A 72,089-nucleotide genomic window follows, 5' to 3' on the forward strand; every position below is an offset into this window, starting at 1 on the left:
TACATATCGTCTGGGATCTAAATTACCTTCTCCGAGCTTACGTATGAGATCGGCGGTCTCGGAGTCGGCTGATTGAGCCATCTGCGCACAGTTCAAGGGCCGGGCCGCTCTAGTGGATTCCTACTCAAGTAATCCGCATGACCCATCATGGTACATTTACGATATTGAATTTCAAAATTAATATCCTGCAGGTAAATCCACCAGCGTGCAACTCGTGGAAGAAAATGCTTCTTACATTCAATGGCCTTCAAGGCATTGCAATCGGTGATTATCTTAAAACTTATACCAACCAATGCCGGAAATTTTGCTGATCCTTGACGACCGCCAACGTTTCTAATTCATAATATGAATGGTACTTGCTGGGCTCCGCGCCCTGGGTGACCCTACTAAAATATGTTAGTACTCGTTTATTACCATCCGTGTGGGCCTTTACGAGCACGGCACCATATCCTGCACTGCTAGCGTCAGTATGTGAACTACACAGTGGAAAGGCTCGGGTCAAAAATCGCAAGTATTGGCTCGCTAATCAATTGCTTCAAGAACTCTCGTCGGACTCGATCTTGTTCGGGTCCCCATTCAAATTTGACGTCTTTCTTAGTGAGACGCGATATACGGTCTTTGTCTCGTAACCTTCAATATAACGCTGGAAGTATCCAGCTAAACCTAAAAATATGTAGATATATATTGCTTTGAACAATTTCCAGGCGTCAAGTGCATGTAGCACTTGACGCCTGGAAATTGTTGTCTCGGCTAGTTTTATTTACATTGCGTGTTCAATTAAATAGATTCATTACTCGATCAATCGAAGTACATTTTGAAACAAAATATCAACAACACACATTATTCATACAAATGTTAAACAAACAATGCGTGTTTAATTAACTTAGTATCGTTGATGATTTTCCGCCGAGCTCTAGTTTCGCGTGTTCCTCGCAGGCCACATCGATGTTATAAAGACTTTTGAACCGCGCCTTCTTCACAGGGATTCTTTACTACGTACTTCGCTCACCCCAGTGAGCTGCTGTCCTGCACTTCAGGCGAATGACGACCCCGCGGCGGCCCAAACCCGAGGTCCCGGGAAAAGCCCGTGTCGGCTGAAAACAGCCCGAGCTTAGCTGTCAGGGCCCTTTGGCAACAGCGAGATTAATTTCCCAAATAAAAAATGTATAAACATGCATCATCGCATCGACGCGTGATTATGGCTTCATAGCGGCGTGTCCTCTACACATTCTGTATTAACGACTTAACGTAATCTTGTAGTAGCGTTGAAAGAAAATAATTGAATTATTTGCAAACTTTCGGATGGCAACACAGTCATTGAATTTCTTAGGTTAGTATGGTTTATTGTCTTGATACTTCATGCAATTACTCATTTTTATTTCTATTATTTATTTTTTCCGAATAGTTAACAGGTATAATAGCCTAAGCATTTAGAAAGCTTCATAATCAATGTGAGAGACAGTGATAACAGCAATGACTCTGATGAATCTATGCATATTGATTTTTTCGATTCTGATTTTGATTATTCCGAATTTGCCGCGCTTTTTCGTTATCTTCTTTCATTTGCCTGACTCTATCTGTCAAGTATTAATTCAAAACTCAATTGTCAGTTGTCACTCATGTGTAGTCTTTCTAGTCTGTACTTAGCTGTTAGTCTGTGGGTTAGATCAAAATGTTAAAAAGCAAGCTGTTTGTAAATTTTTTAAAGTAATAATATTTATTTTATTTTTTCAAAATCAAAATGTACAAAGGTATTTCTCGGATATGGACTATCTCTTGTACAGATAGGTTACCATGTCTATCTCCATTCGTAAACAGTGTTTTATCCTCACGAAATGGAAATAATTGTGGCATAGGTTATGTTTTCAAAAGAACTAAGAAACATGATAAAAGTAATCCATCAGCATTATTCGTACCAGTACCGGTTAAGCCAAATCCTGATGATATAAATGTAGGGGAGGAATTCACAGGAAGATTGAAAAAGCAAGATCTTCTAAAAACATTAAACAAGTTTTATCAAAAACCTGAAGTTAGAGTATTAGCATGTAATAATGGTTTGGACGATCAACTATTGCATCAGGCATTCCTGTCATTCAGAAGACATTGCTTAGAACATGATTTACCACCAGATTTGCATATTACAATTAGTGATATTCTTGTTGGTAAGACCAAGTCTGCACAGTTATTGTATTGTGCATAACTGTGTATGAATATTTATTAAGAACTTTATTCTTTAAGGTGCTGGACATGTAGATGATCTCTTTCCATATTTCCTAAGACATGCTAGACTTGCATTTCCTCATTTAGATTGTTTAGAAGATTTAAAGAAAATATCAGATTTACGGACACCAGCTAGTTGGTAAATATAATGTTTTATTTTATTAATAGTAAAGATATAGTCATTGGTTATTTTGTAAACTTTAAGGTATCCTCAAGCACGCTCAATGAATAGAAAGATAATATTCCATGCAGGACCAACAAATTCAGGGAAAACTTATCATGCTATGGAGAGGTATTTAACAGCAAAATCAGGAGTATACTGTGGACCTCTAAAGCTATTAGCTACAGAAATATACCATAAGTCAAATAAAAGAGTAAGTTAAAAATAAATAACTCAGAAAAAAATACATACCATCTTTTGTTATTTATATTAGGACTAAGATTCACAAAAAAATATTTATATTTTCTGGCCTTATTTCAAAAATGAATATGTCATGTATTATTATAAAAATAAGTATACCAGTATTTATATATAGTGTATTCCAAGCATAGGTAAAAATTACTTTCTTTACATATTCATTTACACCATGTATATGAATTATATGAATATCTACCTACTCCCAAAGATACAGTTTAGAAAATTATCTTATTATATGTTGTTGCTATATTTAGCTAATGTTGACAGGGCACGCCTTGTGATTTAATAACTGGTGAAGAAAGACGGCATGCTTCTCAATATAACACAATAATGGATAATGAAGAAGAACAATCATCAAGTGATGAAGAAAAATTTGTACTTAATGAACCAGAACTGACTCCTTCAAAACATGTTGCCTGTACAGTTGAAATGACCTCATTAAATGATTCTTGTAAGTCTTTTTAAATTTTTATACGATTATTAAATTTATAATACGCACAGAGGCAAAATATGCGTTACGGTTCTAATTTGCTGTGAAAGGATTTTAAAACACTAACTGTGCTAGATGTAGGATGTTAATGGTTTACAAATTAAGCTTTATTAATTATAATTTTTTAATAAAACACCTGAATTTGATCTCAAATATTATGTTTACTTACATTTCAGATGAAGTGGCTATAATTGATGAAATTCAAATGATTGGAGATAGAGGAAGAGGTTGGGCATGGACTCGAGCTGTATTAGGTAATTATATTGAAGTTCATAAAAAAAATCTTAAACATAATTTTAAAATATGCAGTATAATAATGAAAAATTATGACTGGAACATATAACTGCGATGTATATGTTCTAGGAATTTCCCATTGGAAAATTTAAACACCAATTTAAAAAATTTGTCAAGCAAATTAAATTATTTGATAAGAAAAATACTAGATATATTCAAGTAATATTATTAATTATAAACTACAGGCCTGCAGGCAGATGAGATACATTTGTGTGGGGAAGCTGGTTCTATAAGTTTAGTTGAAGAGATATGTAACATAACTGGTGAGGAAATAGAGGTTAGTATTTGCTACTTACTCTAACAAATAAAATCACAATTATTTGACTTTAGGTAATTTTTGAAGTTATACTTCTTTAGGCGCGTTATGAAAAATTTATGAGAGTGAAATTTTACGATGCGCGCGCACCGTAACGCAAAATTAACAGAATGAAGTTGCCCACGGAAGATGCTACGGCATTGGACATAATTTAAAAATCACATTCGAATAATAATAGAATTTATGTTGCTCTTAATGTAAGAGAATAATAATAAATATTTATTTATTTAATTTTTCAAATGTAAACTGAACTTTATTGACTATAATGACTCCTTTTCCAGTCTTTGATTATTTAATTGTGATTAATTATTTGCATGCAATTAAAAACTATTTTTAATAATGCCAAAGAAGTATAACTTCTTACGCGCGTACATAAGTACACGCACCCTTTTTGTATGATTTGGGCAATCTTTTATAACTATTAAAATTATATTATTTATAAATACAATAAACACAGACTCCACTGAATGCAACAGCCACCCAGATAATAATAGAATGACCTCTTCAAACCAATGGCAAAAAAATAAGGGTAAAATATATCAATTATTAACAACATTATTAAATTTTAATTTTAGGTCCGCACATATAAAAGGCTTACGGAGTTAAAAGTAGAGCATTCAGCATTGGGTTCACTGGATAATGTACAACCAGGGGATTGTATAGTTTGTTTTAACAAAAATGACATATACAGTGTAAGTCGAGCCATAGAACAGAGGTCAGTTCCATGAGGCAGGTATCTCATTTCGTATAGTATTAGAATTTGTTACTACCCTCAAAAGTGTCTTCACTTCTTCATTTAATGTAATTTTAATAATTCAGATATCACTTGGAATGATACCTTTTTTGTGCTTGGCATGGATACTTCCAGCCAGTTTGCTTTGAATCAGCTTTGGTTTTTCTAAAGCTTAGGTTCCCTAACGGCCGTCATTTTACGGTTGTTAATAACGGCCGTCTTTACTTTTTTAAATAATGCAAAAAACCAATCATTTTCGCTCGTCCAAGTCACGTTTCTACTGATTGTATTAATGAAATATGGGCACACATGCAAAACGTTGAACTACTGTTTATCAACGCTATGACGGCCGTCATGCAAAAAGAAAATCTACTCTGATGTTATTTATAGACAACCTATGGGTGACGTCACCCAACCCTACATTACGGCCGTTAGATAACGGCACCGCTCTTCTAAGAAACCTAAGCTTTTGGGCCATCTTGGTCAGGACATATTAGGACATATTTAACATTTACTGCTTTTATTGATATCAAAATAACACTATTACCTGAACATAACAATAATAAATATACCTTGTTACTCACTGAATAATTTCTTCTACTTAACGGACATTTCTAATAAAAAACATTGTTTTGTGGTTGGTTCTTGTGTCACAATGTTCGTTCCCATACTCCTCCGAAACGGCTCGACCGATTCTTATGAATTTTTCTATGCAAATTCAGTAAGTCTGAGAATCGCCTACTATCTATGTTTCAAACACCTAAGTGATAAAGGGTGTTCACCCCAAAACATGTTTATTATCTTTTAGATTTTTTTTTTGTTTTTATTTTTTTATGATACAACGTACAAAAATACATACAACCCTCAATTTTCACCCCTCTACAAACAACCCCTATTTTTTAATATAGTAGATAGTTATTTTTATTGAACTAAAAAAAAATGTTTCCTAGAAATAATATGCATGGCAAAACAATGTTTGGTGGGTCAGCTAGTATACTATACATTTATTATCCAACTTTAGTTAAAATGGTGCAATTGTTTAATAAAATATGTCAATTTGAATAAATTTATTTCAGGGGTCATGAAGTAGCTGTGATATATGGGAGCTTACCGCCTGGTACAAAATTGGCTCAAGCTAACAAATTTAATGACCCGGAAAGCTCGTGCAAAGTCATGGTGGCTACTGATGCTATTGGCTTAGGAATTAATTTGTGAGTATATGTACATACATAGACGCAACTAGAGTCTGGCTAATGAAATAAGCTAATTGAGTTATTTGGAAACTTTCGGATGGCAACACAGAATGTCATTGAATTTCTTAAGTTAGTATGATTTATTGTCTTGATACTTCATGCAATTACTCATTTTTATTTGTATTAAATATTTTTCCGAATAGTTAACAGGGATAATAGCCTAAAACTTTGTTTTATTTTATAGAATATTTTGTTAATATCGCAGGATTTGATTATTCCGAATAAAGTTGTGTTTTATGATAAATATAGTTTTAGTTTTCCATGCAATGCTAGTCTTTTTAAGTATCAATAGTAAAAGACTAAACTTAACTTACTATCCATGTAAAAATAATAAATAAAATCAAGTATCAAGTAAGTTTAATCCACAAAATATATCAAACTTTTAGGGATACCATACTAATTTTTTTTTTAATTTGCCGCGCTTTTTCGTTATCTTCTTTCATTAGCCAGACTATAGCGGCTTGCTGGTAACGAGCATTGCGTGTAACATTATTTGCTGGGTTCCATTCCAAGTAAAACAATATGTGCGGGTTGGCCAAACACGTACTTACAATCCCATCTTTACTGTTCTGATGTAAGAAATGATTACATGTTGATTGAAATCGTATTTAAGGGGTTGTAAGTTACAAATGTATTTTGATGTGAAACATCTATAGCCGCACGTAAAACCGACTTCTGGCGTGGCAAGGCATCGCCACGCTATATGATGGTATATATATATACAGTCTATATGCAGTAGTGTGTACGGTGTGTGTATGTCGAAGTCAATGATTAAACGAATTAAGTAGTCACGATTTGAAATAAATTCGTAAATTTTTGTATTTAATGAAAATAAATGTGTATGCAATAAATAGTCATCGTTATGTGGAAAAAAATCGTAGCATATTTAGTAGTTTACTTTATCATTATGACATATTTAGTTCCTATGACAATCTGTTATTTTCTGCATATTATTTTTACAAAATAATTTCGATGTTTCACATCTGCCAGGCGTCCCGTGACGGCTCACGTTTTTTTTTAGTTATGATACTCGTGTAAGTGACAGTATAACATATTAACATACATTATTTATAACCGACATTAAAGGAAGTCGGTTGTTCAAATTCAAAAAGTAAATTCAGTAAATTTATGTATTTATCCACAATTCTCTATGCAATTCATTTCTCTAATATTTTTTCTGTTAAGATGGTTATTGAAGTATTTTTTAAATAACATTTCAGGAGTATAAGGCGAATAATATTTTATTCTCTTATAAAGCCTATTGTGAAAGAAGATGGAGATAAAGAAATGGACGTCATCAGTATTTCCCAGGCGTTACAAATTGCTGGTGAGTATTATCCTGTTATTGTCTTACACATATAAGAAAAAAAAAAGGATTTTTTTTTTTTAAATATGTTAGGTGGCAACTAAAAAGAGACTTTTCACAGCTGTTATTTAAAGATGGCATAATTATCTGTTAACATTAATAAGGATTTTCTGACTGTTAGGCTAGTTCTTACTGCCGAACTTAAATAATTTGTTTTAAATTTGCAATTTTTTAATCAATGCCCTATTTGGGCTATATTTGTAGAAACCTCAAAATCAATTACAATTGACATAAAGAATAATAAAATCAGTAACCCATATAAAATATTGATTTTTTTAAGACAATAAATAAAATTGTATAGTGACAAGACAATGTTTAAAGAATTTTCTGTTTGGGATCACAAAACTTTAAATTTATTTGTTTATACTGACGGTTTTGAAGTAAATAAGTGAATATATTTTGTATTTAAATTATATATATTACTTTATCTATCCGTTTGTACGTTCCTGTCCATGGTATTATCAATAGCCTCACTGAATATTAGTGCTGTAGGTGTAAAGGCTTGCCCGAGTGACCAAGAGCGTTCAGAGTGAGAACAGAAGAATGAACACTGCACAACAATATATTTTTATTTTGTGTGCGTGTCAATTAAGGCTTCTTTTAATAATGAAACATTGATTCATTTTAAGAAACTATAAATTTCCGTAATACGGGCTAAACTCCATTTAACATCCCTTGATTTAACGACGAAATATAAAAGCGTAGAAATCAATTGGCTTTGGTTGGTTTGGCTTGTCTTCCATACAATGATAAACTCTACTATTACACCCCCTCTCAATAACGACAACAATTGAGTCATATAGTACTTTTTAAAAATAGTAAAAACTGCGCAGCTTTGTACGTTCTTTTGACGCTTTATTATTCTAGCCCGCAATAAACACGACTGTCAGCATCATGCATACGAATTTTCCAAGAAATTCGTTCTTTTGTTTACAAATTGGAATTGCTTGCGTTTAGACTGTTGTTGGCCATAACTAATAAGTAGTAGTCTCCATTTAACGACAGCTCTCTAAAACGTCATAAAATGCACAGTCTCTTCAGTGTCGTTATATAGAGTTTACACTGTATTTTGCCCAAAGAAGTTACCATACAAACACGTTTTCTTACAGGCCGGGCAGGCAGATATGGTAGTGTGTGGGAAACGGGCTTTGTTACCACATACCGACCTGAAGATCTCCCCACATTGAAGATTTTGCTATCGAAACCACCAGAACCAGTAACTCAGGCCGGTCTCCATCCGACCGCTGAACAAATGGAGTTATACGCTTATCATCTACCTCATGCCACTTTGAGCAGTCTTATGGTGAGATTTTTACATTTCTTGTATAGGCCTTTTTTTTCACATAAAGTCAGTTAACCCAATGTTGAAGGGGAAAGTTATTTCAGCTTTCCATTAATTTCGTCATAGTCGTAGAATAGTGATGGATCTGACAAATTACCATTTGTTTACAGGGCAGCCATTTCAAAATAATATAATCATGTTTATTTTGTCATAACTATTTTAATTCATATTCTCTTATGAAAATTGGCATACAAGCAAACAAAATAAAAATAATAACATTAAATTACACAGTTCTCTAGAAAAATCACCTGTTTCTATCAAATCCGTCACTTTACCGACTGATTAATTTGAAATTTAAAACACATGATTTTTTTAAATGTAGTAAGGTAATATTTAGTCAATGTAGTGTCAAAATATGATAAAAAGTGGATTTTAAATTTTGTTCAAATCCGACATTGTTGCTACTACGATCTATCTATCATCATCATCACTATCATGACGATTTATTTGATAAGATTTTAAAAACTTTTTAGATTATTTACTATAGAACTTACACCATTTGTTATTTTTAATTCTGTTTAGTATTGGCTGAAAATTTTGAATTTCAATAACCCGCCAAAACGCTTTTCTAGACAAGATGGCATCGTACCAGCCCCTATGGCGTACCATGCTTGTAAACAAACGTCAACTTACGTATTAATTAATAGTAAATTAAACTCCTAGACAGTATTACGTTACGACAGACGCAATACGTATTATTTACAATCATGCTGCGTCATTGTTGATGTGACTAATCTGTGACAGTTTTGTGTCACGTGACGTGTATAAAATCTATATTTTTAATTATAGATATTTTTCTAAATGAAAGATTATTTACAAGTTAATACAGATTACCTACCTCTGTCGTCGACTAATGATCTTTCAGGAATCAAATCTAAGAAGATTTTAATTATATTTTTAAAGAACGTCTTAATCTATTTAACGTCTTTTAAAATAAATAAAACAATACAGCAACTCTTAAGTATTAAAAAATATATATCATCGATTTATTATTTTCTCATTCTGTCCCTGTACATTCAATAATTGAACACAAATTATTTGTATCTTTAAATATCAACTACAAATTTGTAAAACATTTTTAACAATGGCCACATTGAGCCAGCCTCGATTTCTCGAATTTTCTGTTAAAAACTAAAATTCGTTTTTTTGAAGTTATACTTCGTTAGGCGCAAAATTGATGAGAGTGAAATTTTACGATGCGCGCGCACCGTGACACAAACTTATCAGAATGAAGTTGCCCACTAACGAATTTTTTTTAAACCTAAAGAAATTTAGCAATGCTTTTTTAAATTTCAGGACATATTCGTACACTTATGCACGGTGGACGATTCTCTATACTTCATGTGCAACACGGAAGCTTTCAAGTTCCTAGCTGAGATGATACAACATGTGCCGCTACCTCTCCGCGCTCGATACGTCTTCTGTTGTGCTCCTATTAATAATAAGCTTCCTTTTGTCTGCGCTACATTTTTAAAGGTAGGTTTTCTATATCTATCTATATGTCTTAACTATTAATCAATCTAATGGAACGGAAATTAAAAAAAATTAAAAAATTTAGTGTCGCTTTGGAATTTTATTCAAGGCAAAAATTTAAATGATATTTATACGTAACAAAATATAATATTAACGCCAATAAAGAAAAAAATACTGTTTCTGAGTTAACTGCCAGATCTCAAATGGACCTGCAATAATTATTATATTTATATATAATATATTTTTTATGAAATGAAATCTTTATTTCTTCAAAAAAGAAACTTAGGCTAAGTACATATTTTTATTGCGAAGCAAACATAATAAATATTTAATAATATTTTGTACAAAATAATACTTGCCCGTTAAACAATTTTGTATCATACTAAATGTGCACAAGATGTTTTATATGGGCTAGTTGTTGGACCCCGCCATTGTTATATATCGCCAGTTTTTGTTTTACAAAATGGTAAGCATCACACAATGCTCCTTGACATCTTGAAGCATTAATTATACTAAAAATTTAAATGTGGCACTCGGGGACTGCCGCGGTGCTTATTATATTATATATAAGCTATTGCATAGCATTTTTATCAACTTACGCAATTATAATTATTCTTTGATATTAATTCAATCCTCCAGACTCAGACTAACACGCCTGTATAGTCTGTCTCACTCTACCCGCTGCACCGGCCGCGCTTACGCTACGTCACCGATCTCGTCAGAGAGATTTGAATACGTAGTATGCGTTCTGTCCCACTCTAACGCACCTGCGCTACGTCACCGATCCGCCAGACCGATGTGAGACGCAGTATGCATTCTGCCCCGCTTTAACGCGTATTGGCCGCACATATATTACGACATCGTGTGTTAGGTTTATTTTTGTTACGGAATTTCTTGATTCGGTAGCCGCGCTCAAAGCCCGCGATAAAATCTATGCAATAGCTTAAAAAACGGTAAGCCTAGGAGACTTAGGAGCCGTAGTGGCATAGAAACGACACAGTATCAAAGACCAAAATGAACCAAAATTTTTTTTCATCATGAAATAATTAATACTGTATTTGCATGTGGTGAAGCGTATATAAGTAGAAATTATACATGTTTTTTAAGTTCCAAGTAACGATATGATACCTAGGCTAATTTTTTTTTTTACATATTCTGCCAACTGCGTGCAGTTTTGTCTTAGGGAGCGTTCTAGTATTACGTCACGCAATTTTTGGAGATTATTGAGACACTTCCCCCCCATGTTACGCGCCGTAACGTTTTTCTGTAGACCCAATAGTTTGTAATCCCCACCCCGCATCGTAACGTTTTACAAAAGGACCCCCCCCCCCCCCAAATTCGTTACGTAATACTTAACCGCTCCCTTAGGTAAAGTTTTGATTTAACTACTAAATTACACAATATACATACACGAATTTGGACGAGTCACACGTAACCTCCCTTTAAACTAGCCCTTTTGTTACAGATGGTACGTCAGTACAGTAGAAACGAGCCCTTAACAAAAACCTGGCTCAGTAACGTCGTCGATTGGCCAATGCCAGCACCTAAGACTATTATGGACCTTGTTCACTTGGAGGCTGTGTTTGATGTACTGGAATTGTATCTTTGGCTTAGGTGAGCTATCTTTTGTTCTTTGACGTATGCTGTATTTAAAAAAAAAGACGTTTACTTCTGTTAGTGCTCAAAGAGGAATTTTTGTCTTTAATAATATGGTTTATACTTTATAGATTGTTTGTCTGTTTGATGATTAGCTGTTTTAAAAGAGTACCGAGAGTTTTTTACGCCGGCTTTTTCTCTCGGCCTACACCCTCTGTCTTCTTTGCCGATGAGTAGGGATGCCTACAAATTCAAATTTAATGACGTGGAATAAGGGATACATGTATCTTATGTTCCATAATAAACATATTTTATTTTTATTTTTTTTTACATTTAGTTTACTCTTAGAGAGTTATATCATGAATGAATATCGAAATAACGTCCCACACGTCGCATATGTACGTACGGGTTACGTATACGTACCATAGCTGGTAGACCAATGTGCATAATTTATATTATATTAGGACATTATAGCACGAATACATAGTACAAATATATAGATTTACAGTTTATAAAATGCAATCCCCGTCAGTGTCTGTATGATCATGACAAGCTAATAGGAAACGGATTTTGTATTGGTATAATGATAAGGTTTATGTGTGTGATTAACACCGTAATTTGGCTAAAATGTGCTGATACTTTACGAGCCAAGGCTGTATATTTTGTTCAATCAGTTATTAGTTTTATAAGCGTGGCGATTACCTAAATTGTCGGGAGTGAAAGTATAGCCAGACGCAGGCATTCTTCACCATTTTAATAAGCATAGCATTATACAATTCAATCGTCTAGTATCAATCTGTTATACGAGTCAAAATTATATTCTATAATATTTAAACCATTCCCGTGACTTAACTCAACAAATGGTACAATTATTGTTTAAGGGATTGCATTGCTCAATACTTGGCGATTAAAAATAATGGCGGAAAGTTTCTTGCCAGTTCTTCTTACCCGCTCTACGCCCTTGACTTGCGAACTGGTAGTACTTAAATGTAAATTTACAATTAATTTAACTTCTTTTTGTCGTTCATAAGTGTACTTGTTTACGTACATGAATAAAGATATTTTGAGTTTGAGTTTGCCAAAATACAATAAATCCACTGAGGGCTGCTAGTAAAAGCAAAATTAAAAATAATGATACATTTATTACATTATCTATGTTTAGGTCGTATATTATAATATATATCTATGTTCTGTATAAATATACATATTTATTTTTACATAGCTATCGGTTCCCGGATATGTTTCCAGACGTCAAATTGGTCCGAGAAATGGAGGCTGAACTTGACGCTATCATACAGCAAGGAATCTTTCAAATTACCAGGTAATTAAAACAATTTAAACTAACGGATTTGAACACGTATCGTTTTGACGTTTCGAATATCCTTTAGAAGTCACCGTAAAAAAATAGTTGTATAGTCCTTTTCATGAAAGAAGTCCCCCAGCAAGGCGCTGCAATCGCATGACGTAATGTTGCCATTTATGAGTAAAAAAATTACCTATTTTATTTACATTTAGCAGATGTAATTTATCAAATACTATTTTCTGCATACTTCGATGAAACAATATTTATGTTATGTAAAAATTATATTTTTATTTACTTATATTAGCGGTGTTCTACCTACTTACAGGGAAAAGATGAGAAAATAGGGTAAAGATAAAGCAATACAATTTTTATTCAGAGTAATAATTGTTGGGTTACAATTTTTTCAAAATACACGCCGCTGTTATACCTTCGTTTGTAATTCTTGTTACAGTTTTCTTTGACACACCTGCAATTAAATTATGAACAGTTAAAAATAATAGTAACTTTAAGTTTATGATGAAATTATATAGTTTCATCACGTTATAATAAGAATTTATATCATAAAAGTCCCATCAATATAGCAAAAAATTATCAAATGGCAACTCTAAAAAGTACCTGTTATGGCGGCAACTCTCTTCCAAACATTGTTTAGTGGTATTAAAACACCTTGATTCTTATGTTCCGCTTCACAGAACTCTTTCACCTTTAATATAATTTCTCGAGCACAACTTTTGGCATTGTAATCAATCTTCAAAATGCATTAAGCTAGTTAAAAATTAACAAAAATCTACCACAGCAAACGAACTTGATAACATCGACGAATGACAACATTGCCGACCTGTCAAATTTAGTTCCAAAAATCACCGCGGGACTTCTTTTATGAAAAGCACTATAGTATATAGTTTTTTAAATTGTTTTTTTATCGTACGAGAAAATGGCAGGAGGCTCAGCTGATTGTAAGTGATACTGACGCCTATAGATAATCACATTGCCAGAGGGCTCGCAAGTGCGTTGCCAATCTTTTAAGAATTGGTTTTTTTTATGGACACTAAGTCGAATTGGTTCGGAAATACAAGTAGATAGTTGACTCCACGTAGCGGTGGCGCTCATAAAAACTGCCTTAGAAACGCTCAGTTGTGTAACGACAGGCGTCGAGGTGAAAATATTATTCGTCGTTATTACAATATTATATTATTTTTCAGCAGCAGCGATCCTATCTATTCTATCTCTCTCTATTTTATTCTCAGATGACTCTACATCAGAGTTCCCCAAACTTTTTTGTGTCGTAGACCCCTTGCCATGATTTTCCGTGTTGGGTAGACCCCCTACTTACCTGATAATGTAGCTAACTGTAGTGAAGTTTAGTGTTAAAAACTTAAAGTAAAAGCACATGTTAATTTATACATTTTTTAATTGAATTTAAATTAAAACTACTCAAAATAAAATTACGTAAACGTATGTAAAATATACGTAGCATTAAATAAACATAAAATAAACTATACTATAAATAAAATAACATAACATAAGCAATATATAAAATAACATAAGCAATAAGTCAATATAATGTGTATGTTTTGATATTGTATGATGTAAGTAAATAGGTACTATCAGTGTATGTGTTGAGATCCACTATCGTGGACCCCCATTATCATTTCATGGACCCCCAAATTTTTTTTCGCTGACGTAGACCCCGTGCAGGTTGTCATAGACCCCTAGGGGTCGATATAGACCACTTTGGGAATCACTGCTCTACATTGTTTGAGAATATATTTTTTCGCCTGATCATTTATCAATTGAAAAATAACAACTGTTTTAGTATCAATAATTGAACCAAAAAATCACAGTTTTAATGTTTTTTTGTGCGGTTAAAATTAGTGTTCTTTTTTTTATATATTTGTATATTATTTTTGAAGTTATACTTATTTACTTCTTTTGGCGCGTTATAGAAAAAGGATAAGAGTGCGCGCACACCGTCACAAAAAAACCGACACCCTGAAGTTAGCTATAGTCAACATTTCAGCTTTTTTCTAATATTACTGTAGTTCTTTCTATAAACATAGAATAATTTTTTTGAAAAAACATCTTATTACGCCAAAGAAGTATAACTTCTAACGCGTGTAAATAAATACACACACTATTTTTTATTTGTAGGTTATTAAGAAATTCGGAGCAAGTTTTTAAAGACGGATCTGAGCTGGAAGAAGTCGGTCGTGGTAAGAGAAGTGGAAAGGTTCATGGATATTCAAGGCCCGGTGACGAAAAGAAGAAACTGTCGGAAATGCTTGTTGCCAAGGTATTTTTTCAAACATTTAAACCACAACGCCAGAAGTATGTTCACACAAATAAAAGTATAATTGGAGTTTACCTGTCTCCTGAATGAGAGGAGATGCATGTGATGATGATAAGGCACCAGTTTACAACGCGGGGAGTCACAACGTTAAAGAAACAGTACATAAATATTGAAAATAATAAAAAAACAGAAAAAGTAAAAATGTTACCTTAGGGAGCGTTCAAGTATTACGTAACGAGTTTTGGGAGGGGGGAAGTTTTTTTTTAAAACGTTACGATGCGGGGCGGGGATTGAATTACGCGTTATTGTTAATATTATTTTCGACTTACACCAAAATATAATAGTAACTAAAGAGTCACTAGGTGGTCACGAAACGTTTTACTATACTCGAGTACAGTACTGTACTTGGGTAATGAAAAACGTTACGGCGAGTTACATGGGGGGGGGGGGGTCAATAATAATCTCCAAAAATTGCGTTACGTAATAATTGAACGCTCCCTTATACTAATAATGTCTTTTGATAAATAAAAAATAAATCAGTGGCTCCACCTCTTTAAGTCTGGGCCTCAGATTTCTGAATCTGTTTCATGATCATGCACAGACGAGGATCGAACCTACGAACTCGGGGATGAGAGTCGCACGCTGACGCCACTAGGCCAACAACTTCTTTAGTCCTGTTAATATTTAACTCTATTTTTCTACTTTTCTTAATTCAGTAATGTTATAGTAGAAAGCTTAGGTCATCAACTAGTCTTTGATCGAAACAGTACCATAGTAATAATATACGGCAATTAATATTTCTATTGTAAACAAAAGCATTACTATAGCTAATGAGAAATGTCGTTATGGGTCCCAAAATCGTAACCGCAACAAATCGCGACGTGGTCCTATCTTTAGTTCACATAGTTTCTGGTGAAAAGTAAACTCCTTAATAGTGTTTCTCGCATTTCTTCAACTCCGATAATTTTGTAACTAATTGAGTAGACAAATATAGATTTAGATATCAAATAGAAACCAGCGCGGAATGGTGCTTGTAATTATGGCCCGTTTTATCTAAGGTTATCTTCACAATTATAACTCGTTTATCGACCCAGTAAATTTTTCTCTAAAGATGCGTCTATACCAAGTTCTACAAAGCTATTGAATAGCTATATATGCCAAACTTTTTTTGTCAAATGCGATTTTTGGTACAAAACTACTTACTTATACTTATTAAAAAAGCTTTTTTTTTTAAATTTCTTGCGACAACGAGTCGGAGTAGGTAGGTGAAATATAACGTTTTATAATGCAATCGCGTGAAAGAAAGGAAAAAGAATTCAGTAAAATTGCAGGAAATTTCACACCACATTACACAAGACTTCATTCCTTACACTGCTAAATTTTACAAGGATTTTTTTTTTTTCTACTAAGTATTAATACATTTTTTTTTTGCGACTGAGGCGCAAACTAGTTCATGTGGTCTCTGGCAGCCACCACCGCTATGGAACATTCTGCTCCTCAGCATAATGATGAGCCAGGGCCAATTACAGCCACAGCACACACGCATTACTTAATTGAAACGAACCGAATGGGAAAAGGAATAAAAAAAATTTTTTTTCTTTCATTATTGTTATTTTGTGTGTTTTTGTTTGTAATAAATGATAAGTCTATGTCTAAATCTGCTTACGTAATACTTGAACGGCCCCGAGTTAACTATTCCGAAATTATTTTTTTTACAATCCAAGAAATTGAATATAAGATTTTTTTTCCGTATCCAGTGTTTTTTTTTAAATATAAATTTCCCAATATCCCCGACTTGTGGTGCAGTACCTTATTTTATACATATATTTTGTACAACCATATAGTTATAATATAAATCAGTTCCAGTTGGAACATTAGAATTTTTATCGTTATTAATGTTGTCTAATAATTTGTTTCAGGGTTTAATAACACCACAAATGTTAAAAGAATTGCAACAAGAGCTGTCATCCGACAAACAAGACAGAAGTCGAAACAAAACAATGAATAGAAATAGAAGGAAATGAAATATTAATGAATGTGGAATAAATTATATGTGATAGTTTAAGTTTGTTTTATTAAATACAAAACGATTAACCTTGATTTTTTTCTTTGTTGTTTAACCCTGAGTTACATAGGCCATAATTATCTACATTAGGTAACGATCAAGTACGTCACGCAATTTTTGGAGATTATTGACCCCCCCATGAAACGCACCGTAACGTTTTTCTGTACCCAAATATAGTAAAACATTTCTTGACCACCTAGTGACTCTTTATAGTTAAAAGTTACCATTATGTGGAGTAAAGTACTGGAATGTCCCCCACGCCCCGCATCGTAACGTTTTATAAAAGATATCCCCCCCCCCCATTCGTTACGTAATACTTGAACGCTCCCTTATATAATTTGACTAAAATCGTAAATCTACTGCTACATTGTATGTTTTACAAAGAAAATGTATTGAATACATAAAATTACAAAACTGTCGCTAATGACTTTTATACTGTACCTACCATATTCAACATTAATGGAAATTAGTTTTTGGAAATTGCCATGAATATTAAACAGTTATTAGGTACATATATCATTGTCTTATAGTTGAGAAGTTTTGTATCTGCTAGGTACTGACTTGCGCATAAATTCATCTTCTATATATATATATAAAAGAAAAATGGTCTTCGTTTGAGGCTCCTTCACGCCTAAACCACTGATCGTATCGACATGAAACTACCACCATTCGATGCGAAATTTTTAAATAAACCTAGATGGTTTATGGCTATTTATTTATTAAATTCCAACGTTCCTTCATCTTCCTTCACTTTTTTATTGCTGTTTTACTTTTATGAAAATTTATCCATCCGGACTTCACCGCGGAAACATTCGGGGAGGCTTCCTAGAACCTCTAAACGTCAACATCTGTTAAAAACTCGATTTTCGAAATATTTCAATTTTCTTAGCGGGAAGTTAAAAAGAAGAATAATAAAAATATGAAAAAAAATAAAATAATGAAACATAAAATTTATTTTAATTCGTCCAGCAAAGCGGGCGCGAAACGGCTAGTTTATCTATATAAAGATTTTCAATGTTTACGACAAACATATTAATTGCATATAATATACATAACAATATAAAAACGAACCACACGGATTTTCGTCTTCGCAATAAACGCGTACATAATTCTTATCACGTAGTTGGTATTATGTAAAAATGTACCGTCAAAAATTAGTTTCAAAGTAAAAATAATACAATAGTTATTTCTATTAGTTTGTAAAAAACATATGACGTGTTCACACCTTGGTACAAATAAGTTCATAAAAATGATAACAAAATACGAACTCGTTAATAGTGTAATTAATTTAACATAATTGTGTTTTTATAATTAAAGTCTTCAAAGTTTTTGATAATTTGTGGGTAGTTCAGTTGTAGCAACCCTGTTGACGTTACGAGACACTTTAACTTATCTTATGCTTTAGTTTACTTATTTAACAAGAATATTAATGAGTGATAGTGATATCGGATTGAACCCAAACGAAGAAAATGTTGCGTTTCGTTTTTACAACTTTATTCGTTATAACAAATGGTATATTTTAAAATCATTTACTTTATTTTTTTTTAATTTAAATTCGTGCGATATATATTAGTGATTTAACATTTAGTGTTTAGCTTATAGGACTTTTGATCTGGACGGCGAGGAAACTATATTGACTTTTGAAAATGAGAAAATTCATATTGGATGCAAATCGGATTATCCCATGTCTTACTGCGGGTTTGTGGATCCGTATGGAAAGCGATACTCGTAAGTACGAGTACATATAATTAATAAAAAAGTAGTTGTACATTATCAACGTAGAGACTAATTTTTTTAATGCATTTTGAACGATGGAAAAAACAAGGAACCCGTAATTTTCAGTAAATGTTAGTAACTTAGACCTATCTACTCTTTATTCGCTTTTAACATTAAATATTTACTAGACAACTAAATCGGGATCCTTAAAAGGACGTAATATTCTAATACGTTGTTAAAATATTTAATAAAGCAAAAGCGAAACTCCTAAATTCATTTCAATAAGTCCGAAGATATATATTACATACCCTTGTGTTATTTTCAAATTTCATATTTGTTTAATATCTAAAATTACAAGAAACCACAGATATTGCGGCTTTAAAACCCGACACGTTTATATGAGCCTCCGGATTACTATCACTACTATCGCGTTAACTAAAGATAAAACTTCTTGTGATGACTAAAAGACATCTTATTACTTGACGTTTGTATAGACTTTTTAGCGATTTAAAATATTGTATATCAGAAATTATACCCTGATATACGTAACATCAAAATATTATAGTATGTTGTAAAATATATTTTTTAAAGATTTACAGATTTGGCTGTACACGACGGTCAATGTGTGCATGTTATTAAAGCGAAAAAGGCCGATAGCGGGGAGTGGAAATGCCATATCGGTAGCAAATCAATTCGGTTGGAGACTATCAAGAAAATCCGTGTAAGAGTGGTTAGTCAGTTAGCCGCAGTTCAACCAAATATTACGGCACATCTTGGGAAGCCGATGACCTTAACTTGCGCCACAACTGGAGGCTTTATCCCACTGAGTTACTGTCGATTTGAACCGCCAAATGGGAGATCTTTTAGTATCGACGAAAGTGTAACAGATTCCAAGTTAGTAAGACTTTGTATTCTATTATTCAATTTGAGCGTATCCAACCAAATTAGAAGTATGAAATGTCAACAATTATATGTCCTTTTCTTCTTGCGAAATAAAACAATAACAGTGCTTTGATAACTCGGTGAAACAAAAATTCTTTAAGTTCGCAGATACCGAAAGGATAAATAAAACAGATTCAAATTCAAATGCCTTTTATTGCCAACCTTAAATAACATTACTTTAGCTGTGTTAGTATTTAGTTTTCTTAATTTTTATTGTTAGTATTATATTTAATAGTATATTAAATAACTAATTGTTTATTTAGTTGGGTTATGGGTAAAGGACTCCTCCATATTTTGCCATCTGTGTCGGTTCTGAGCGTCCAGGTGTTGCCGGCCATGTCATGTATAATATATATAATATAAATAAAACAGATACATATAGAAATACATATACGGATACCCATGTAGTAGTTATAATAGTCAACGGAAATGGGATACATTATTGCGTTATTGGCCTTTAATATATTGGTTACATTACGCGTTTGGTTACGTATGAATACAAATGCGAAACTACGATTATAACATTCTTATGAGAAATGTTTGTTGTTTGTTTGATTCCTCTTAGAATTTAAAAGATTTTTAAATCATTTTTTTAATAATAAAGTTGTTTTGTTTTTCTCTGTAGGCATTTTATAATTGATTTTTAATTCATCATTTTCCTAATCTTCCCTGTCTATGTATATGTTACAATGCGAGATAATTTATCTTCTTTTACAGCCCTATTCTGAATAGATATTTCTATCCTAATAACCGAAGTCTGGACCGAGGAGATTGTTGTGTTACTATACGTAAGGTGAAACCTGAGGACCAAGGATTATGGATGTGTGGGGCTGGACTGGAAGATGGCAAAGAGCATTTCGACACTATTACCTTTGATATTGAAGGTTTTTTTAATACCTTTATATTTCCAATACATATACGAGATAAGTGTAGAATAATTCGTGTGTCGCGCGTGGTACGTAATTAAAAATGATATCAATTTACTTGATGTGACTATTCACCTTGATGGAATTTTAATTCACATAAAATTTAAATATTTTTTGCTTTCATTCTTTATTTTAATTAATTGCTTTAAGCATTGACGAAGAATTTTTGAAAACAAACGGAGACCAATTTTCGTTTGTTATAGAAATATAATGTATATATATGGAAACATGTTTTGAGATCTGGCAGTACCTAAATATTAAAAGCATTTTTAATAAGATCAGGGCCTACTCTGTAACTTCTAATAGCGATCCCGATTTTTATAAATTGTTGTTCAGCGCGATTCCAAGGTTACGACATTACTGCGGATAACTACATAGAACTTGCATACAAAAACATTGGGTACGGTATAGCTGAATATTTTTGGAAATTACATACGACAAGCGCTGATTTAAAGTAATACACTTTAAATCACTTAAATACAGACAGAAAAACGTTGAATGAGTCCTTTAAACCTGATTGGTAGGTACGTCGGAACATTTATTCACCAAAATATTTTGTTAATAGCTACAGCCTATTATGTAGCGATAACTAATACTGATGATATCAGTCCAGAATTTTTGAGTTTGTCCATTACAAACACTATAAAGTTAGTATAGTTTAATAATTTATCTCAAATACGAAAATAATCAAAGACTGGAAAAGGAGTCATTACAGTCAATAAAGTTCAGTTTACGTTTTAAAAATTAAATAAATAAATATTCATTATTATTCTCTTACATTAAGTGTAATTATTAATATTGTATTAATAAATTCTATTATTAATCAAATGTTGTTTTTAAATTATGTCCAATGCCGTAGCATCTTCTGTGGGCAACTTCATTCTGTTAATTTGGTGTCACGGTGCGCGCGCATCGTAAAATTTCACTGTCATAAATTTTTCATAACGCGCCTAAAGAAGTATAACTTCAAAAATTCTGAACAAATTTCAGGGATCAACACAATGTCCACGGCATCGACAACAGCGGTAACTATTGGTGGGATTTTAGTAGCCATTGCTTTGGGTTTCATTATTTACGGGCTGTGGAAGAGAAAGGGACTATTAGGAGTCCAAAATCAGCCTGAAGACATAGAAATGAGAACACCACAAGCAAGAAGACAGGTGCCAGAGTTGGTTGTTATATCTCCTTCTACAGCTACTCCCGCCGAGTCTCCACTCATGTCGAGTACGAGGTCCGAATAATGCTTTAAATGTTCTGTTGTATGTAGATCATGCTATTTGTAGTATCAGGCTGGGCATCCCGAAGCTGCTTGTGGGTAATTTTGAACAACTAGGCTAAGATTTTAATGTGTTCTTGACGCAAATAAAACTCAGTTATATTAACCCTAGAAAGATAATCATACGTCATTTTGACGTAAGTATAAACGTTTGAGTGGGCACATGCTGGAATTTGTATATCATATGCTTATGAATGTGATTGTCAGCTTTAATATATGCAAATAACTTAATAATAAATTAAAAAAAACATAAGTGTATACACTATACATATATTTATATTAGCTAAATCTTAAATAAACTAAACACAGCTCTTTTAACACTAAAAAACTTCTCTTCATCAGCCTTATAATTTAAGAAATAAACTTTTTATAAAATGATCAACCTTAACTAATATTTTTTTTATTGTTGTTAGCCTTCAATGCACTTAGGACAGGCGCTCGACTTATGCTCTCCAGTAGGTATATAATGACGAAAGTATTGCACTTATCTAAAAAACACGACTGTCACCTGCAAGCTACTTGGGTCAACTGAGTTGACACTTGACACTTGACAGGAACGGCCAGTGCCATGGCGCGTATATAGAAACAAATAATATAGATTTTTTTAAATCGACTAGGTACGTCGATTCGACGTAGGTTATCTTTCTAGAGTTAAAACACTTTTGTCATGGCTATTGTTAAAATTGTATTAGGATTATTGCATCTGTTAATGTAAATAAATAGATTTAATTTTAATTAAAATATTTTCACTCTATTACGATAAAATTGTGGAAAAGAAATATATATTATAAAGACTACACTTTATAAATTACACCTTATTCTATTGTTGCATGATTTTACAGACGCTGCAGCTGGTCCCCGTTTCCCGCGTTGTGGATGACCACACTTTGCCGAGGAGAAATAAAAAAAACACTAACTTGGTACTAAAATTATGCAGTTAATTGCCAAATAAACATTGAATCAAAAAATTTTATAAATTTGAGTGATATGTATGTATGCACGTGAGTGCGTGAATGATCATAGGAAAATGGGTACAGCCATAGACTGTCTCAACCTCAAACCACTAGCAAGTTCTGCAGCAAGCATTTTGACATTTTCAATCGTTTGTATCTCGATAACTTAAAACCTTGGAATTAGTCTAAATTTTGTTGTAGGAAAGTATGAATGTGTGGTCCTAGAGGGCTCGGTTGTGTTTTTTCCAGATAGTTTATGGAATCGAGCAGTTTAGCTTTAATCGTTTAGCTTTCGGCAGTTAGCAAGAAAGTATAGTTTTCGTCGAGCAAGTATTGGTTTTTTCGTATAGTCTGATGGTGGGATATCTAATGGCTTCCGATGAGCAACCTTGAGCTCTGCTTGTAAGCTTCTTGTTTGAGCACGTTCTAATTTATTGAGATTTGATTCGGATGTTCCTCCCCGAGCAGTTTTGCAATAAGTAAGCAGGGACTAACAAGAGCATGGTACATTGTTTATAACCTATTTAAGCTCCTATAATTTTGACATCTACAAAATTTTAAAGGTTTTTATACTAAAAACATTGGCATGCCTTAGAGCCAAATAGTCGATGGCTTGTGGTCACGTAATCGTCTATTAAAAAAAATGATCTCGAAACGGATACAGAAATCTAAGTTACACTGTTTTTTTTAAACGGCGCATATGGTGTCTAGATTTAAATTCGCCGCGCTAAGACGAGAGCCTTCAGGTAGGTAGAAATTTGAAACAAACCTTGTTAAAATAATAAATAAATCTTCTTAATTAATTTCACTTATAAGCTTTAATCTAATTTCCATTTTGGGAAGTTTTTGAAAGGTTAAAAGTTATTCCTTTTTGTCAATTTACATTTTTTAAACTTTTATTTAACATTAATCTTAGTTTTACATAAATAAAAATAGACAAAAGTACATTAAAATATTGTTGGTTATTAAATTTTTGTATATTTAAAACATTATTTTAACTTAATAACTAGGATGGTTAAGCATTATGGCCAATCGCTCCATATTTACAGCATAGACAGAATGACATGCTATCACATTCTTTTGTACCAGTAAGGTGTTGTAAAACTCATCAATAGAAAGTTTCTCGTCTTTTGTTTCAGCATCGGATACACTGTAAAAGAGGGGATGAATTACAGAACCTACAAAAATTAAAAAAAATCTTATTGATAATTTTTCTTTTAATGCAGGTCGGTTAGAGTTAGGCCTTCTATGACTGTCAACCTAAAACAATTACCATTTTGGGATATCAAGCCCCTAAAACATTAGCTATACAGCCTTGGACAAGGTAAAATGTGGCCCGTTTCTAAAAATTATTTTTTTGGTGTAGAACACTTAATTAACATGGGACATACCTGCATGCAATCTCATATGCAGCTGAATGTTCTACTTCATCAATTGTTGGTGGACATCTAGGCCCCAGGGCATCAGGACCATCATCTACATTAACTCGTCCATCACTTTGCGGGTCATATAACTTATTTACACTTCTTAACCACATATTAGGCATATCTCCACCTATATCATACATAAAGTGCCTATTACGAAGCTTGTACCCTTTGCGCTGTGATACAACAGCACTGATTATATTTTTAAGAAAATTTTGAACAGCAACAACAATTAAATCTGATGCCTCGTCATCAGCACCTTCGAGACCTAGTTCCCATGCTGCAAGCATGAATCTCCCAACAACCAATGCATGGTCTGGCAGAAATATTTCCTGGAAATAAGATTTTTGATTTTATACTTATTCAGTTTAGATTATGGTCTTCATTACATATTTTTAAGAAATAATGTTTTCGGATTACAAAATATCTCTCAACTACCTTAATTAAAACAAACTAATTGTTCTACGCATTGCTTGTATAGTGAAGATTTTATAATTTCATAAAAATATAGTTTTATATTACCTGTGCTGCATACTTCACACCGTCGCTTCCTGCGCCAGGAGGTGTACTTGGAGGAAGATAATCTAACAAGTCTGCAGATTCAAAGTTGGATTTTTCAGAAGTCCTAGAAGAACGCTTATGCCTTCTTGTGTTTCTATTATGAGAGCTAGCTTTCTCCTGAGCGATAGTGATCGAAGTTTCGGCTAGACCTTCCACTTTGTTGAGTAATGCGAGCAAAAAATCATTGTGGTAGTGAATTTGTTCTTGACTCAATAATAAACGAGCTTCTGCATCAAATTCTTCTTTGGTAAGTTTCATTCGAAACCATTGTTTCATGTGACTGTAGTATTTTGTGGATTTATCACCTAAAATATCATTTAATTTTCGTCTAGAATTAGACAAAATGTCTAAAGCCATTCTAGTGGAATTTAAGCTACCATTTATTTCTTCACTTGAAAATAGTACATAAAAGCAGTCTTTAAAATTTCAATTACAAATTGAACGACAAATTACAAAAATACCAAAATATATTCTTGTGAAACATTCACATGTCACAAGTCACAACAAATAACAATTCCGTCCTCCGCGGCTCACGCTCTGAACATAGAGTACAGAAGGCCCACAGTTATCGAATCTGAAGTCACAGATTACGTAATGGTCTATTCGATATTTTTTAAACGCTTTCTAATTATTTATGACTATAGAATCTCCACAAATTCTTACTTTTAATTCTGATAGGTTCATCATCATCCAATCCCGCCAAAATACTTCTCTAGACAAAATGACGTCAAACTAGTCCCTATCACGCACCATGCTTGTAAACGCGTATAAACGTGTTCTTTATCATTCCTAAATTACGCATATATTATATTTCGATCAAACAAATTTGAATTTGAACTCCAAGATAGTTTAAGTTTAGACAGGCAAAGGCATATTAATTACAAGCATGCTACGTCTACGTTTTGTCTAATTGGTTAGTAGTATTTATTTCGTGACTACTTATGCTTAGTAACAGATGCTTGGTTAATGGTCAGAGATGTATAGAGGTGGCAAAAGTGGCTTAGGCTGCCTACTCTGCATATTGATTAATGTTTAATAGAATGAAACCATTATAGAGCAGACGCCAGACATATTTCTGCCACTTATTCATTAATAATCTTTCTTTCATTCTTTATTGGCCAGTAGGTGGATCAGTGCCTGACAGCTTTCTTCGTAGCAATTATCTGATTGCCTTTGAAAAAAAAGGCGTGCGTACAAAGTACACATATCAGAAGTGAAACTTCTTTGTAAATTAATTATTACTAAGGTAAAAGCCCCAATAGGTGATGATGTAGCAGTATATCATCACTCCATGTATTTGTATATCTATATTCACACTGTTTTAACACACTGTATACGTGCTAATAATAATATAAATTAAAAAAATCTGCGTTTACTGCACAAGACGTTATGAGACAGAAACTACTAAACGAATGAATCCAATAGCGTGTAGTTTTTCTCGATCTCCCTTACTCTCTCTCTCAATCTTTCTCACTATAGCTCTCTCCAACCTCTCGCTCCATGGCACTGTGCGTGGTGCGACGTTCGCTCTATCTCACTATCTCTCTCGAGCTTTCTTACTTGATTGCTCCCTACTCTCGCTCCATGACTATTTGCTTCATGCTACGTTCGACCTTTCCCACTCTCTCAATCGGTCTCAATCGCTCTCTTCCTTTACTTCGACAAAAACGCTGCACATCTTCGAGCCACAACCATCAACCATGAACCATCGAAGAAGAGTAAAATGGGATAGCTAGCTACCCCATTCTAATAACTGATTGTTAATATAATTATGCTGATGAGGTAATCATCAACAAGTTGTTTGTGGAAAAGGCCTACTTGGGATGCCACGTAAAAAAAACGCGCCTATAGACTATACCTCAGAGTCAGTAATAAATAATTAAAATTGTTGGAATTAAACAAAAATTTTCGAAAATTTTTAAACAAACGAGAGATTTTGTTATGATCGGCTTGTCATGAGCATTGACGAATCCGCTCAACTTTGGAGCGCTGTAACAGCGTTTCCAACTAACGAAATTAAAACTTTATGAAAATCTTCAGAAAGAGATCCTCTACAAAATTGTTCTGATATATTATAAAATTAAAAGAAAAAAAGTTATTAAGCAATAAAGGATTTTTTTTTCACTTTTACTTATAACATTTAGAATTTTGGAATTATAATAAAAAGCCCCACAGACATAATTGTAGGCAACGCAATTTGCTACAAAATATGTCCTCATAAATTTTTTGTACGATGGATAGTTTAGGAGATATTATAGCCAAAAACGTGTTTTCACCCCTTTTTCCAAGATGGCGGGGGACAAAGGCGCCAACCGCACAAACTTGGGTTTAAGTTTGTATTGACCCCCTCTACATGTCCCATAAATAAAATTACGTCCTCTAACAAATGTTCAGTTTGGCCCTCAAATTATAACATTTCAATGGACTATAGGTATTTTCGCGAAAAGTGTGATAATAAATTATTACGTTCTAGACAGTCGTCAAAATGTGCCGTCGTAATTTGCGGTGACCGTGTCTTCCGTAATTATGTCAAAACAGTGAAACAATCACAAACGATTTTGCACTTTAGTCTAATTAGATGAATTACTTATGTACATTTAGGTATTTTTTTAACTATTTACACTAAATACATAACAACATTGTTTAAATTTTATAATAGGCAAAAAAAGTTGCTTTCATTTGGTATATAATATTTGTATATGTACTTAGTATTCTAGTAATGACAGCATTACTTTCTTTTATTTTGCCTAGATTTGCTTTGACGACTTTGTTATTCGCTTATCTATATATATAAAAATGAAACCCGTTTTCCGTTGTCACGACATAACATGAAAACGGCTTGACCGATTTGTCTGTTTTTTTGACGTGATAACGTCTTTAAAATCGTAAAGTCGGGTGACATGTTCAGAAACTTGTGTCACACCAAAACCTCACGAGCGCGATCGCAGGTATAATGAGAGAGAGACGGACCGATCTCCCGTCTCATCTCGAGCGCTGCCAGTCATTCCGTGAATGTATGAAGAAAAATGTATATCATAGTCGAATAAGTAAACTTGTCATTTTACACCCGAAATTTATCATCAAAAGTGTGAATAAAACGATAGATGTAATTTAAAATTTGAAAAAATTGTTATCTTCATTAATTCCTTACTTCCCAAAAACTTATATCACCAATAAGACGTTATCACGTAAACATCTCGATCGTAAACCTACTTTACAAACAACCAATATTTTTTTAATAATATTCCTTGAAGTACGAGGATGGTTCTTACGGAGAGAAAAATTAAGAAAATTGTGTGAAAAAGTCTAAAAACAACACTTTTCTATATTCCCATACAAAATATTCGTAATAATACTTAAAAGTCAATTTGAACTTTAATACCATATCATAAAGTTCAAATGTTAGTGGAGGGGTTCCGGGAAGGTAAATTTTTATTTTTTGACATAATGTATTTGTATGATAAGACATTATCAACTTTCTTTTTTTTATCTTACTAGCTAGACCGGTGTCCCGAATAGCAGAATAAGTATTAAAATAATAAAGAATCGACTGTTAGGCGGTATGATGTTCGCCAGGCCAGCGAGAGATATATAATATATATCGATTATTTATTATTGTAAGGTTTATTTCAGAGGTTAAAGAAAATTGTAGACTTGATACTTATTATTACACTGAATGATAACAAACACCATATATTTACACCATATAAAATTACAATAATTTATATTATTTTATTCTAGGAATTAATTTTATTTTGACTCCGTTTTTAGAACGCAAAATAAGGTCTGAACATAGGGCTGGCTCTATGTCGGAAGGTAGTATTTTAAAACTCTTGACGACTGCCGCTATTACAACTTTCATCTCCATCATGGCGAATTTTTGACCTGCAATCATAACAACTTGTTATACAGTAAATTGGTATGGGAATAAAAATACAATTTTCAAAATGTTATCCACACTTATTTTTAAATGACTAACTAAAATATGTGGTCTTTTCGGAAATTTAAAACCAACTTCAGCATATCATTTATGTATCTACACAGCTCCCTTGGGCCGGATATTATACGTATGTATTCTCAATGTCATAACCTGCTGTGCCATAGGAGCCCAGCCCTGCGATTCTGTAACTCACTTTTCGAACTCACACAGCGGTTTTCGCATCGGCGGTCGCTCTGAAATCAGTCGTGAAGCAGTCATTTTATGATTTGGCATTCTGAAAAGGTGGGAGCTTGTAGTTTATTGTTTATTAGAATGCCAAATCATAAAATGACTGCTTCACGACTGATTTCAGAGCGACCGCCGATGCGAAAACCGCTGTGTGAGTTCGAAAAGTGAGTTACAGAATCGCAGGGCAGTAGTAGTTTTCCACAACAAATACCGTTTAATGAACTTTAATTCTCATTACAAAAAAGAATGTATTTTATTTACATGATAAACTTATCGCTCTTTTTAAACACCTGTTATATAACGTGTCAACCAAGAACAGTAAATAATTATATGGTTAATGGGGTAATAACCTGTACTTATTATATTGAGCTTATTCCTATATCCAGCTTTTAACAAACTGTTTTGTAGTGAATTCCCATTCCTAGCTATGATGTAATTACCAATGTTTGCTCAGTGCTTTACTTTTTAAAAATGCAATCGACTAAGCTCTCATCAGTCCGTACGAAATTAATATTTTAGTGATGTTAATTTTGTGTGTTAATTTTCATTTGGTATTTGGTAACTGTACAGTGAGCCAAACATTTTATCGTGCAATATTTTTGTAATGCTCCGCACTATATATAGATTATTGGTGAATTATTGGATTATCCAACATTAAAAGAATTTCAAACGAAATAGTCCCATAGGAGATAGGCGCGTACAAACAAACAAAGAACTTTGCTCCCGTTACTATTACCCGCTTTGCTAGATAATAAAGATAGTAATTAGATATTGCGACTTACCTATGCAATTCCTAGGTCCAGCACTAAATGCTAGCCAAGCAAACGGATTCCTTGCAGCGTTAGCCTGAGAATCGAATCTCTCGGGCCGGAATTCCAGTGGATTGTCATATAGATCTGGATGCCTTTGCATGTGGAATATGTCCATGATAACCGATGTATTCTTCTTGATTTTGAGACCAGCCAGTTCTGATAGAGTAAAAATAATCATTTGTAAAGTAACATTGTGAATTTTATAGATGGGGTTACAACTACGGCTGAGACAAAACCATTTTCCGACCGGCGTGACCCCGTATGTGATTCCCATACAAATTCGTTATTGGGTGTCGCCTGTCGAAAAGTGTTTTTGTCTAGCCTCTGGTAGCGAGATCCTAGTAACGGTTTGTCACTTGTGATCGTGTGACCATCTCCAAGCGAATTCGATTAGCGTTCAATCACACCGTAAAGTATTGACAAAGGCTGAGCGTTTATAGTGCAAAGTAAAATTGTTAGTACATATATTAATATTCCTATAATGGTAACGTGAAATTGACTCACCGCTATCCTTTGTAATCATTCGTTCAAAGAGTGGTACTGAAGGATACAATCTCAAAGATTCTCTAATAACTTTTTCTAAATATTTCATTTTTTTTAAGTCACTGAAAATAACGATAAAAAGATAGAATTCAAAATATAATTGAAATACATATATTCATTGGCTAAGGATTATATTTTCTTAGAAACACTACATTTTACACTTTCTCTTTTATTTATAAACATTTACATATTTCCGGGAGTCGTCATGCATTTTAAACCGTAGTATACTGGCTTTAGTCAATATATTTATATATCAATTTATCCAAAAATCTTTATATATATATAATTCTTCTGTGAGTGTGTATGTCACTGAACTTCTCTCAAACGACTGGACCGATTTTGATGAAATTTTTTGTGTGTGTTCAAGGGGATCTGGGAATGGTTTAGATTCACAAATCAGCCAAGTACTTTCATACTTTGCTTTACTAATCGCTTGAAATATCATGCAGGACAACGTCTGTCGGGTCCACTAGTATTATATATAATTAAATATGAGTAATAACAATAATGTTTTGTATGTATAAAACGAATTAATAGATTTTGGTTGTAGCAGTGGTGGCCTAGTGGCTGTAGCGTGCGACTCTCATCCCTGAGGTCGTAGGTTCGATTCTCGGCTTTGTACCAATGGACATTCTTTCTATTTGCGCATTTAACATTCGCTCGAACGGTGAAGGAAAACATCGTGAGGAAACCTTGCCTTAGACCCAAAAAGTGAACGGCGTGCGTCAGGCACAGAAGCCTGATCACCTACTTGCCTATTAGATTAACAAATGATCATGAAACAAATACAGAAATCTGACTTAAAATCTTGTAGCGCCACTGATTATTTTTGTTTTGGTTGTGGCAACATTTAACTTATTGTTGCTTAAGTTGCTTAAGATAATTCACGTTTGCTCTACAATAATTACCTATAAATTGGATCCTTACTGAGATCGTCATTATAAATATCTCTCTGCTCCTGCAATACCTTCTCCTGGACATCTCGATGTTTCGATAAACAGAACAAAGCGAATGTTATACCAGACGTTGTAGTATCGTGACCCTGAATTATTAAACGAACTTTTTACTTTATTTCATTTATGCTCTCAAACATCACACAGGTTCAAATGAGGACAGTATGTTATATAAAGGATATACACGTGCAGTGGCGGATTTACCAGCAGGCTGAGTAGGCTGGAAGTCTAGGGCGATATTTGGAAACCGAATTTTTTTACTACTTCATAGAAATCAAAAATATTTGCCAATGATTTTCCACTCTCACTGTCATTGTACATTCGGAGTAGCAAACTTCCATATTCTAGAGTAAAACAGCTATTGCGATTCTGTAACTCACTTTACGAACTCTCACAGCGGTTTTCACAGCGGCGGTCGCGCTCAATAAATTTTGGCAAATTGGCATTCTCATAAACGATAAACTACAAACTCCCTACTTATCAGAATGCCAAATCGTAAAATGACTGCTTCACGATTGATTTGAGCGCGACCGCCGCTGCGAAAACCGCTGTGAGAGTTCGAAAAGTGAGTTACAGAATCGCAAGGCAGTAATCGCCGTCTGCGCTCTCAGCCTACACTTTGTATGAGTGAAAAGAGCGGAATTGCAAAAAATGTATTTCTCTCTTCCCCCTATCACCCATACCTGTCGGTCCTACTACTGGTTGGAGGCTGCGATGGTTTGTGTATAATTTTGCGCTCAAAAATCAAAGTTACATATTCAACTTCACAGCCTTATACCTTAAAAAGCCTTATACCGCCACTTGTAAAAATCCTCACAATCGAGTAGCCCGCAGCACACAACTCACGAGGGGACATTTTGTATAGAAGAAGTCGCATGGCTCCGCCAAGCTTCCGTGAATGTATATGTTAACGTAAAATTGTAACGTAACGTGTAGGTAACGTTGTTGTTAACGGTAACGAAAGATTGTGAACCTCAGCTTACTGCTTACAATTTAACGTATTATTATTCGGTAGATTGTACTACACTAACTTAGTTATCATTCAAACTTCTTTGGTCAATTACAGATTAATTTTACTTTCCAACAATTTCATATAACTACCGAATAATAATACGTTAAATTGTAAGCAGTTCGTTGAGGTTCACAATCTTTCGACAGTTTATAATCTCGCGAGATAGATTACAATCTAACGGTGTTTACAATTTTACGGTGACATCTATAACAAAGCAAAGAAAACAATACTCGTAATAATTATTGCATTGGGTAGATTTTGTTGTGAAGGGGTTTTACCTCATGGGTAAGATTGAACATGGGACAGAGTTACGACTTAAAGCGACGTTTTACATAGACGTAGTTGAACTTCGGCCTTTTTGTGCATACAAAAGGTGACATTGACAGGTTTTGCTCGTGTAGATTAATAATAACCAAACTATATACCTTCTCTAAAATTATGTATATGTATGGGGCTCTTAGACATTATTGTAGGTTTATGTTCTATGTTATGTAATAAAAACAATTCTTTTAGAATACATTACTAACAGTATTTGAGAAAACATTACGAAGAAGTTTTAAGTTTAATAAAAACTGCCAGAAGCTTTAACGCTTGAAGGACCTTGATACGGGTTGCAGACCAAGAGCTAAGCTAAGTTAGTTTAGCTTAGCTCGCATAGCTGACGCAGTTTTCCATACTTGTGTGCAGACCGCAAACTATGCGAACTAAGCTATGTGAGCTAACTAAAATATGCGAAGCTAAGTTAGTTGTGTATGCCGATGCGCAGCTACACGAGCTAAGCTAAGCCCCTCCCGCTACCCCGCACACCATTTGCACATCCTTCGCCACACTGACTGAGCTTTGGCTTACCTGTTGGTGTGCACGCTATTTATTTCTAGCTTAGCTTAGCCTAGCTTGCTTGGCATAGCTTAGTTTAGCCTTGGCATAGCTTAGTTTTCGGTCTGCAACCTGCTTGACTGTCATAACATGACAGGACTCTGAACGTATCATATATAAGCAGTTATTCTCAGTAGAATGTTCTAGCCTCAAACTTTTCTAAAGAAATATTTTTTTACAGACGAAAAAAAGTTTTATATAAAATTGGAAACCACTAAGCCACGGAGGCTCTACGGAATGACATAATACGCTACAGCTTCGTTGTTTACCTTCAAACGTCAAGGTTTAAAGATTTAAAAAAACCTGTTATTATGCGGTTTTGTTTGTAATGTAATGCTATTCGGATATATTATCAACAAGTAGTATAAGACTTAACTCTGGGTAAAATTGAAAGGTTTTTAGTAATCAAAACTATCACTATTCCACTAACGCTTGGGGATATAATATAGTTTGGCTGGAGTGCAATATAGGAGCTATAAAATAAGATTTTTTTTTAAATCAGAAATAAGCTTTTTATTGCTTTTAAAAAGTTCAAATGTCCTCGCGGCATTAAATTATTAGGTGATAAAATAAATTTTTTTAAATTATTATATTCGAGTGTAAAAGGATGATTCGTACGTTTACACCAATATGTGGTTCAAATAAATCTTTTAGAAAAAAAGATTTCTTCTATTAATTTTAAAAGTTAATAAAAATACATACTTCAAACATAAATGTATCAACTTCTTCTCTGACAGCCTCTTCATCGATTCGTTTTCCATCAATTTTGGAAAGCAATAGTAAATCGAGGAATGCGTGCTTATTTCGTATACCTGTAATTAAAAATATAGGTGTTTATATGGAAACGCCTTTAGGAGTTCTGTGTGGATATGCCTTAAGGCCATTTGCCTCTTTAGAACGCGCCGTTACAGTAGCGTGAGAAAAGTATAAGTTGTCTTTGATATTAAAGCAATTAATTGATAATTATGAGATAACATTAAAAAAAAAGTTAGCCACGCAAGGCCAAGCGCGGCTAAGCGGTTAAGCGAGGACACTGTCATACTGGAAATTTTTTTTTTAATTGTTTTAATTTGTGGTAAAAACTATTAAATTTTACGATGCTTTAAGCATATTCTTAGAGACTCAACATTGTTGTAAAACATAAACACAGCTTGTACAGCTATTAACATTTGGTTAATGTATTGTGCATATTACCCATTTCATAACGAAACATTTATTTATTTATGTCGTAATCCTACAGCTAACAGAAAATTATATACTAGAATAATAACAAACAATTACACTAAAAATATAGCCAGAAATATTACATAATATTAAACTACAACAAGGTTCAAAAATTTACAAAAGGAAACAAACAATAACAATTATTCATAACATTTAACTAGTTGGTAATTTGGCTATGCTGTGTGGTGGTGTAAAAGTGAGGGTATGTGGAGTATGCTCATGATGCAGGTGATTTTGCGCTATGGATATAAGTTAAAATTTTGTATTACAATATAAATAAATTCATTAGTATTTTGTATTCTACTCAAATTTACGTAACAATAGTTTTTTTATAAACGTCTAGACATTATGTAATGAGGTCAAATGTTATTTAAATTTAGTTGCATAAAAACATAGCGGTGAAAAATAAAAGAAAACACGGAATCATAGAACATTGCATATTAAATATCCTCGTTTTACCGTCTACGTTTCGAATAATACTATTATGCTCTTTATTATATCTATATCAAAATGAATATCATATTAACATTAAATAATATATATTTAGTAATCTATAACTAAGAAGTACCTACAAATTGTCTGCCTGTATATTCACAAAAAGAATCCAAGAATTTGCTTTTAAACAAAACAATAATAGAATGTGTAAAACAAATGACGCAAAACTATAAAATACATTTTGCTACAAATTCTTTTCTCGTACAAAAACACAAAGTTATTCCGAAACAATAATAAGTTTTAACGACAATCGTGATAGTTATCTACACAAATTATTGTACTTTGAGAGACTTCTTGTTTTTAATGTTCTTTAAAATCTATACAGAGTACACAAAATGTTAAAACTAATAAGATCTAATTTTCTTAATGTACATAGTAATAATAAAAATAATTAAAAATTAAATTTAAATGTGTGGTCGCTGGCAGCATTTCCTGGCTGAATTGCGTCACTTTTTCGTAGAGCGACGAAAGCACCAGCTCTGCCCTGCGATTCTGTAACTCACTTTTCGAACTTACACAGCGGTTTTCGCATCGGCGGTCGCTCTGTAATCAGTCGAAAAGCAGTCATTTTATGATTTGGCATTCTGATAAACAATAAACTACAGGCTACCACCTTTTCAGAATGCCAAATCATAAAATGACTGCTTCACGACTGATTTGAGAGCGACCGCCGATGCAAAAACCGCTGTGTGAGTTCGAAAAGTGAGTTACAGAATCGCAGGGCTGGGGTCACCAGATGTGATAATATCTAATTGTCTTTGATTTTTACGAAATAGTTTAAGTTTAACTTTTAAAGTCAACGCAAGAGTAGGTCACTCACGTTATTAATCTTTTATTTGTAACTTTATTTAATTTAAAAAAGTAAAAAACCTTGTCTTCACTGCCGACCACTTCTTTTTCCGTGAACATCGGCTTTAAAGTATTAATTACCTAATCAAAAATTAATATTTTTTTTTATTATTTTAATTACCAGAATTCACTTCACGCATATTAATTTATACGATTATAAATTTATTACATCAGACAAATTAATTTCATTTAATTAACTGAAATTGACCTTAGAACGCAAATCTCCTTAACTGTCCGTTTTTTTGCAATAAGTTTATTAAATTAATCATAGACAGTAATAGTGTGTTTTATTGGCCTTACAGGTGTGATTTAATACCTAGCCATAGCTGCCACGGATATTAAAATAAAATATGCCTAGAGTTATGTAACCTAACTATAGTTAAGTTACATATAAATATTTTAGGTAATCATTAGAAGCGTAAACCAAATATCAACAATCATACTACACTGGAAGCCAATATTGAGTATTTACCACACATAAAAATTTTATTTTAACATTCTCGTTTCCGTTAATGTCCAATAACATAAGTGTCATTTAGATTTATAAACCCTTAAATAAGCTAAGTTTGTTTTTGTAAACATCGCAACCCTTCTACTCCTAATTTGTGTTAGTTATAAGCTCATATTATTTTAAAACAATAAAGTCATTTGTTAATTGTTACCCAGCTTCAAACAAAGCGTTTATTTTTTTGAAGTTTCTTTGAACATATCTATATAAACACCGCCACCAAACTTAATTCTAGTCTATAGATATTTAGTCTTAGCTAAAAACTTTACCGAATTCCGTGTTTTCTGGAAGACTATCGATATTCGCCTGCTTCAATTCCTCTTTTCGTATCGCAAGTACTTTTTTAGTGTGCCCGTGTAATATTTTTATTGCTTCGTCGTGTGATTTTTTGTATGGCGTTAGGCGAAATATTGCTTCTTCAGCTACGAATGGATTTCGCATTTTTAATGCTATGATTTGACTTAACCTGAAAAACAATTAAATTTTTTATCTGATCTCTGCCATTGCCACGAACGCCAGTAATAACACCACACATTATCACCAGTAATAACGTTACTGGTGATTTTGGCTATTCTCTCCACAAAAACCACCAAAAAGGATTACAAAAAATATACTCGTATTAGTCCAGTCGTCTTCGAATTTTTCGCATGGCAACATATTTTGCGATTCCTTTTTATTTATATAGAAAGAAAACTTATCGTTTATTAAGTATTATTTTAGGAAACAAAATATGGCGTAGCGGCGAAGGCAAAAAAAAAATCCACCGAGGGGCAAGTGGAATGCGGCGTAAAAGTACATATATGGAAACACCAATCAAAAGTGTTAGCACAAGAAGTGTGACCGCGCGTCTGCGGTTGTGATTCTTCTCTGCAGCGCGGGAGCATGAAGAATAGTCCCCTCCTGACTCCTCCTACACTTGAATATAGAGACTGAGTGGTATTTAGGGAATGGGTGCGGTAAGGATAGAAAATGAGAACAGAGAGGACTATCTACTTGGAAGGCGTGAACATGTAGTATTAAAAAATATATTTATTCTGAATTTTTACATTATCTTACTAAACCCGTTTAATACATTTATCTTAAAAGAAAATATAAGATAAGGAACCTTGTCGAGTACCGATATTTCGTATAAATAATACAGTACATGTGTACTTACGTTTCAATACTTTTCACGTAATTTGAATTACTATTCTCTTGCGTATTGAATGAAACACCCATTATTGACTCTGAAAAAATCTTGTTTATTATACTAAACACAATTAATACGGTTGAGCCAGCGGCCGACAATGGACGGGTACGTCACAATTATCACAAAAAATAATTGAAATATAATAGAGGTAATGTTAATTTAATATCACACAAAAAAAATAAGTCAGTGGCGCTACAACCTCTTTAGGTCTGGGCTCAGATTTCTGAATCTGTTCCATGATCATTTTTCAATCAAGAAGGTGATCTGCCTCCTGTGCCTGACAAACGCCGTCGCCTTTTTGGGTCTAAGACATGTCGGTTTCCTCACGATGTTCCTTCACCGTTAGAGCGAATGTTAAATGCGCACATAGAAAGAAAGTCCATTGGTGCACAGCCGGGGATCGAACCTATGACCTCAGGGATGAGAGTCGCACGCTGAAGCCACTACGCCAACACTGCTCATTACATTACTAATTAATAATATACAATAGAAATAATCAATATTTAAAAAAAAAAATTGGTTTTAGTCATATTAATTGTGAACTGTGGAACCAGCGGCCTACTGCCCTGTGATTCTGTAACTCACTTCACGAACTCACACAGCGGTTTTCGCATCGGCGGTCGCTCTCAAATCAGTCGTGAAGCAGTCATTTTATGATTTGGCATTCTGAAAAGGTGGGAGCTTGTACTTTATTGTTTATCAGAATGCCAAATCATAAAATGACTGCTTCACGACTGATTTGAGAGAGACCGCCGATGCGAAAACCGCTGTGTGAGTTCGTGAAGTGAGTTACAGAATCGCATGGCTGAACTATTTGCGAACCAATTCGACTTCGGGTCCTTCAAGAGAAGAGCGTACCAATTCTTAAAAGGCCAACAACGCACTTGCAAGGCGCAAGCCTTATGTGTAATATTTTGCAAATATTATTGGAAATCAAATATTCGTAGAGCATTTATGTTATTGGCATTTATAGAACAAGAAGCAACCTGATGTTATGTGATACCGCCGCCGATACTCACGCTGGCAGAAAGATAGCAAGTGCGTTGCCTGCCTTTTAATAATTGGTACGCTTTTAAAGGATAAGTCGAATTGGTTTTATATAGTTTGTCTATAGATAGAGAGTATTCATAAAATCATATCGAAATTCACGCGGGATACGCTGTGGGTGGAATCTAGATTAGTATATTCTATAATTACCTGTGATATTATCTAGAGCGGTGAGAGCTATAATGGGGAAAAGATCGAATGATTTTTCGTCGCAGTAGCTCTTTCTGAGTTTGTTTATCAAAATTTTTTCATTCTTGATGAAAACGGGTAAGAAATTTTGCAAAATATTAAAATGAAATGCGGGCGTCAGGAACTTTCTATGCGAGTGCCATCTATGACCTGAAAATGAATGACGTAATATACCTACTGTCTATTATCTATGTAATGTTTATGCATTTTTCCATAGTTACTTGCTAACGGTGTCTAAAAATGAAAACAAAAGTAGGTTACTCTAACTTTTGTTTTTGATTTTAATACAACGAAGTGGTTATTCAATTAATAATCACACTAAGTATTGATACTCTAACATTGATATACAAAAACCCAAGATGCACAATCAACGTCTAAAAAACGTCCTCAAAAAATGAACGCAACATTCTAAATTGTGCGCTCATTTCAAATAGTCTCGCGTGTAATAAGTGGAGTCGATGTTATTTATTTGTGTTTTTTTTATATAAATAAATTTATGTACTTTTGAACTTTTTTGTGTGTAGTTTTTGACAAATATATTTACGCTATATAAAGTGTAGGTCAGGAGGTAGCCAATTTAACATTTTTTTTTAATTTAAAGAAAAAACTTTTTAACCGGATTAAAGTTACGTATTATTATAAATTTACAACTATTTAACATCCAACACCTTTTGTCTTCAGTCACCGTGACCACGCACGCTGTAAAGCGCCCGAAAAGTCGGATAAATTTAAAATTATGTTAAATACATAGTTGTAAATAAAAAAGTCATGTTCGACTCCACTCAATACCTTGTCCTACCGACCACGGTCGGTCGTAAAATTTTATTGCTTTATGTACGTATAAACTGCGTTGTAATAACAACTTTAAGCAATTCGCGTAAGGTTGATTTTGCAATAATATATGCTTGTAACATATACTGTTATAGACATACTGTTATAGAAAGGAACAGAAATAGTGTTTCGGGACACTTTCGAGCGTTACTTTTATTCGAGACTGTGCATCTTGGGTTTTTTGTATATCAATGTACTCTAATGACGCCTTCAATCTACAGCTACACTGCGATGACGTCATAGCCTTAGCAAAATTATTTCGCTAGATATAGAACTTCTCTATCTTAGTAACGAAATGATGTTGAGAATAGTAAATTACATAATATGTGAATTTTCTCTATCGAAGATAAAAAAAAACATACCTGTAGAGGTTAGAAGTCCAAATCCAAGCCAATCAAGAAGGTAGGTATATGATTTCCCTTTGGTAATTAATTCCGTACTTGATATTAAAGGCTGAAATTATAATATACAATTATTTAAGCAAATAAGGCAAGCTATTTTTTAATAAAACATATAAAATAATTTAGTTGACTATTAAATTAATAATTGTAATTATTTAAAAAAAAAGTCAGTGGCGCTACAACCTCTTTAGGTATCTAAATCTGTTTCATGATCATTTTTAAATCTAATAGGCAAGTAGGTGATCAGCCTCCAGTGCCTGACACACGCCGTCGACTTTTTTGGTCTAAGACATATCGGTTTCCTCGCGATGTTTTCATTTACCGTTCGAGCAAATGTTAAATGCGCACATAGAAAGAAAGTCCATTGGTGCACTGCCGGGGATCGAACCTACAACCTCAGGTGTGAGAGTCGCACGCTGAAGCCACTAGACCAACTGCTCAAATTGTAATTATTAACTTAATTAATATTAAGTAGCGATAAGGCCTCTGTACCATGCTTTTCTTCTTTTTAAGTTTACCGTTAATTTTGTTATTTAATCCATGTGCAAAAAGTTTTAATAAATAATAATAAATGATTAATAATTATAAACTTAAAGAAATGCAAAACTGAGCAGCGTAGTATGGTTTGAGCGAGCGCCTTCAAAAATTAAAGTAAAATTTAGATTATCATTAAATGAAAACGTGTAGTGGGACGAACCCCAAGAATTTTATTCTTTTTAAAAAATGTATCGTATAAAGAACGAAACCGACGGAGTCCAAAATCTGTAAAACCTGTCCTATGCTCAAACCGAAAGTATTCTACTGCAACAGTAGTTTTCTTAAGGAATGTTTATGTAGAATTTATTAAGTCAAGTACATAAATCATTAATATATCAAATGGAAGAGACTAGCTGTCCACGATATAGGGCATCCTTGTGTGGGGGCTAGTGCATTTTCTCTTTTAACTATACATCCTCTTTATTGTGTAATAAAGTTTATATTTATTTCTGTCTTTTTATGAATTGGTGTATTATACGCGAAGTTTTAGTTTGTCTCACCTCGATGTACTTTGGATGGTACAACAGCACATAAGGGTCGTGGAATAGATGCACTCGGACCGCGTCGCCTTTGAAATCCATGGAGCAGAGGAAGAAATTCTAAAAAATATAAAAGTATTTTTAGTAAAATATTATGCAAAGTTACTTATGCATATGTATTTATGTATGTATTATTTAAACATACTACTTAAAAGAAACAAAACAATAGTGCCTACAATTGACCTACCTCATTCATTCTGACACCCATACTATTACAGCCTTATTGTACGCTGTGTGGCTTATTTGTAAAATTTCTATAGCTTATTAAATTTCTGTTCTATATAGCCAATATTTTAATTTTTAAAGTGAAAACTTCTTTAGCGGCGTTGTACACTTTTTTTGGAATGGGTAAAAAATGTTAAACTCGCGTCAGGACACGTGACCTGATCGAAAATTCGTAAGACGGACGGAGAGTAGACAGCTGGCGCAGCGTATTTAATGTAATATAAATTGTCATATTTGTGTACGTTAGCGCAATAAATAAATATTGTATTCTACCACATAAATGATAGTACTTTCATACTGATAATTAAAGTAATTCGTGCAAAATTATTAAATAACCATTCCAAAATATCAAAAATGCACAACGTTAATATTCAAGTTTTCACTTCTGCCGGCACTCCCGGAGTGCAATCCGTCGTTTTTTTATATAACTAAGTAAAGATAATAAATAAAAAAAACTATCACAACAACGATTGGTAAGCAATGCACTCTTTATCGGACTTGACCTCGGATTCCTACGTTTGCCTCAATGGTATTGATTTCATTGTATATCCGTCGTCGATTTTTGTATCTCAGAACGGATAGAACCGTCCATCAAATTGTTTATAGATTAATAATCACTAATTGATGCCCGAAAAGTTAACGATTGATTCAAGTAAGCAAAGGATTAATAGCTTCTTATTAGAAGCTGGTGGTGGATGGTGGATGGTAAAATCATTTAATCTTTGCTAACGTATACAATGTATACTAAACATAGAAAGTGCACAGTGCACAGAGAGGACCTACCCTTTTACGTTCACCTCTTTATGCTGAACTTTCATTAACCACTGTAATATTATTGTATATGAATGTACAATCAAAGAAGATACTGAAATCTAGGACCGTAACACACACTTCTCGTAACTGAATGACCTTAAAAAGATCGAAATGTATTATTGGCGCCAAAAGCTTGCAAAATATACCTCGCCGCACGCATAACGCATGCGCTATTGCGGACGCTGCCACAGATTCCTATTTGAATATATACCACCTCATACATGCGTCAACTAGGAAAAACAATTATTTATCGATACTCTATATGGAACGCCGTAACACGTTACGTAACGAAGCGAATTACCCTCCCATAAGATCAATATCACTTCAATAAATGTAACATTGGCTTACTATAGAAATAACGTAGAAATTTTTAAAATTCTATCAAAGCTCATATAATAAAAAAATAATCCATTGGACGAAATGTTCAGAATTATAATATAACTAAATTGTTTATTATATTTTAATAAAATTATCCTGTATATTGCTTGGACAGTATTATTCCTAATCATTAATGATGATATTTTTTCTAAACTTGTAGGTGAACATAGTATTGCCAGATAGTGTAATATTGTCATAAATGTGCCACTGAAAGTTACTTAATGTTTTATTATTGCATATATATTATTTTAGTTTTTAATGATTTATTATTTTTTTAGTTTTAGTTATATCTAATTATTTGATTATTTGTGTTTGGTATTTCATGAAGCATCTTAAGCGAGATAAAAAAAACATGTACTTATGTAACAAAACAATTTGTATGACAATACTTGGCGATTAAAAAGAGTGGCGGAAAGTTTCTTGCCAGTTCTTCTTACCCGCTCTTCGCCCTTGACTTGCGAACTGGTAGTAAATGTAAATTTACAATTAATTTAACTTGACAATTCAAAAGTGTACTTGGTTACCCACTTGAATAAAGATATTTTGAGTTGAGTTTTGAGTTACACGCGATAGAAGTTATACTACTTTGGATATATAAAAATCTTTTCAAAAATTTTATTCTACGTTTGTAGAAAAAATGACACTAACAATAGAAAAAACTAAAATGTTGACTATAGCTAACTTCAGAGTGTCTATTTTTTGTGACGGAGTGCGGGCGCATCGTAAAAATTTATTCTCATCATTTTTCCCAAACGCTTCAAAAGAATGATAACTTCAAGAAGATTTAAATAAGTAATTAAGCTTTTTATTGTCATTAGACATTATGGTCTAAGATCCGGCTGCAGGATTAGTGCGTTCATCGGTTATTTGCTAAAAACCAAATCTTTATGTATATTTATAATTAGGAGCATATATATATGTACCAAGTTGCCTATCAAAATTTGGCCGCTAGTATTTTTAATTGAATTATTTTTAATTGATTTTTGGGAGAAGATTTCGTTCACTTGTTATTTAAATAAAATTTCGTTTTTACCAATTCTTGAAAGGCCGGCAACGCACTTGCGAGCCTTCTGGCATTGTGAGTGTCCATGGGCGGCGGTATCACTTAACATCAGGTGAGCCTCCTGCCCGTTTGCCTCCTATTACATAAAAAAAAAATCGTCTACATCACGGCAATTTACATAAAGATTATTTTATTTAAATAAGTGAATGAAATTACTAATGCTATCAGCTATATATAGCATTTGTAACTTGACGGAAGTGGGCACCCGTTACGTTTTTATCCAATAAATATATATTTAATTGTAGATTAATAATTAAATTACACCTAAAGGACAGTGCTACTCCTACGAAATTTAATCCCCATGACAGAATAAAGCAATAAAAGTCCTCTTTTTTTAGGTATGACAGAACGTTTTCATTATTCACTAAATGTATTACTTACCTGTTCTTTTAACAAACAATAAATGTGCGTTTCCAACAAGAGGCAGGGGCATAGGTCCCGGTATGTTATAAGATTTTGTATACCTTAAAAGTGATAGCCAGGAAGAAATTGTCAAAAACGTCAGCGCGATTACAATTAAAAACTCTATCATTTTAATGTCTTTTGGACGACCAACCCTCAACATTTCTCAATTAAGACTATTTAACAGTAAACAAGCCAATTACATTAAATTCTGTTATGATTAAGTTACATTGACTTTATCCGACTGTAAATTATATTGATTCCCGCCTAAACGTACAAGCATAATGTCAAGCAGTTGACAGTCGATGACAGGTTATTTATTGTTTATATATTGTTTTATTAAGTTAAAAATCATATCAATAAAATACTTTGAAGAAAGATAAAGGGAATTTGGGAAAACTAGAGTATTTTTAGTAAATTATTTATTATGACAATATATTGCAAAAAACCAGCGATTAATAAGCCAGCTAATTCTAAACAAAAAAAGTGATTGACAAAAAAGAATTAATTAGATATACAATATATGATTTTAATACATGTACAAAAAAAGACATTGAAATAAAGAAGGTTACATTAATGTTTCTTAAATGATTAGATTTTTTATATAATTAATGTTGAGTTCGAGTTGGTAGCTTAAAGATTATACATAATATTTAAATAATTATCTATGGAAATAGCAAGGGCATAACCTACTATGTATTGCAACATAGTTTTAGAAAGAATTAATAACGAGATGTTACTAGATAATATTACGATACTTGCGCGTACTCGACTGTGTGCAACTAATCCTTATTATTTATCATTTATTAGATATACGCAAACGCGTTATAGCGGTTATACCACGGATACCACCAGTGGAGGACGAAATATCTAATCAGGGAACGGATTAGCTGAGGCTACGGCGACCTTAAAGAAAAGAATCCCTAAACTTTATGTAGCACTAACAAACCACTACTCCATACTATACTATTCCCTAGTATTCAGTAATTACAAAAGAGTCTTATAAAACCACGGTCCCGAGTTACTGGCGTTCCTTTGATGGAACAGGGGTGCGAAGAATCACCCAGGTGCAGATGCATTTGATAAAAAAAGAACTCTTTTCGCTATGACCGCTACCATCTGATTCAATAAATCATAGTAAAGTCCAAATAATAAGGATAAAATTATGTCTGCGAATCGTTGAGGGTGTGGACGGGTATGAGAACTGCGGATGAGTTGCTGCAATGACGTCTAACCTTCAGTAAAGGAGAGGCATCACAAGAAGATGTTATGAACAACGTAAGCATATTTGGGTCATCAAAATGCCCTGGTAAATGCATTGATTATTAGCACATAGTTACAAATAATGATAATCTAATATATAAAATTCTCGTGTCGCGGTGTTTGTGGTTAAACTCCTCTGAAACGGCTCGACCGATTCTCATGAAATTTTGTGTGCATATTGGGTATGTCTGAGAATCGGACAACATCTATTTTTCTTCCCCCTAAATGTTAAGGGTAGTCCACCCCTAAATATTTATTTTTTATTTTTCGATATTTTTTTATGTTTTTGATACAGCATTAAAAAATACATACAACCCCAAACTTTCACCTCTCTACGATCAACCCCTATTTTTTATTATAAATGATATACATGGCAAAACGACGTTTGCCCGGTCAGCTAGTCTTATATATAAAATTCTCGTGTCACAATGTTAGTTACGATACTCCTCCGAAACGGCTTGACCGATTTTTATCAAATTTTATATGCATATTCAGTAGGTCTGAGAATCGGCTACTATCTATTTTTCATACCCCTAAGTGATGAGGCTTGTCCACCCCTAACATTTTATTTTTATTTTTTGAACGAAGTTTTTAATTTTAATTTTTTTATTATAAAATACATACAGCCCTAAATTTTCACCCCTCTATTACCAACCCTTATTTTTATTTGTTAATTAATATCTTATCACTTGAATTCTGAGGTTTATATAGAGAAAAAGGTAGGCTAAGTAAAATCACATTAAGGAGAAACGAAGTTCGCGGGGGCAGCTAGTATTATATATAAAATTCTCGTGTCACATTGTTAATTAGTAAATAATTAATAATTACCATACTCCTCCGAAACGGTTTGACCGATTTTTATCAAATTTTATATGCATATTCAGTAGGTCTGAGAATCTACTATTTATCTTTCAACCCCCCAAGAGATAAGGGGTGTCCACGCCAAAAAATAAATTTATTCTTTAGAATTTTTTTATGATTCAGCATACAAAAATACATACAACCCTTAATTTTGACCCCTCTACAATCAACCCTTATTTTTTATTATTGTAGATAGTTATATTTATTGAACTGAAATAATATTTCCTAGAAATAATATACATGGCAAAACAAATTTTTGCCGGGTCAGCTAGTTTATATATATATATATATCTCCATAACTTAGTTCATCTCTTAAGATGGCGCCTGGTAGATAGTACCGGTGATCCCAGAGCTGGTGTTTTTCTTTCTTAACGAATAAGTATGGCAATACATCGAAGATATGCTGCCAGCGTTAAAGGTACACTGCTACAGGGACTAAACATTTTTATTAAATTTTCTATTTTTTAATTTGTAAAATTAATTAGTTCCCTTACGAATTATCTTTTGCTTTCATTTCATACCATGTTCCTATTTTAGATATTATCGCAAAACTAAAACGCACGAAATAATACACTTGGATTCGACTTGGGACTATAAAAACTCAAGGGCAGCTTACTGCGCCGCGCATAACGCTAACATAAAATTGCTCCAATTTATAATTAATTATTATTCAATGTGGTATAAGATTACGTATACTAAATTAAAAATCGATAATGACAATCAAAATTTCCTAATGTCACTGTAAGAGAACAAAGGGCAATATACAAAGTTACAAACGCAAAATCGTAGATTAATAGATAATTGATAGCACTAATTTAATAATAATTAGTACGATGTACTTACGCGTTCTTCTTGTTACAAAAAGATGTCCATTTCCAATCAGAGGTAGAGGCGTGGGTCCGGGTATATTATAAGAATTTTTATCTTTTAAAAGTATTATCCACGACAGTATTAAAATTAAAAGTAGCGCGGCGGCAATTAGTAATGTTATCATTGTAAAAAATAAACACCCTACGCGCTACATTCCTCAAACGAGACTGTCAATTTCGAAATAATTTACATAGGTTTTATACGAGAATTCCGGTCTTGCGAACATGCGACTTGTACTGCTATAGGTATTGAAGCAAGGGCATTAATATTATAGACGTTATTTCAAAATAATTCTTTATTTACATATCTAACCCGGCTTCGAGTGTAATTTTATCTGTATTTGTCAACATTAACTAGGTACGCCACTGCTAAATTCCAGATTAAATGACAGTTTTTTCGTTACGTTCGTTATAATTAGAAATTGCGATGGATTGACGCGATGGATAAACATTACAGTTATTATTTACAATTAAATTTAAATTAACAGACTTATGAAAAATATTTCGATTACACATCATTATATATATAATTCTTCTGTGAGTGTGTATGTCACTGAACTTTTGATGAAATTTTTTGTGTGTGTTCAAGGCGATCTGGGAATGGTTTAGATTCACAAATCAGCCCGGCAGGTGGCGCTGCAGTCGGTACTTTCATACTTTAATATTATCCTAATAGCTTGAAATATCATGCAGGACAACGTCTGTGGGGTCCACTAGTATAATATATATTTTATAATAGGTTCTTATCACTTCTACTTTTAAATTCCATTGGTTTCATTCATAACATTAAATGGTTATTAATTTGTATTCATTCTTAATCGATGAACCTACATGTTTTTGTATCATAGTAAAGAGGTCAATAGTGGAACTGTCAAAAGCCAAGTCCATGTTATCGATATATTTATCTTTTAAAGTGGTTAAATAAAAAATATATTTTTAATAATCTAAATAATGCTGTAGTGCGTAGTGGAATACGTTACACATTTCTAATCCCTGAGTCGGTCCTTATTTCACCACAGAACCAGAATAAAAATATTAAGTTTATAGGATGCTCTATCTATAATATATAAATGTTATAAATAGATATATAATATGTTATAAATCACAACCCATTTTTATCTTTGTTAGTTGTTTTTTTCAGACAAACAAGAATAACTAATTTAAATTCACATAGAAACGCTCAAGGAAAAAAAACTTGTATATTCACTCGTCTTAAAAGTCTGTTCTGAGTAACGTCTGTTTTCTTCTTTTCTTAGTATCCTATATTTATGTTAACCACATACATCAATAGAAAATACTACACATGTGTGTAAATTTTTAGTGCGTATCTACGATTCGCTACAAGTTCAATCTATCCATCACATATAATTATCTTATTAATTCACGGGCCCCCGACCTAAGATGGCCCCTGCCCAAGAGATATAATGTTCTATGGATGAATTTGAAGTCTCCAATACGCATCGGGCTAGCGTGGGGACTATAGACCATTCCCTCTCGCCTAAGAGAGAAGGTCTATGGCCATTAGTGGGACATATACAACGTGTAATTGAGTACGCTGAAAATCTCGAAGTTTATTAAAATTAAACGTGAGGATTTTTACTGATGGGGCCCCATCAAAAGAATTTGCCACGAGCCCCAGATGATATAGTTACGCCACTGCTAAGGATTGAATACGAAAATATTTGACATTGTTCCAAAAGGAACAGATCTCTGACGCCTACATGTTCTCTGAGTTTGTTTCTCCATAAAGTTAAACATCATTTTACGTGTTAATTATAATTATTAAATTATACAAATACACATATACTATATTTCGACCAAAAATAGGCGACGAGGGAATTAAATTACAAGACAGTGTTAGGATTAGACAGAAAGATCAAGAAGACACAAGACATATTATTTACACTCGGCGTCAATGCACATGCTCCTCCAAAATCTCGGTGATATACCGGTGGGCAGTCAGAGACCCCTGGCCGCGACCATCTCCAGCTCTGGAGACGCACACGAGGTCTGTCTTGCCGTCGATAGAAATGCCGCCCTAGAACATGCAGGATCCTCCTCCATACACGACGGTTTCCACGGTGCAGGCTGGTGTGAAACGCTTCCCTGGTCGCCTGTAGACTCTCTTGCGCATGTCGTTTGTGTACAGGCACACTCGGGTTTCGTCGGAGAACAGGACATTCCTCCACTGGTCGAATGTAGACGGCACGTGCGTTTCGTAAAATCGCTTCCTGTTCGTCGGGTGGATGGCAGTCAATTGGGGGCCTGTAGCAGCTCTCCGGGGCAGCAAATTCTTCTCTCACAGCCTTCTTCTGATAGTGGAGACGCTGTCTGCTGTCCTTCGAGTAGCTCGAAGCCGCTGCTGCAGCTCCACAGCGTTGGAGAAGCGGTTCCGCAAAGGCGTCGACACAATGTAGCGATCATCTCTGACGGTAGTGCAGCGACGTCTCCCGGATCCATGTCTCCTGATGTAACCTCCAGTCTCTTGGAAACCGTTGGTATACTCGTTGCACTCGAAATCGGCTGATTTTCAGTTGCCGAGCAACTTCAACCTGCCGTAGTCCGGTTTGCAGTAGGGCCACCACTTGAGCTGCTTCTTCTGCCATGGTATCCATTTTCACTGGGTTTTTCCTCGCATGTGACTGACATAAAAACAAGATTTTAATTGATTGTATTTTTTTTTTGATAAATTAATGATTATTTACAAGCTATTTTACTTCATTAAACTTAAATACATGTTTTATACAGATAACAACAACATTTAATTTGAATGCCGTCAAAAGCCTCTTAATGACAATTGCCATTAAATATGATTGTTTATCGCGCAAATGACCAAAGAAAATAGATTATAAATTTCCTTCCGCACGGATACGTCAATGTCATAATAGAATGCCAATTGCCAATTGTTAAAATAAAAGTAGGACAAGAGAAACATTGTATCAAATTATTAAAAATAATAATAATTTATTGTCTATTTACTTCGGTATATTGTTCAAATTTTAATCACAGTAATTAATCCAACAAACATTGTAACAAATATGTCGTGGAATTTTTTTACGACAATCAAACCTCTTTCACCTTTTTTAGGTTAGTATTATTGTTACTAGATTTTATTTGTTTCAAGTTAAGTAAGCTAAGTTAGATAATCCGTTTGTATCTATTGTTTATATGAAAAAACTCTAAACAGACATAGTTCGACACGCTAGTAAGAAAACTGGAGGCAGTACAAGAAATACAAACTGTAAAGTTAAACCGAAGCACAGAGGCTGGAAAGTTCAAGATGGACACAATGTACAAGCAGGACATATTTTAGCTACTCAAAGAAACTTAAGATTCCATCCAGGTTTAAATGTAAGTGATATAATTAATTATAAAAGTAATAGTAGTATAGTTACAGGGGCCTAAAGGCCGATTTACATTATCTTAGTGTTTAGGAGAGTGCTTTAGTACAAGTTGAAAGGCAAGTTCTTTAGCGTAGCGTTTACTAATGCAAGTAGCGTTTACATGTTTCTACTAAAGTACTATCCTAAAGCACTCTCCTAAACACTAAGATAATGTAAATCGGCCTTTATAGTTATCAAACAGCCTTATACTTATCTATGCTAGAAAACTACATTAATAATATTAAAAATACTGTTGTAAAATGAAAGATGTGCACTGAAGTGTCTAGTAGAAAGAAAATTGAGTATTAGTTGCAATAAATATGGTATTTACTATTTCCAGGTTGGAATGGGGCGTAATGGCACATTGTTTGCTATGGAACCGGGGAAAGTTGTGGTGACATGTGAAAAATTTGAACCAAATTGGGAGCATACATGGGTTCAAAGAATTTATAGTGGTAGAGGTGACCAAGTAATTTTTAAGAAGTATTTTAATATCATACCTAAACCACAACATAACAGATTTAAGTTAATCGAGGAAATGTAATATTATTTATCATATATAAATAGCGCGATTAAACTTAGCTTTAGGTCTATAGTGATAGTTTTATTGTTTACCCTGTACATTAAAGTTGTTGAATATAAAAACATGTGATTTTTCTTTAATAAAGATGTGCAAGTTTATACTAGCACCTCATCTCATATTTGTTGTTATCATTGTGGTGCAAATTTTCATACTTAAACCTATGGTATTTTTAATACATATCAATATCATTATTATTTTATTACAGAGCTAAATTAACATTTGTTTTTGTTGTTGTATTGTTATAAGGGCACATAACCAAGACTTTATGCTAAGACCCAGTTGTATTGTAATTCCTAACTTATGTACATATAAGTTAAATAATAAATTTGTTATATTATTTGGAATTTGTTACCATATTTATGATGGTATTTCTATTTACATAACAACAACTAATTTCAGTCTTGTTTATAATTGGCCTTAGTATCATTCATTAATATAGAAAGACTGGGTATTAAATTATGGGTTTTGAGCAGCTTAATCTATATATATAAAAAGAAAATGGTGTTCGTTTGAGGCTCTTTCACGCTTAAACCACTGATCGTATCGACATGAAACTACCACCATTCGATGCGAAATTTTTCCTAGATGGTTTATGGCTAATTTTCCTAATGGTTATTTTTTTAATTCCAACGTTCCTTCATTTTTTTATTTCTGTTTTACTTTTATGAAATTTTTTATCGCTAATATAAACAAAAGAGGCTTCCTAGAACCGCAAAACGTCAACATCTGTTAAAAACTCGATTTTCGAAATATTTCAATTTTCTTAGCGGGAAGTTAAAAAGAAGAATAATAAAAATATGAAAAAAAAATAAAATAATGAAACATAAAATTTATTTTAATTCGTCCAGCAAAGCGGGCGCGAAACGGCTAGTTACTTATAAATATAAAATACAAACTTATAGAAGACTTGTTTTGTTATGAGCATGATTAGTTTTGAAAAGTGCTACCTATCTGTTTTGCATGAAAACATTTTATATTTAGGCTTCTAATGGTAATATTATCATCAAATACATGGTAATATTAACAACGAGCATTATTGGTTTGGAACAGCGCCATCTATTGGTAATCGTAAAAACAGTGTTTAGGTTTCTGCCAGCCATGGTAATAAATTGAGTGAACTATTTATAACTGAGATTGCTTAGGATCTGTTTCAAAATGTATGGATAAAGTACCAAATAGCTATGCAACACATAAATTGTGCTATTTAACACTTCATCGGACTCATCACTCATAGTTTATGGTAGACTTTATGTCACGAATAGCGCTATCTGACAGTCGTGAAACGCAACAATAGTGTTTATCCTACCAATAAGTAGTAAATAGCTAATTTGGAACTTATGTAGAACTTATCCGTACATTGTGAAACAGACCCTAAATAATATAAAAAATGACATTATTGTTATATAAGTTTTAATTAAACTGGTTTCTTTATATACCCTTTTTATGTCTTTAAATATATCACTAGAGTATATTTTTATTATTGACTGGATTGTTGCAGTATAATTGTCACAGTAAAATTGTAAACACCGCTAGATTGTAATCTATCTCGCTAGAAAATGGCCGTTTCACAATTTGACGGTTTCACTTCGATAGATTACAATCTACCGAATAATAATACGTTATATTGTAAGCAGTACGCTGAGGTTCACAATCTTTCGACAGTTTAAAATCTCGCGAGATAGATTACAATCTAACGGTTTTTACAATGTTACGTTAACATAATCATAGACATTGTAGGTGTAATAAAAACAATGACGAGATCCTCTCGAATAGGCGAAGTCAGGCGGAATTCTTATAATCTATGTTCATTATAAATCACCCTGGAATTATTACAGCTGGTAATATAATAATAATCCAGTGGCGATCCAATCCGGCGTCTGACTGTCAAAGTCAAAGTCAAATCGTTTATTTCAATTAGACCATCTAAAATGGCACTTTTGAACGTCAAAAAAAAAAAATATAAAGATGATTCTAGTTGCCCCTTCCAAAAGGTAGTTTTGTGTGGAGAAGAATGGGCAAGAAACTCCACACTTACTCTTTTAAAATAGGTTTACGATATTTTGTTACATTTGTTAAATAATTATATGTGAAGACAATGTACTCTTAGAATAAACTACTATACTAAAAAAGTTAGTATACATGTTCCTCACATATTTACAAATATCGAAACCAAAATATTAAAAAAACACAACAAAACAGTGTGTGAGATACAAAAAAAAAAAAAAATATAATTACATTTGTAGCATTATATAAATTAAAAAAAAATAATAATAATAATAACAAAAATATGTAGGCTTCTGCATGTGTCTTTGATACTTTTTTTAGTCAATTAGCTGTCTGTGCCTGACAGACGCCATTCTCTGTGCCATGATATGTCGATTTTTACACAATCGTGCGTTTTTGTATCGATCACAAGGTTGACAGCCCTACGGTTATTGAAAGAACTATATCGATATTGCATACAAAAACATCGGGATCACTATCGCTATTGGAGGTTACAAATTATCGGCGCAAGGTATACGCTGGAATCGCACACTTTACTAGACTCCTAGAAACATATTGCTCGTATTAAAATACTATCTAATTATGCAGAATATTTGGTTCTGAATCTGAATGTTAATGTGCATTGACGCTTGACATTTCACGTCGTAAAAATATGTAGAATCGGAGATTGGCGATTTTCCGGTTCTGAAATAACGTCCGGTGACCGGACGTTGACGTGCGGGACTGGCACTGTATGAAGCTTATCAAAACTAGGGTTAATCAATCAACAAGTCAACATGATTCACCTATTTAATTTTTATCCTGCTGCCATGAAAAACAATGCGGATAAAGCGAATCTTATAAATTAATAATCCGAATAGTAACTAATCATGATAGGTACATAAAAATTCGTACTATACTATAACGTTTAGTTTTCTTGTTAATTTAGTTTAAAAAACCTTGGCGATTTCAAAGAGTGACGCAGAGTTTATTGCCAGTTCTTCTCGTCCATTCTGCGCCTTTGATTTGAGAACTGGAAGTACATGTAAATTTACAAGCATTAATTTTTCTTCTCTTCTTTTAAAGACTGTCATAAGTGTACATTAAGTTACCTACATGAATATAATGATATTTTGATTTCATATATGTAATTTAATGTTATTATTATTATGTATATTAACACGCTGGCAGCTTTTAATAAGCTGATGCGCGTGTTTTATGGGACTTAAGTTTTAAAGAACTACCCCTCAAATCTGTATTTTCACTTAAAATAAAGAGCTTCTCAATTCCTGGATCATTATAGTGGCCAGTGAAGATTTTATAGGTTTCAATGAGACTTCCTAAATCAGTAAGGTCAAGTGCTTTCAGACGCTCATTATAAGATTTCTTCCTGAATGACCTGATCATTTTCGTGGCTTTTCTTTGAATCAAATAAGGATCCCAAATGCTAATGCAAATAGGCATACTCTAATAGTGGTCTAATGTAACATTTATATATTTTTAAGAGTGTTATGTTATATGGTTTCCTTTTTTGTTTTATTCTATAACCTTTCTTAAGATAATTTAAATACATTTAAGAACCGCATACCTAATAATAGAAAATAGACAATCATATAATATAGGTACCCCATAATAGAAAACTGAACTAACTAAAGCTATTCTAGATAGTCAAAAACAAGATGTAAATATGTTTTCATAAGATTTATACGATGATAAGGACACAAAATGTTACGAGTGTAGAGACCATTTCTCATTTTACATACGCTCCGCATTCTTTATCATAAAAATCTGCTTATTTAATACGGAAACCACGCATTTTTCATAACGTTACAAAGCCTTTCCCTAAGGGCATGGTTGTTTAGAGGGCAGAGATTTCCCACTAGTAATTTTTCCTCTGTCATATTATATCTTTGGTGAGCATTAAATATTCTTATGTATTGATGGATGATGGCGGCAATTAAATTATCGTAGCTGAATTTATTTCCCTAAAATACGTACGATATAGGAATGTCAAAACGAACCATGGTGCGTTTTGTTTGTGAATGGAGTTTATTCTTCTTTCGTTTTACAATCTAAGCCTCTAGATATTAAAATTATTTTAAGATCTAAACATGAAATTTTTAGTTTATTGTCAGTTCTTCTCTTCCGTTCTACGCCCTTGATTTGAGAACTGGCAGTAAATGTAAAATTTACAGCAATTAATGTATATTTCTTTTTTGATGTTCATAAGTGTACATTGTGTTACCTATATGAATAAATGATTTTTGACTTTTGTCGTAACTGTAACTGTACGACGCCAGTGCTTTGCTTTACTTGGAACGGGATTCCGAATTGGAATCTCTTCAGAGTGTATGTCCTATCCATTTCCACTTTCGTAGTTTGATCTGCTGGCAAAAGTTAGCTCAGCAATATTTATAAAAGAAATCGCGAATGCTTCTCCATATAAACTATGTATCTCTCCACTAAGAAGTTTATATTATGTAAATATGCTTGAGTTGTACAATTAGAATAAAAATAATGAACGTAAGTAAGGAATACGTTGCAACTTTAATGCTCAGAAGAAGGAAAAGTGTTGATGCCGTCGTATAATATTTCTTATGCTACTGTCTTTTGGGTTAAATTTTCCTTGTAATCATACGGCTTAAAGTAATATTTTGTATCCGTAATGAATGTCTCAACTGTCATTGTTATTCTGGAGTGATGTTACATTGCTGTGCTGGGTTATTACTTCCACGACCTACAAATCTGGAAAACTGTAAACTATTACAAGACCTATGTCACAGAATAAATTCTTAATGTAATGTAGTTTTGGTTATAATAGTGTGCTATGTTTGTACCAGTATCTTTATAACATTCTTTTAATTAAGCTAAGGGTTGAAATATGTCGTTAAAATATGAGCCATCTATTTTGACTGTTAGATTAGATATAAAACATCTAAGTATTAGTTAATTTTCTTAAAGATTTTTATTTTTTACGCTTATTCAGTGAGATTCAAAGACGACAATTCTATTTTTTTTTATGTTACATTAGGCAGACGGGCAGGAGGCTCACCTGATGTTAAGTGATACCGCCGCCCATGGTCACTCAAACTGCCAGAAGGGGAGCGTTCAAGTATTACGTCACGCAATTTTTGGAGATTATTGACCCCCCATGTAACGCGCGTTTATCTGTACCCAAGTATAGTAAAACGTTTCGTGAATACCGAGTGACTCTTTATACCTAAAAGTTATCATTATGTGGTGTAAAGTACTGGAAAGTCGAAAATAATATTAACAATAACGTGTAATGCAATCACCGCCCCGTATTGTAATTTTATAAAAAGACCTCCAAAATTCGTTACGTAATACATATTTAAACGCTCCCAAGGCTCGCAAGCGCGCTGCCGGCCTTTTAAGAATTGGTAGCTTGACCATTTGACATGTACTAACTGTCAAAGTTGTAGTTGGCACTTAATTTGTTTCTAAATGATAGCCTTTGCCTATTAGCAAAGTCAGCTCCTCGGAAGACGGCAAATATAATAACTTTGTTTACCTTATGTATCTTGGGGGTATAGAATACTTTCCTAATAATTTCGGGGAAGATTTATAAACTTTGCATTATAAAAAGTACCGAAATAAACAACGCGTAAAGGCGTACAGGGACAAATAATGTGTCTCGTTTAGCCTAACCCCGCTCAAGCTTCAAGTGTCGGCCCTTTTAATCCACCTGAACGTGTTTTACGATCAACTTTACCTATAAAAAGTTTTGACACTCAACCTGCGATGCAATAAACATCAGCCCTAACGACAGGGTTATTTCTTTTTGTTTTTTATGATGCCAGTTATTGTTTTAATCTAACACGGCTGTAGCATATTTACAATTTTTTTCACAATATGTACGTACATATCTACTAGTTTTTGACAATTTAAGAACGAGTAAAAATAATTATTATTTTCGTATATCCTCATTGTATCTTCACAGATTTAGAGATAAGCAAATGTCCTTGTAACAATGCAGCCGAAGAGACGGTATTACATGTCCTGACTGACTGTCCAAAAATTTGCTGTAAATATAATATAAAAAGATGTTAACAAAATTAAGTAGTACATAATCATACTAGTTACAAATGATAATATCTATACGCACATAAGTTACTTAAACTCCGACGACAATATGTCGGGGAATTAGCTAAAGAATATATTATATATACAGGGTGGCCAAAAACTCGTGGATCAAACGCAACTAGGGGATATATGAGGTCATCAGCTGCAAAAAATTGTTCTACGAGAGGTCCTTAAACTCAACCCCTGCAGAGTTATCATTTATTTTGCGTTTTTATAAGAAAATTGACTTTTTACCTATTACTTATTAAAATTTGAAATAATCTACATTCTGTATCTTTTTCATAATTTCCACTAGATTGGTACTGATGAGTCCTTGCGTTAGACATGCAATTTAAAGTTGTTTATTGAGTGTATTGAAGATAATATTAAGTTATACGATATAAAAATTTCTCAAATCATAACTTGTTGTTTACTTCGGACCCCACTGAAAAAAAAAATACTCTACCGAAAAGTGATCCTATATTACAAGTTTTGACGCATTGTGAAAAGGTATCACACATGGCCATGAGTGGCTCGAATTTCTTTCTAGAAGAATTACAAACAACGATTGTGAAATAATTATTTTAATAAAACAAAACATTTTACAATAAATGCTCAAAATTCCTGAAATTTTTTTAGGTGACATACACAAAAATTTTAGAATTGTGCTTTCCGACTTTAAATGCTTTGTACCAGTGTTTCTGTAACATTTGAACTTTCGGTATCAATGTTAACGTAAAATTGTAAACACCGTTAGATTGTAATCTATCTCGCGAGATTATAAACTGTCGAAAGATTGTGAACCTCAGCGTACTGCTTACAATTTAACGTATTATTATTCGGTAGATTGTACTACACTAACTTAGTTATCATTCAAACTTCTTTGGTCAATTACAGATTAATTTTACTTCCCAACAATTTCATATAACTACCGAATAATAGTACGTTAATTTGTAAGCAGTTCGTTGAGGTTCACAATCTTTCGACAGTTTACAATCTCGCGAGATAGATTACAATCTAACGGTTTTTACAATTTTACGCTGACATCAACATTTTAAAATCTATTGAAGCATAATGGAAGACCAAACGTCTTAACAAGCCAATACATATTGACTGGTTTTCAAAGTAAGGCATCAGACTGTCCAGAAAGTAATTTTTATTGAAAACCTATTAGGGTGGTATTGATTCAGCAGCGACGGCAGGTGATTTACATGGCTGCCTTCGTAATTCGTTGCCTGACGGACATCCAGTATAAATCAATGTTGAACCCCCGCTAACCGGACATTTATCTCGCCTCTGCGATAAAAAACCTCCATCGAAGGGGTTGAAATGTTGCAACTCAGTCCAATGCGTTACGTTTTTTGTTTAGGTGACATTTTTGTACGAATTTGTGATCGTGAAAAGTTTGGAGTTTAGGTAATATTAATACTTAATATGCTATACTTCGATCGTGTCACGGCGATGAATCGATTGAATTTTTATTATATACCTAATAGAGTTTCATATTTTTATGTATATTTTAAAGTGAAAACTTTTATTACATCGTCTGAAACTTTTTCGTCTATATGTCGCATGTCTCGTGACGGTCGGCCGCGGAGTAGGGATAATGTAAAAGGCGCTCGTCATAGCAGCCAAGGCCAATATGGCGGCGCCTATAGTTCGCAGCAGCTGACCGTGTAGTGTACTTATAGACTATTATTTAATATGTGTATATAATCTAAATAATTGTTATTAATATATGTATATAATCGAAATAATTGTTAAGTATTATGTATGTCGTACTCTCTAAGACACAGAGTTCAATATAAATATTAGTTGGAGACTTAGTCTACTTTTATTATTTCCCATTATCATTCCAATTTTCTAAGTATAAAATTAAGATTGATAAAGCGATTATACCCTTAATGGAATATTATTCCAAATTTTTTTAGTTAAATGTCTATAATGTGAAAAAAAGTTTTACTTTTACCGTGGTTTCATAAAACCACACAATCCTTTTTTTTAATGTTTATTAGTAATCATAACAATCAAATACACAGTGTTTACAATTTTTTAATCTACATAGTAATAATAAAAATAATTAAAAGTTAATAATTAATGAAAAGAAAATTAAAACAAATTTTAAAAGTTTGGACCCTGCGGCAGTGGTAGCATTTCCACGCTCTATTGCGATACTTATTCGTTGAGCGAGGAAAGCACCAGCTCTGGGGTCACCGGTACTATCTACCAGGCGACAACTTAAATCTTTAAGTAAAGTTTCATTCAAACTTCCGTAAGCATAAGTAACATTAAGTAATATTTATAGTAAAAAAAATATCATGATGAATTTTTCAGACTCAGTTTTCTGCCTAATTTTTAATATATCAAATAATCAATAATTTTATCAGTAAGACTATGTATTTAATTTTTAGATATCTATTGTCTTGTTTTATACAATAAATATTTTAATCAACGAACTACTATATAGTAAAGCTTTAATTTTAAATATATATTCCGCAAACCTTGTACACTGAAAGTCAAACGAAAGGTGAATAAAAAAAGATTGCTATCTCGAATATAATATTCATAGAAAGTCATAATTTAATTCCAGAAGACGGCCTGGCGGACTGAGCTTGGAAGAGATTAGGCTCTTGTCTCGAAAAATGTGAAATGAAGGAAAAACGCGCTCAAAATGTGAAATTATGGACTTTACATGAGATATTCCTTCGTTTATTACACCAAGATTAAAATAATGTTGTATTTTGCTGCTGTTGGTTGGGCATTATGTTGTTTGCTTTATTTCTAATGTCTCTTTTATGTCTTTACACATTTTAAAAATATAACTGGTGCTGGTGAAATCTGCGTAGGATTAGTCAAAATGATATGTTGTTTTGCAAATCTCTTTTATTCATATGCGGTAACTCTAATCATATTTAAAGAATAAAACACAATTGCACACTAGTTCGTTTCAAAATTCCGTTAGGATAATAAGAAACTTCGAGAGGTTAACTTTTATTCCTCGATATTTTCGATAACCAGGGACGTGAGCAGCCTTGCGATTCTGTAACTCACTTTTCGAAATCTCACAGCGGTTTTCACAGCGGCGGTCGCTATCAAATCAGTCGTAAAGCAGTCATTTTACGATTTGGCATTCTGATAAGGAGGGAGCTTGTAGTTTGTATTTTACAGGCAAGAAAACGGGCAGGAGGCGCACCTGATGTTAAGTGATAACGCCCGTTGCCAGCAGGGTTGCAAGTGCGTTGCTGGACTTTTAAAAATATCTAGAAATACGAGTGGAGTGTGTAAATACGTCCTTCGCTCCCTTATGACACTGTTATAACCATTGTTGAGAGTCACTCGGTAAAAGAGTGAAGGCAGAGCAGATACAACAGTAAAAAGTAGTTGGAAATTCCAGCAATCGCAGAAGAGCGTTGTAATAAACAACACAATAAAGCTTAGAGGCTCTAGAGCTATAACTTTAGAGAAACAAACATGCTGGCTGTGACTGACTGACGTGACGTTAACTGGCTAACTCAATTAACTCGTTTGTCGGATTTGCCCAGTTAATTTCTTTGGCCATTGTTTTATTGACTTGTCAAATAGCTTGCCGCTCCAACGCGGATGGATGAAGTAAAGGCTTTTGTTATTCCCTGTAAATCAGTTTTATAAAACTTTTACGTCTATTTTAAAGAGCAATTAATTGTTTAGGCGTTTTAAATCGAATGTTAATTATAAATTCGCGCTTCCAATGAGATATACAAAAATGAAATATCTTTCTGTGCCTACTAGTGACACATTGACAATGGAAGTTCATCTGAAATGAACACGTAGGCGATTTATTCGCTGAAAATTTAATAGGAGTATTTCAAATTGGTTTATATATATAACATACATTTTTACATGATCATGCTCCTTAGAGTTTTTTTTTAATTCAAATTTTTAAATTTCTTTGATTATTGTATGATTATTCTCTCCAATTAATATAAAACTTCGGATTGAATAGAATTTAAAATCTTGTACTTATGTTATGAATTTGTAATATTATTTATCATAACACTTTTGTAGAATTCTTCTTTTTAAGTTGCGTATTGATACAAAATTTGAACTATTAAAGTAACATCTGTAACTTATGTTTAATGTTACAATCTTTTATGGAAATGGCAGATTTGTACATCTGTTTCAATGGTCATAATTTTTATTTCATGAATATATAACGGTCTCACTCCATTTTTTCAAGATATGCCTGTCTCCTGACGACATTTTCCTTTCCGGTCTAAATAAGTAATTAAGAGAGAAAAATCATTTGTACATAGCAAGGGTTGGAACTGTAGAGGTGTAATTATTGTCAATATAGAAATTTCGTAATTTCATTTATAACTACGTATATATTTATAACATTTACACTTTGTCATAGTTTGTATTTAAAAGTATCAGCAGTCAATTTTTTTTTGGGTTTATATGTATCTACTTATTTAATTATTTTTTTAAGAAGGGGGTGTATGTAGAGGTGTAATTATTGTCTATATAGAAATTTCGTAATTCCATTTGTAATATTGTCTACGTATCATTATTTTCGTAATTCCACTTGCACGTGGATCAATCAGTCGCCCTATAACCGCCATGTAAGTCAGAGGACAATAAAGACAGTGAATTCTATTTCGGTTTTCATTTGGTGTACGTCAAACACTAAAGAACCACTTGACAACGGCGATATTGTAAACATATAAAATATCTGTATTCTTGTGTAGGTGCGAATAATTTTCCCGTATCGAAGTAATCCAATTCGGAAATCGCTTTCTTGACGTCAGTCAATACGTAATGGTGGATTGATTAAATTTGTAGACACTTTGAAATTTCTTGTTTCTTTTTTACTTTATTACTTCAGATCTGTCTGTCAAGTGACAATTTAGCAATCGTAAATCGTTTTATAAATGAGGAAATATCTGTAGATGAAAAAATCTTGTTAGATTAAAATTTATATGTTTAATCTTTATATTTCCTACATACATAACGAAATTTTGTATTATAAGTTTAAAAGTTCTCGTGATTTAGCTTATACAAAGTTATTTTAATTAACATACACAATATTACGTAAATAATAATGTAATTTATTAATTACATACATAATTAATAAATGAAATAATTTGAAAGATAAGCGTAACTAAATTAAAATATATATTTTATTTTGTCTACAAAAACCTTGGCGGTCCCATTTCTGCATTTGACTTTACTTATCCATGAAAACATCGCGTTTGGTATCTACTATATACGTGAAGTTTTATTAATCTTAAACATACATTTATATGAACAATGGCAACTTTTAAATCCTTGTAGAACGACCAGGGCTATTGGTTTAGTAATAAAAATCTGAACCTCTGTAACGTGACCCGAATATAAATCGTCATGTAAATAACAGCTGTACCTTTAGCAAGCATGATCACGATAAACTGTCCAATATTCATCCCAAACACATAAAATCTGAAACGAAACGTCTCTAAAGTCCACTCAATAGAACTCGAATGTACGCCATGATAGCTCCCAGCGTAATTTTTTACGATTGCGCGAGAAAAATAAATATTTTTAAATTTGGAACAATATGGCGGACGCGGGGTTACCATAAATCCAAAGATGGTCGTAACGCACGGTACACATCGAGAATTTTTATAAAGGGAGTTTTATCACAATCTCATGATTTTATACAAAAACTATATATTCTTCCAATTATGAATCAATTTTATGGTGGATATGTTTTGATTTGTTATATATATAATGTTTAAACATTTTAATTAATATTATTTTTATATCCTAAAACCATTTGACTTTTATAAAGCCTCGAATATACGAGCTTAGTATAAACATAGTACACACTATTAATGTTCGTGTAACTACTAATGAGCCATTAGAAATACTCCTAGTATAATGGTAACACTGCAAACGCATTACTGCATCATTATAGGAAACGATGGAACAATACTATGAAAAGAAATAGCCTATAATTGTATTTAAATCTTATATTACTTAATAATACTGGTAGGACTAATGTATAATGTACTATTGGGATTTTCTTTGTTACAAAACAAAAGTAATTGATATTTTGTATATATAGTTGCTAAATTTAAACAATTGGGAAGTAATTTTATCAGATACAGTGAAAACTTAAAAAATCGAATTAGATAAATTGGAAAAAAAAATATGTTTGGTCCCTATAGTTTTGGAATTCGTAATTCGGTTATTCTATAGACATGATGTGTCAAGTATTATCTTAAATATGAGAGACTAGGTATAGCTAAGATTATTTTTATTAAACACTAATCATATGTTAAAGAACAATCACTAAAGTAATAATCTTCCGGGCAAACGTTTTAAAGATAAAAAAATATACAAAAACTTAACTAAAACATCCACACAATATAATTTTTTAAAGTAAGGCTGCGTCCCCAGTAGGCAAACAGTTAGCGGCTGACTGAGTGAGCCGCAAATTTGCAGCGAACTGAAATTTGAGTTAGCTGCAGACTCAAATCAATTTTCGTGCGTCGCAAGCAAACTGGTAAGAGTTAGCCGCTTATTTAGCTGACCGACTGAATTATCACTTTACTTTTGTTGTACGAAGGGAGTGGTTGTGTTGGTCACGATGGATATTTTTTATGGATATAGCTTTTTTCCAACTATCCGAATAATCAGTTTGCGGCAAACTGAGTCACTACGCCCGGCGAACAACCAATCGCCGCCGCCGACTGGAACCGGTTTTGGTGAGAGTCGGCCGCTCACTAAGATAGTCGGCGCGCGTAACGCTGCAAACGTACCTACAGTGAGCGCAAAACTAGCAAACTTTGAACACTCCATTTGAAATACATATATGGAAGGGCGTACTAAACCGATACGCCGCTAACTCAGTCGGCGGCTAACAGTTTGCCTACTGGGGACGCAGCCTTAAGCGTAAGTACGCGTAAACTAACATAAACAAATAGATTCTATGTTTTAATAGTGTCGAGTACTTGAATAATGAAATAAGGCATGTATTGATATATAATAGCTGTTGGCGACTCATAGATTTAAATAGTATTAAGTATGAGCCATAGGTTAAATATGAATATTGTTTGGTAATTAAGTATGAGCTATAAGTAAAATAAGAATATTGTTGATAGCTCATAAGTAGAATTTTAGTATAAATAAGTTAGATAAAAATATGTAAATAATTCAAGGGAAAAATACAGTTAAATAAATTAATAAAATGCTTCGCCGAATAAAAGGGTCGCGTAGCTCTCGTCGCGGTATACGCGCGCAGATTTCTGTAAGCGCAGCTCTCGTCGCGGTATACTGTTTGAGTACTTAAGCTCGGCGAGATTTACGCAAAATCCTCTTTTTCCTCCGCAACGAACTGGGACCCAAGAATAATCGGCGAAGCAAGAAACAAGAACAAGGCGCAGTTTCATTTCAAGACAACATCCTACAATTACGCACTAGCAGGGGTGCGTGGGTTGAGGCGGTGCCAGCGATACGTCGAACCGTCTTGACAAAACGTACGTAGTCAAACCCCACCGGTATTCAAAGCCGCGCCGAGGTTACTTTGGTTACTGCACGGGTGTTCTCAAACGAACATCTAAACGTCTAATCCCGTGCAGGCCCGAGTCTCTGAGGCGACGTCGGGATTGGCTACAATAGTAGTACGTACGAAGTCAAACCCCACCGGTATTCAAAGCCGCGCCGAGGTTACTTTGGTTACTGCCGAGTCTCTGAGGCGACGTCGGGATTGGCTAGAACAGTAGTACGTACGAAGTCAAACCCCACCGGTATTCAAAGCCGCACCGAGGTACTTTGGTTAAAGCACGGGTGTTCTCAAACGAACATCTAAACGTATAATCCTGTGCAGGCCTGAGTCTCTGAGGTGTCGTGGGGGTTGGCATCAACAATAGCGTTTTATCCTGTAAAGGCATTGTCACAAATCCTCCCATCCGATACTGCCCCGGGACGCATTTTAATTTTCCGCTAGCCTTCAGATTTATATGTTTTCACTGTGCCCGTCAATTTTCGCGATTTTTAATTTGAACGCTACGTTGATCCTGAAAAGGCAGTCGTTTCAATTTTCATTTGACCTTTTTATGACGTTTAAACGAACGATTTGCAATTATTATGATGGGTTTTTTATTGAAATATATTTTTAACAAAGCAGTGTTAGACTTGTGGCTTCAGCGTGCGACTCTCATCCCTGAGGCCGTAGGTTCGATCCCCGGCTGTGCACCAATGGACTTTCTGTCTATGTGTGAACTTAACATTCGCTCGAACGGTAAAAGATAAAGAAATGTGAAACCCAGACCTAGCAAGGATGTAGCGTCACTGGTTATTTTTAACCGATATAACCAAAAATATTAGTATGTATTTGATCTTATAGTGTTCTATATGTAAAAGCAATAACAAATTAATTATGTGTTTAAATATGCGAAAACCGCATTTATAATGGGTTACAATGGTTAAAATGTCGATAGTGAAGTAGACAATTTTAAGTATTCTATAAAACTTATAATGCAAATTCTAAACGTTTAACTGCCGCCAAGTCATCGGGTAATTTGAACACAAAATAATACAGATCCAAATCGAAGCACACAGATTCATATAGAGAACAAAAATCTATCTTCAAACTTCCAAATTTAAAATACGACATGAACCACAGACATATACCAGAAACTCTATGCCCCTTCAGTTGTATTATCTGATCTACACTATTAAAGAGTTGAACAATTCTGTCCCGTTTTCAGAGCGAGGTTTGAACGAGATTAAACGTTAATAGTCTTTTCGATCCAGTCGAGATTAACCTACACTAGATAGGTGGGTAATTGAGTCTATTTCCTTTCTCCCCAACCTCTAAATTGTAGAGGTTCGATTCGCTTGTCTACCCTTTGCCCTTTCTATTTATATACGTTCTTGTAATAAAGTTAATGGCCTGCAGTCAGTATTGAAGTACTACTGAAAATTTCCTATGCAAGTAACTATGTTAGAATGAAGGAGCTTTAAGAAGAAGAATTTAAAGCGATTAAAAATAGGTCTAAATTATTATTATTATTAATTGCTGTAAAAATATATAACTTTTAATTTTACTTAAAAAGTATTGTTAATACTTCTGTTTATTGTTTTTGTCTTACAATACATTTTTATCTTAAGGTTTGAATGTTGTTGTTATTCTTTAAGAATGCCTCGATGTCCGCCATTTTTGAGTTCATCGTTCAGTTCACGGGACTCTGGGGGAGATCCGGAAAATTGCAAACATAAAGTTTCTAATCGACGGATCTTTTATTCCCAAGCTTTGGAGATACAGCCCATTAGCTTTGTAATGGGGGATGTTCAAAATTTATTTTATCATTTCTTGGCACGTGACGCTTCTGTTTAAGTAGTTTTAAAACAAAACAGATGTAGCGGGTGACACTAAATCGCGGATACCTTGCCGTTTGGGGTGAAAAAATTAATATTTTTTTATAACAAATATATCCGAGGCTTACTGAATTAGATATCCTGAAACAATAACAGTTAATAGGTAGCTAATTAACAAATTGTGTCTTAATATTTTTGGGTTCTGTTTTCTGTAACAATAAGTTCAATAAGTCTTCCAAGATAAAAAAATATTATTATGTAATTTAAAAAAAATGTACTGTTATAAAGAGGAAAATATATTTATGTTTATGATACTGTGCAGATTTTAAAAGCACCTCTCTATGACATATTTCTTTATGCTCCTTATCAGGGAGCAGTGTAGGCCTAGTGGCCTAAGCGTGTGTCAATCTTGAAGTCGAATCGAATCACGGTGTACCAATAGCTTCTACTTAGTGTACTTAACACTTGATGATATGGCGATGAAAACATTCTTATGAAACTAGCATGCTTTACACTCAAAAATCACGGCATTCGTTATGCACAGACCACAGTGATGGGGTGATCCTATTAAGATAAAAATATTAAGAGACTGATGACTGATCAGACACCAAGGCCAATTGCTGTAGCGGCTTTGCTTTCTTCTATCTATTCGCTTCGAATTAATCGTTTGTGTAATAATTATGAGCTTAGATATTATAAGTGTTCTAATGAGCAAGCCTTAATTGTTGGTGGACAGATGTGGTTGTAATGCCCTTTATTGGCCCTCACCCGCTGGGAGAGACATATAAATTCAAAGCAAATGGTTCCAGACGCCGAAACCTTTATACATTTTGCTGGAACAATATAATAAACAAGATTTGTGGAATCCCCTTTCGGAATATAAAAATATTCATTTTATAAATTTTTCCAACATGAGTATCGCTCTCGAATAAAGTCTAATGTAACGTTAGTAGTGCAAATGAATATATCGTCATGATCGTAGAACAATGTCGGATTTGAAAAAAATCCAAAATTCACTTTTTATCATATTTAGGTACTACATTGACTAAATATTACGGCTACATGAAAAATATCCATGTGTTGTAAATTTCAAATTAATCAGTCGGTAACGTGACGAATTTCATAGAAACATGTGTTATTTCTAGAAAACTGTGTAATTTAATGTTATTATTTTTATTTTGTTTCAAAACAAACCCTTTTGTTTGCTTGTAACGAGAGATGGGAAACAGTTAAGAGGCTTAAGGTCTGCTTCAAGTGCCTCGCTGGGAAGCACCGGAAAGAAACATGCCGAAGACCACCGTGCAAGTTGTGTCGAAGATGGCACCATAGCCTACTACATGTGACGTCGGAGAGCGAACAATGTCACGAAGAGGCACCGCCCGAGACAGCGACGGTCAATACATTAAGCACACCGAAAGCTATTCTTAAGATGCTCAAGGTGGAGATATACGGACCGGCTGGGAGCAAACAAGTACTGGCGCTGCTAGATGAAGGCTCAACGGTGACACTGCTTGACGAAAACGTGGCTTCGAGCATCGGCATCAAGGGTCCTCGCGAAGCCCTGAATATAGAAACTATCGGCGGAGGGCAAATGAAAAATCACGACTCCATGATTTTAGATATCGAACTAAAAGGGATCAAGGAAAGCGAGAAGAGCACACTTAAGCGGGCAAGAACTATCAAGGAGCTCAAATTAACCCCTCAATTCGTAGATAAAAGCCGACTAAAGAAGTGTCATCACTTGCGGGGCTTACTACAAGACGTGTGCTACGAAGCTGAGGGGCCGAAGCTGCTCATTGGCCAAGACAATTGGGAGTATATTGTCTCATTACAAATACGACGTGGAAAGCCAGGGCAGCCGGTGGCGTCACGAACGAAGTTAGGATGGGTTCTCCACGGCTCCGACAGCAGTGGCGTGTCGCCGATCAATTACGTGAACACATGTGCACACGCCAGCGTCGTCGAAGATAAAATAGATCAGTTGGTGAGGGAACACTTCACTATTGAGTCTTTGGGGGTTCAGCCGAAGAAGCCTTCAACGGATATCGAACAGCGAGCACTGGACATATTGGAAAGAACCAGCCGACAGTTGGAAGATGGCAGATACGAGGTCGGACTGTTGTGGAAAAAGGAAGATGTATGTCTTCCAAATAACTACGCAGCAGCTTTCAACAGATTTCAAGGCATAGAAATAAAGCTGCGTAAGGACGCTAAATTAAAAAATGAGTATAGCGCACAGATAGACAATCTGTTGAAAAGCAACTACGCTGAAGAAGCACCAGCCGACTGCACATCTAACAAAAAATGGTACCTGCCTCACTTCCCAGTGGTTCACCCTCTGAAAAAGAAGCTGAGAATTGTTTTCGACGCTGCGGCCAAATACAACGGAGTCAGCCTTAACGACGTTCTGCTGTCCGGCCCGGACTTACTACAGTCAATATTTGGAGTGCTACTGCGATTCCGCCAAGGCCCTGTAGCAATAGCGGCCGATATAAAAGAAATGTTTCTGCAAGTGAAAATACGTAAAGAAGATAGAGACAGTCTCAGGTTCCTATGGCGAAAAGACAAGGAAGTGCCAGTGAAGGAATACAGAATGACATCAGTGATATTTGGAGCTGCGTCGTCGCCTTGCACCGCTATTTATATAAAAAACAAGAACGCAAAGATCCACTTACATAAATATCCAGAAGCGGCGCAAGCAATAGAGCGCAATCACTATATGGATGACTATTTGCAAAGCTTCCACAGTGTTGACGATTGCAAACGAGTAATGCAGCAAGTCGACTTAATCCACCAGAGGGCGCACTTCGAGCTACGAGGATGGGCGTCGAATAAGAAAGAGATCGTAGAAGCCGACGGCGAACAGGAAGTGCACCTAGGTGAAAACGAAGAAAAGACCCTGGGACTGAGATGGCTGACGTCAGAGGATTGTCTTGGATTTAGAAGCCAATTTAGGAAAATCCCTAACGAGGTAGCGCGAGGCATGCAGACTCCAACAAAACGAGAAGTCACGGGAGCTGTGATGTCTACTTTCGACCCACTCGGACTGCTATCACCCATTCTCATCCAAGGAAAGAAGCTCATTCAAAAGATATGGCGCAGTGGTGTTGGATGGGATGACCAAATCACTGAAGACGACACCGAAGCTTGGAAGAGCTACCTAGAGCATATCGGTAGAATAAAAGACATCCGACTGTCGCGATGCATGTCACCATTCTGCACTGAGGGGGAGCTGCATACTTTTACTGACGCGAGTGAGACAGCGTATGCAGCCGCAGTATACTGGCGAACCAGAGGTAAAGGAAAATACTTGATAAACCTCGTCGCCGCCAAGTCAAGAGTAACGCCTCTGAAACCAACATCTATGCCGAGGCTTGAACTGCAGGCAGCTCTATTAGGTAGTAGACTTGCAGACTCAGTGGCAAAAGAACTCGACCTGCAGGTTACAAGGAAAACGTTTTGGACGGATTCGAGTGTGGTACTTTCCTGGATAAAGGCAGATCCCAGAACGTTTAAGACCTTCGTAGCTCATAGAATTGCGGAGATAGAGGATCTGACAAAACCGCAAGACTGGAGATGGGTGCCTACAGCGCAGAATCCTGCCGATGATGCGACCAGGAGCCCACCGGAAGAATTTAACGCGGAACATCGGTGGTTCAAGGGTCCAGATTTCCTGTCAAAAGGCGAAGAAGAATGGCCAGCTCCACGAAGTTTTAAAAAGGAAAAATGCGACGAAGACAGAACGATGGAGCAGGTGAATACACTTCGCCACAGTGAAATTACTCCGGTTCCCGAAAACTTATCATCGTGGACAAGATTGTGGAGATCGACTGCCAGGGTACTACAATTCATCGACCTATGTAGAGAAAAGAAGCCGTCGAACCTCGAGCGCTGCAATAAAAGTGCAAAAAAGAGGCGAACTTACCTTCCGATCGGCGAGACACACCTATTACGAGCGCAGGAAGTTCTAATCGCCCAATGTCAGCAAAGCAGCTTTGAACAAGACATTAAAAATCTCAAACAAGGGCGCACGACGGAGAATCGAAGCCAATTGAAAAGGCTAGACGTCACTATGAAAGACAATCTCATAAGACTTCAAGGTAGAGCAAGAACCGTAGCGGGCGTTGACAACGACTATTTAACGCCCATAGTACTGGATGGCAGGAACGCCATTGGGAGATTGATGATTAAACATTATCACGAAAAATACAACCATGGTAATCAAGCCACAGTAATGAACGAAATACGGCAAAAATACTGGATGTTAGGCCTGAGATCAGTGCTGCGTAGTATACAACAAAACTGCCAGCACTGCAAGCTGAAGAAGGGTAAACCAGCGGAGCATCCGGCGGGCAACTTACCTCAAGAAAGGCTGAGGCATGGTGAGCCCCCTTTCACGTGCACAGGTGTGGACTACTTCGGTCCAATGCTCGTGGCGATCGGCAGACGAAGAGAGAAGAGATGGGGAGCCTTGTTTACATGCCTGACCACAAGGGCAGTACATATCGAGATAGTGCCCAGCCTGACGACGGACTCTACTATAATGGCGTTAAGGAGATTCGCTGCTCGAAGAGGAATGCCAAAGATAATTTATTCCGATAATGGAACAAACTTTGTTAAGGCCAGCAAAGAACTCCAAACAGCCATTGAAGAGCTTAAAAGAGAGGAAATCGTCACAGAAGCAGAGAAGGTTGGCATACAGTGGAAATTTATTCCTCCCGGCGCACCAAATATGGGAGGAGCTTGGGAACGATTGGTGCGCTCCATTAAGGTCGCACTGGACGCTACATTAAAGGAGCGCGTTCCACGAGAGGAAGTTCTGCATACGTTGCTGTTGGAAGCAGAACACATGGTTAATTCCAGACCAATAACGAACCTAGCTGACAATTCGGAAGAGGAGGCGCTAACCCCAAATCACTTTCTCATTGGGCGATCCAGTGGAGCTGCACGCGTTGGGCATTTTCCTGATGCAAAGCTGGTGGGCAGAGACGATTGGAAGACCGTCCAACGACTCTCTGATCACTTTTGGAGGAGATGGCTACGGGAGTACTTGCCCACGCTACTGCCCAGGAAAACGACAAAACGACGGGAAGGCGAGCAGCTGCAGCCAGGCGATGTGGTTCTTATCGTAGATCGCACGCTACCACGATGCACTTGGCCCAGGGGAATCATCGAAACCACGTACCCCGGGCCCGACGGAAGAACCAGGATCGTGGACGTCGCGACCAAAGGTGGAGTGTTACGAAGACCATCGTCGAGGATCGTCATCTTGGTGCCTGCGAAGTCGCCGTGCAGGAATGACGGTGCTACGCACGAGGGGGAGAATGTTGGCGACTCATAGATTTAAATAGTATTAAGTATGAGCCATAGGTTAAATATGAATATTGTTTGGTAATTAAGTATGAGCTATAAGTAAAATAAGAATATTGTTGATAGCTCATAAGTAGAATTTTAGTATAAATAAGTTAGATAAAAATATGTAAATAATTCAAGGGAAAAATACAGTTAAATAAATTAATAAAATGCTTCGCCGAATAAAAGGGTCGCGTAGCTCTCGTCGCGGTATACGCGCGCAGATTTCTGTAAGCGCAGCTCTCGTCGCGGTATACTGTTTGAGTACTTAAGCTCGGCGAGATTTACGCAAAATCCTCTTTTTCCTCCGCAACGAACTGGGACCCAAGAATAATCGGCGAAGCAAGAAACAAGAACAA

At 34.3% G+C, this 72,089-nt stretch overlaps 5 protein-coding genes across 7 annotated transcripts; 3 read left to right on the forward strand and 2 right to left on the reverse strand.

The window, feature by feature from the left end:
* Positions 1-1,635: 1,635 nt before the first annotated feature.
* Positions 1,636-17,156, forward strand: LOC125059217 (ATP-dependent RNA helicase SUV3 homolog, mitochondrial). Its single transcript, XM_047663529.1, has 15 exons — positions 1,636-2,162; positions 2,239-2,359; positions 2,426-2,594; positions 2,906-3,089; positions 3,305-3,382; positions 3,608-3,699; positions 4,314-4,453; positions 5,548-5,682; positions 6,945-7,051; positions 8,200-8,393; positions 9,729-9,908; positions 11,371-11,519; positions 12,724-12,822; positions 14,956-15,097; positions 17,014-17,156. The coding sequence occupies exons 1-15, from the start codon at positions 1,742-1,744 to the stop codon at positions 17,116-17,118; spliced, it is 2,316 nt and encodes a 771-aa protein (XP_047519485.1). The 5' UTR covers positions 1,636-1,741; the 3' UTR covers positions 17,119-17,156.
* Positions 17,157-18,372: 1,216 nt separating this feature from the next.
* Positions 18,373-22,754, forward strand: LOC125059219. Of its 2 annotated transcripts, none has more exons than XM_047663531.1 (5): positions 18,373-18,671; positions 18,748-18,887; positions 19,467-19,769; positions 20,535-20,701; positions 21,734-22,754. In XM_047663531.1, exons 1-5 carry the CDS (start codon positions 18,669-18,671, stop codon positions 21,982-21,984), a joined length of 864 nt encoding a protein of 287 aa, XP_047519487.1. In that variant the 5' UTR covers positions 18,373-18,668; the 3' UTR covers positions 21,985-22,754. The 2 variants fall into 2 exon arrangements, with proteins under 2 accessions (XP_047519487.1, XP_047519486.1); XM_047663530.1 differs by having other exon boundaries at positions 18,755-18,887.
* Positions 22,755-23,915: 1,161 nt separating this feature from the next.
* LOC125059351 (transcriptional adapter 1-like) lies at positions 23,916-25,439 on the reverse strand. The gene is made up of 3 exons (XM_047663738.1): positions 24,919-25,439; positions 24,364-24,728; positions 23,916-24,122 (listed from the first exon to the last, which is right to left on the reverse strand). Exons 1-3 carry the CDS (start codon positions 25,312-25,314, stop codon positions 23,972-23,974), a joined length of 912 nt encoding a protein of 303 aa, XP_047519694.1. The 5' UTR covers positions 25,315-25,439; the 3' UTR covers positions 23,916-23,971.
* A 3,195-nt stretch (positions 25,440-28,634) lies between these two features.
* On the reverse strand, positions 28,635-47,117 carry LOC125059289 (cytochrome P450 4d2-like). Of its 2 annotated transcripts, none has more exons than XM_047663658.1 (11): positions 46,979-47,117; positions 41,092-41,190; positions 40,016-40,106; positions 38,784-38,972; positions 37,554-37,623; positions 36,667-36,863; positions 34,024-34,133; positions 31,389-31,522; positions 30,442-30,542; positions 29,908-30,093; positions 28,635-28,842 (listed from the first exon to the last, which is right to left on the reverse strand). In XM_047663658.1, exons 2-11 carry the CDS (start codon positions 41,170-41,172, stop codon positions 28,685-28,687), a joined length of 1,317 nt encoding a protein of 438 aa, XP_047519614.1. In that variant the 5' UTR covers positions 41,173-41,190; positions 46,979-47,117; the 3' UTR covers positions 28,635-28,684. The 2 variants fall into 2 exon arrangements, with proteins under 2 accessions (XP_047519614.1, XP_047519613.1); XM_047663657.1 differs by lacking the exon at positions 46,979-47,117 and adding an exon at positions 43,991-44,187.
* Positions 47,118-49,890: 2,773 nt separating this feature from the next.
* Positions 49,891-51,089, forward strand: LOC125059383 (39S ribosomal protein L27, mitochondrial). Its single transcript, XM_047663789.1, has 3 exons — positions 49,891-50,091; positions 50,192-50,355; positions 50,728-51,089. The coding sequence occupies exons 1-3, from the start codon at positions 50,043-50,045 to the stop codon at positions 50,929-50,931; spliced, it is 417 nt and encodes a 138-aa protein (XP_047519745.1). The 5' UTR covers positions 49,891-50,042; the 3' UTR covers positions 50,932-51,089.
* Positions 51,090-72,089: the final 21,000 nt, after the last annotated feature.

The sequence above is a fragment of the Pieris napi genome, chromosome 19 (assembly GCF_905475465.1).
Source record: "Pieris napi chromosome 19, ilPieNapi1.2, whole genome shotgun sequence".
Classification (NCBI taxonomy): Eukaryota; Metazoa; Arthropoda; class Insecta; order Lepidoptera; family Pieridae; genus Pieris; species Pieris napi.

Bases quoted from the DNA above. Each gene is read 5' to 3' on its own strand.
- LOC125059217 (XM_047663529.1), top strand. From the start codon at position 1,742: ATGTACAAAGGTATTTCTCGGATATGGACTATCTCTTGTACAGATAGG. The intron at 3,090-3,304 runs GTAAGTCTTTTT...CTTACATTTCAG, and splicing joins GACCTCATTAAATGATTCTT to ATGAAGTGGCTATAATTGAT. The intron at 9,909-11,370 runs GTAGGTTTTCTA...CTTTTGTTACAG, and splicing joins TCTGCGCTACATTTTTAAAG to ATGGTACGTCAGTACAGTAG.
- LOC125059219 (XM_047663530.1), top strand. From the start codon at position 18,629: ATGTTGCGTTTCGTTTTTACAACTTTATTCGTTATAACAAATG. The intron at 19,770-20,534 runs GTTAGTAAGACT...CTTCTTTTACAG, and splicing joins GAAAGTGTAACAGATTCCAA to CCCTATTCTGAATAGATATT. The intron at 20,702-21,733 runs GTTTTTTTAATA...AACAAATTTCAG, and splicing joins TATTACCTTTGATATTGAAG to GGATCAACACAATGTCCACG.
- LOC125059351 (XM_047663738.1), bottom strand. From the start codon at position 25,314: ATGGCTTTAGACATTTTGTCTAATTCTAGACGAAAATTAAATGATATT. The intron at 24,729-24,918 runs GTAATATAAAAC...TCTTATTTCCAG, and splicing joins GTGTGAAGTATGCAGCACAG to GAAATATTTCTGCCAGACCA. The intron at 24,123-24,363 runs GTATGTCCCATG...CCTCTTTTACAG, and splicing joins GCATATGAGATTGCATGCAG to TGTATCCGATGCTGAAACAA.
- LOC125059289 (XM_047663658.1), bottom strand. From the start codon at position 41,172: ATGGATTTCAAAGGCGACGCGGTCCGAGTGCATCTATTCCACGACCCT. The intron at 34,134-36,666 runs GTAAAGTTTTTA...TTTTAATTACAG, and splicing joins TCCAGAAAACACGGAATTCG to GTATACGAAATAAGCACGCA. The intron at 30,094-30,441 runs GTGAGTCAATTT...TTACTCTATCAG, and splicing joins AATGATTACAAAGGATAGCG to AACTGGCTGGTCTCAAAATC.
- LOC125059383 (XM_047663789.1), top strand. From the start codon at position 50,043: ATGTCGTGGAATTTTTTTACGACAATCAAACCTCTTTCACCTTTTTTA. The intron at 50,092-50,191 runs GTTAGTATTATT...AACTCTAAACAG, and splicing joins ACCTCTTTCACCTTTTTTAG to ACATAGTTCGACACGCTAGT. The intron at 50,356-50,727 runs GTAAGTGATATA...TACTATTTCCAG, and splicing joins GATTCCATCCAGGTTTAAAT to GTTGGAATGGGGCGTAATGG.